The 72,089-nt window shown below is 34.3% G+C and overlaps 1 protein-coding gene across 1 annotated transcript; it reads right to left on the reverse strand.

Moving 5' to 3' along the window:
* Nucleotides 1-5,558: 5,558 nt before the first annotated feature.
* Nucleotides 5,559-51,744, reverse strand: LOC133183095 (kinase suppressor of Ras 1-like). The gene is made up of 12 exons (XM_061318043.1): nucleotides 51,658-51,744; nucleotides 50,933-51,031; nucleotides 44,333-44,391; nucleotides 42,655-43,296; nucleotides 37,591-37,636; nucleotides 24,795-24,893; nucleotides 12,649-12,810; nucleotides 12,296-12,517; nucleotides 11,461-11,595; nucleotides 9,408-9,537; nucleotides 6,273-6,353; nucleotides 5,559-6,184 (listed from the first exon to the last, which is right to left on the reverse strand). Exons 2-12 carry the CDS (start codon nucleotides 51,013-51,015, stop codon nucleotides 6,098-6,100), a joined length of 1,746 nt encoding a protein of 581 aa, XP_061174027.1. The 5' UTR covers nucleotides 51,016-51,031; nucleotides 51,658-51,744; the 3' UTR covers nucleotides 5,559-6,097.
* Between the last annotated feature and the right edge of the window lie 20,345 nt (nucleotides 51,745-72,089).

Consider the following 72,089-nt stretch of genomic DNA (forward strand, 5'->3'; position numbering starts at 1 on the left):
CTGATGTTAGGGCGGGACTCTATTTATTATATAGTGAAAATGCATTAATGCTTTAAAAATCTTCTCTGCACCTGGGCATATCAGAGGCAAAAAGATTTGGTCAAGTGTTCTATTCCATGCCAGGGCTCTATTAATTTGTATTCTACTGAGGGGAGTTATTCCCCTTTGCCATTTACTTGTGATAATTAATCACTGTAAATAATGTACTTGAAAGGTTAATAGAATAAGAGAATTATGCAAGAATTTTTATTGTATAATACAAAAAGTACTTTCATAGTTTTAATGATCAGGTAGACTTGTCTTATTAAGGTTTTCCATCCCTAATAGGAACTAATTCTCTATCCTTAAATATCAATCACGTATATAATACTCTGATATTAATTCAAAGAACTTTACAGTAGAAAAGGATTTACCAAGTGAAAGTTTCAAAAACATAATTAACTAAGCAGTATTTAATTTATAGAAATTGCATTGAAGTCTATGGAGACAAGTGATTTTTTTAAAATAAAAATTCAGATAATAAGAATATCAATAACTACTGTGGTGGAAAGATCCATTAAATCATTAGAAAAAGAATGACAATTGAAAACAATTTTTTTACCGTATATTTTTTTAAAATTGATTTTTATTACTTAAAAAAAGAGGGAGATAACTCTTCAACAAAGGTCAAGTCATAAATTAGGACACTTCCATTCTTACATGCTAATAGTAATAAATGGAGATTATGTCTAAATATACTGAGTATTCCGCCCGTACACATCTGTTATGTATTCAAATTCATTGAATCTGAGGCTATTAGGGATGGAATACCAGTACCTTAAATGTTCATCAAAGACCAAGAGTCTTACTCAGGCCAATGTAAGAGATTTCCTCAAGGAATTAAAAGAGTACAGAAGCACTGATAGTTTCTTAATATACTGTCTGGTGAGAGTGATAAATGGGGAACAGATTAGAACCTAATTTATGAACTGTTAATGAATACTAGACTAATTATTTTGTTAATCCTGATCACCCTATTTTTCTTGCTTTTGGGCAACAAAGCTTCACCTTTCAGTTCATTTTATACTCTATGGATCCTCTAAATTGTTGTATTATACTCAGGTGACCGTTAAGTCCCTTGGGCCTCTTGTTTTTATTTGAGACTACGTGTACTCTATACCAATCTCAAGATTTTCTGAGAAATCTCAGATTTGAGAAAAATCTCAGATTTAAGAAAAAAACTCAAAAGATAAGTCTGAGTTTGAGAAAATATTTATTTGGTGGCACAGTTTGGTGAGAAAAACTCAAATTTTCTGACAAATCTCAGATTTGAGAAAATCTCAGAGTTGGTGGCCTGAAGCCAGGTACCATGGAGAAGTGAGCATCCCCTGCCGACCGGTCACACCCGCCTTGTGCTCCTTGTCACGATCGGGAAATAACGAAAAAATCCGTCGACAACTAGTGGGTATTGTTTTTGTTTGTTTGTTTTTTTTTTTTTACAAAAAAAAACACATGACTCCCCTTCTTTACCAACATTAACGAGTGCAAATATATGATCAGGGTCAAAAATAATAATGCAGTGCATCTCAACTCAAATTCTGTGTACAAAATTTCAAGTCTTCATGTCAAACGGATCTCAAGTAATGGTCTGGTAGTGTTTTTCTTAATTTGACCTTGAAGAAAGTGGTCAAGGTCAAATATTTTGATGCAGTGCATTTAGTCTCAACGTTGTCTTTCCTTGTTCCAAGTTTGAAATCCTAATGTCAAAAAGTTCTCAAGTTATGACCTAGACTATATTTTCATGTAAACGATTGACCTTGACTTTATTAATAGGTCAAGGTGAAAAAAATGTTGCCATTCACCCTTCCTCTATACCATCTCTCCATGTTCCAAGTTTGAAGACTTAATGTCAGGGTTCTCAAGTTATGGTCTAGTCATGTTTTCTCTATTTGACCTTGAAGAAAGGGGTCAAGGTCAAAATTTTGAAGCGTTGCATCTTGTATCAATGTCTTCTTTCTATGTTGCAAGTTTGAAGTCCTAATATCAAAGGGTACTCAAGCTAAGGCCTGGACTCTATTTTGAAGTAAATGATTGACCTTGACATTATAATAATTGGATCAAGGTCAAAAATTTTGGTGGCATGCATCCCTCCTTCATACCACTTCTGCATGTTCCATGTCTGAAGTCTTTATAACAAAGGATTCTTAAGTAATGGTCTAATCAAGTTTTTTCCCTATTTGACCTTGAGGAAGAAAAGAGGTCAAGGTCAAAAATTTTGGTGTGTTGCATCTTGTATCAATGTCTTCTTTCTATGTTACAAGTTTGAAGTCCTAATATCAAAGGGTACTCAGGCTATGGTTTGGACTCTATTCTGATGTAAAAGATTGACCTTGACCTTATAATAATTGGATCAAGGTCAAAAATTTTGGTGGCATGCATCCATCCTTTATACCACCTCTGCATGTTCAAAGTTTGATGTCTTTATGTCAAAAGGTTCTCAAGTTATGGTCAGATCGAGTTTTCTCCCTATTTGACCTTGAAGGCAGAAAGGGGTCAAGGTCAAAATTCTAATGCAGTGCATTTTGTCTCAAGGTCTTCTTCCTATGTTACAAGTTTGAAGTCCTAATATCAAAGGGATCTCAAGTTATGGGCTGAACTCTATTTTGATGTAAAAGAATGACCTTGACCTTATAAATAGGTCAAGGTCAAAAATGTTGGTGGCATGCACTCCTTCTAAATGTCATCTATCTATGTTCCAAGTTTGAAGTCTTTATATCAAAGGGTATTAAAGTTACGGCCTGGACAAAATTTGAATGAAGAAGAAGAAGAAAATCGACAAAAACAATATGTCTCCTCTGGAAGGGGAGACATAATTCAGTGTGTAAATAATGGCCTAGCAATTAGTATAAAAAACGTCAGTCAGCATTTGACCCAATGATAAATTGTATTTGCTGACAAGGTCATTGTATCGACCATAGAACTTAGTAATTTAGTAATTTTTTAAACCTTTTTTTCTGATTTTTGTTCAATGTTTTATTTCAAGTTTCTTATTGATAGAGTTGCAGAAATCTCAGTGTCAGTTGATTGATATCATCCTCAGATATGTAAACAAAATGATAACACTTAATAATATTCAATATTATTTTATTAGAAAAAATAATTTTGTCCAAAAAAAAAAAAGAAAAAAAAGAATTAATGTAATTTTAATTTCTTCTTAATCGGTGCATGAATAATTTGGAAAATCAGTTACATATATAAATATACGACAAATGTATGTTAATGAATTACAAGTGACGAAAATTCCAATTTAATTTAAAAAAAAAAAAACAATTGGAAAAGTCCACTTGCAAGAGTTATCTTTCCTAATTCCCCAAGACTCAAAACACTTAGGAACGTTTGAACATCTTAATCAAAATAAAACTAAAATTCTAGAACAGATATATATTAAAAAAAAAATAAAGACAAGTACACAAATCAACAAGAGTGCAGTACTGCAATAGCACAAGTAAATTAATATTTATTTCAACAAGGTTGTCAATGGTAGAGTTTGCTGCTTTCGCCATCACATGAAACATTACTTGTGTATAGCGAAGATTTTACTGTCTTTCTCTTTTGTTTCTGCTTAAAAATAACACTTCTTCCTTTATGATTCATTTTAAATCCGTTACTTCAATTTCATATCATTGTTTTTGACGTCGCATATTTAGTCCATTTTTAAAGCGTTTTAAAGATTAAGATCATCAATAAAGCGGACACGTGCAATTCGTCCCCAGGAGGAAACGGACGAACTAATTGAGGTTTATTTTTCTGTGTATACGTCATCAAATATGATGTAATGAGCCTTCTTAAATCAAAGTATAAGAGAGCATAAAAGCTGAAAAGACAAATCATTCCAACATTGACGTAAACGAAATCACTGAGACACTTGGATATAAGTGGATGAGATTTACATGTATAATGAAATTTACATGTATAATAGATAAAAATACACTTATTTCTCCATATTTCTCTTATTTCATCCTTATTTCAGTAAACAAATAGACTTGCCTGCTTATACTTCTAGAAAGGGAGAAATGGGAAAACTTGATTTGCTGCTTGAATGAGTTCGGTGTCTACTTGATCGAAGAAAGCTCTTTCATAGCTTTCTTTTGATAAAAAAAGTTTCTTCCTAGATTTGGCGTCGTTTACAGAATTTCTAGACATAATGGTCTTACAACCAAGAACTGTGGATATAGTGCAGAATGTAAGTAAAACATAAGGTGAACCACGGTGTATGCAAAAATGAGGTGAAAACATTTCAATGAAGCCAGAGAATTATCAGATTCCACCTAAGACAAATATGTATCGGCTTCCTTGACTACTAATTCCTAACTGTCATGATCAAATGTAATCAAGGGTCTGATATAAGAAAAGTATCCATATTCCTTGATTTGTCGAAATACATCTATCTTCTCATAAAATTAAACATATTTTTATTCCAGAGTATACAGTTAACTCTTGAGAATAAACATTCTTTAGTTTTGCCATTTGCAATGTCACTGAGTCATTGTATAACTGATGTTTGACCTTTTTATTCCGAGCTCTGTGTTGACTTTATATTTGAGAATTGTTATAATACTACCATCTATTAAAAATGATATTTATTAACAAGTAATGACACATACTTGTTGACGGTTATACAGTGTATGTAACCCAGTATTTTTTTTTTATTTTCATTGTGTGAATTAGAAATTGTGGCTATGTTAAGCCTTTGTTATTGTGCATAAATAGAGAAAAAATGACATATTGCTGGTGGATTTTCTTTCTTTCTTTTTACATTGATGTAGTCTTGACCAATTATGTATGCAGATGTCATATTTTATGAATACATTTTTCACATGTATGAATGTTATTAATTGAAGATTTATTTACATGCTGTACCTTAATGATATCCATTTGAAGAACTGTATTAAATGTTCCATATTGCTATGAACATGAAAAAGTTTTAAAATTGGTTTTTATTACATGTAGAGTAAAATCAAAATGTTTGTTTTGTTTGTATGTTGTTTAACGTCCCTCTTGAGAATTTTTCACTCATATGGAGACGCTACCACTTGCCGGTGGAGAGCTGCAAATTTTGTCCTATACTCGGCACTTACGGCCATTGAGCAGTGAGGGATCTTTTTCGTGCCAGCACCTACTGCGACACGGGACCTCGGTTTATACGGTCTCATCCGAAGGACCGGTCTACACGTCCCACAGTGGGCTACGAACCCGCGACGTAAGGATCAACTCCTTACTTCGCGACTCTAGAGCAGACGCTCTAACCACTGCGCCACGCGGGCGACTAAAATCAATATGTATGTAGTGTATGATATTATAGTATCAATTTTGTTATGTTTTGCAAAAATATAGAATATTGGTTGTTTATCTTGTTCAAAAGAGGTGGAAAAGACTTGAAGTCATACTGTTTTACTCTAAAATATGTAAAAGAAACCAAAATATTATCACCCCTACCGTATTTAATTTGATCATCTGAAAATTATGTCTGTGAAAAATATCAAAATTATAAAATCGCTTGCTCGCCCCTATGGGGAGGAGGGGGGGAGGGGTCCGAAGAACAAGAAATTTAATTGGTGTGGCCTTATATGAGATCATTAAGCGCTCAAGGGTAGTACGAATCCGAACATAATTGTGTTTGGTGAAAATTTTTGAAGAAATTGAAAATGCCGATCCTGTACATTCCTCAAACCAAATGCATGCCTCCTTTCATTTTAAAATATACGTCTATTTTGTAAATCAGCAAAAACATTATTTGGGTATTTAATTGCGATATAATCCCTAACTAAAACTCGATTACTGTAGACAGTATAACGGGTTACGAGGGGGAAAAGCTAAACTTCACGAGAAATTCAGTAAGTATTGTGTATGTGAAATACTGCTATGAAACAAATCCATTAAGATTTTCACGATTTAAAAGAAATTACAATTTACTAACATTTTCTAAACGAAATTATAGCAATACACTTGATGGACAAAAGAAACTTACTCAAATTAAGCAATGAAACAAAATAACATGTAACAGTAATAAATGGCCGCGTGTTCATATAACAAAGATATTGTTCAAGGTCATATCTCTTCATTTCAAAAATCCATCAAGGATGTTTTTTCCAGAGCGCACTGATATGTCAGGTTCTGAGACACTGTGTTGCTTGTGTAGATTTGCCTGCAATATAAATGGTTAGTATAAAAAACAGTGAATTTTCACGAGAACTTTAGAACATTTTTTTTTTCAGCTGAGCATTTTTACTTACGTTTCTATACAATGTTTTGCTTATGTCTTGAAAACTAGGTCGTTTTTCTGGATCGTGTGCCCAACACTTGCTTAAAAGGGTCTGAAAATATGTTACAGTTTAACACATTAGATACCATATGGTGTTGACCATATTTATTAACGAAAATATTCTTCGAAATATGTATTGCATATCCAATGACAAGTATAATGGAAAAGCCCCGTGCTCAGTAATGAAATACAGTTTTAAAAAATGATACATGTACGGCTAAATCCTTAAACTCGACACATAAATTTATTGTATTCTCAGAAAGAATAGTGCAGGGAATTAATTTTGATACATAAATCAGGAAAAGGAAATTAAGCATCAGCATCCAGTTAGCACCATGAACAACATTTAAAAAAAAATAGCATTGCCAGGATAAGCTTCAGTTGAAACTAGCATAAGTCTCGCTGACCTACTTAAAATCAGGAAATGGACAAGTTATTTTTTCAGTGAAAAATACTGAAAAGATATTTTTAAAAAATAGCTCAATAATTCAAAAAATATTAATATAATGAAAAAAATTATTAAATTAAGCATTTTTAATGCATTTAAATATAATGCTGAAATAAAATGAACTACTTCCGCTAGCATAGTGGGTTTTTTTTTTCGGTAGCAATGACCTAGTTTTGATACAACAAAGGTTGCATAAGGATTAGGATAAGGATAAAAAGAATTGAATCAGCAAGCAAAGGTAGCATTCATATCAGTATGCAAAGCATTAAAGAAAATCTAAAGAAAATCAGCACAGAACAAAATTAATTCCCTGCACTGTATCAACGGGTTGTTTAGCTGGTTAGTTAGCTTTTTCCAATGCGATAAATTAATGATTTCCTCCCTTAGGTTAAGATCGGAAGTTTTAACTTGGCAGAACGAGTATTTCACGTTACAAATTTAAAGGCAACTTAAAGCTGAACATGATTCGTAAAAAGAAGAGAGTTATCTTTGTCCGCCATATTTGTCTTCTTTAGCATGCCCTTCTCCAGCCCCTATATAAGCTTCAGCTTTGTTTCCGGTCCAATGTATTTCGCTTTACCCGAACGGTCGTTTCCTGCAATGTCATTGAGATATAGATGTACTATTAAAAAATAGAAATTCGATCCACACTGTTGCCCAAACATACAGAAATGTCATGGAATAACCTTATTTGAATTCTTAACGTTTAATTTGAATTATGGTATTGTCAATAAACCTGAATAATGCATAGTTAAAAATTGTTTTCATGTCAAATTGATTAATTGATTGTTATTTTAATATTCTTTAGATTTTCCGAAATTGATTATGTATCAATGAATATATTTTGAAATTTTTTTGCGATAAATGATGGAGATACGATGATATTTACTTTTCATGTGAAAGACTACACCAATAATTGAATACATGTACTTTAGCGGTTTTTGATTTTACAGAAGTATTTACTCAGCATAACTTTTACTGAATAGTAAATACTTTTTATGGAGAGATGAAAAAATGCAACATACTGAGCTGATGTGTAACAAATAATAAATTTGCTAGTCAAATTGCCATTTGTCTTTTAGGGTTTATTGTTAATATCTAATTAATGATCGTTTGCACTTGATTCATTTATTATTTTGGGGGATAAACATACGTTAATTTACATTCGCTTTGCGAGAGGGCCCAGGAGCACTGAATTCCAAAGGTGCTTTAGTTTTCTATGCATGGAAAAAAAACGAGTCTTTTACCCTCAAGGGTTTAAAGTTCGACATCCGTTTTTCCTACTAGAATAAACATTCCAGTATTTCCGTGAAAAAAGCAGAAAGAAAAAAAAACCGAGTTCAGTCGACCTTCATGTATCTAGATTTGCACACAAAAACTCAGCTCACTTAAGATAAAGTCCGAAAAACCAAGTTGACAAACACAGAGACGGAACGCAAACCTTTTATCCCCTCCGGTTTAACCGAAAGGGGACTAATAACGAGTTATTGATTACTGCAAATATTAAGTGTCCTCTACCAAACTTGTGTGTGTGTGTGTGTTTCAATTTAAATTTGCATATGATAATTAGTGTCATATACAAAAAATTCTAAATTTGGGAAAGTATAATAGCCTTAAATATTGACATTCAGTCTCACAAGAAGATTTGAGATGAAAAACAATAACAAAGCCAGTTATTCCTCACCAGACAAGAGATTAAACCAGAAGACTCTGATGAGACTGTAGCTCTACTGGTTGTACTTATAAAGCAAAGAAACTTGAAATTTTGCAATAGCAATAAATAGAATAAAGTTCCTTGGTTTAATCTCTTTTTGTGGCAAGATTTATTGCAATCAGACTAAAACTGTAGGAGGAGTAGCGTTTTAAAACAATTTTACAGAAATCCGATTTAAGTAACCATCTTAACATCATTCAAAAAATCAAATAAACAATAACGACAATTATGCATCTCAGTGTAGTCTACTTGTATGCCATGTTATACTGAAATCGGACCAAAACTGTAGGAGGAGTAGCGTTTTGAAAGTATTTCAAGAAAATTTCTATTTTTAGTAGCCATGGCAACAATGTTCATCGAAATCCAAAACTGGTACAGAGAGTTATGTATCTTAGTGTAGTCTACTTGTGTGCCAAGTTATACTGAAATCAGACGAAAACTGTAGGAGGAGTAGCATTTTGAAAGTAGTTCAAGGAAATTTCTATTTTTAGTAACCATGGCAACACCATTCATCGAAATCAAAAACCGATATAAAGAATTATGTATCTTAGGGTAGTCTTCTTGTGTGCCAGGTAATATTGAAATCAGATCAAACTGTAGGAGGAGTAGCGTTTTGAAAGTATTTCACAGAAATTTCTATTTTTAGTAACCATGGCAACACCGTTATTTGAAATCAAAAACCGATATACAGAATTATGTATCTTGGTGTAGTCTACTTATGTGCCAAGTAATGTTGAAATCAGACCAAAACTGTAAGAGAAGTAGCGTTTTGAAAAATTGTTTACAGACGGACGGACGCACCTTACCATCGCATAAGCTCTTCTGGTCTCTGACCACTAGAGCTAAAAATAAGAAAGGTCCTCTTCCGCCTTCAGCATTGTTTTGATGAAGGAAGGCTGTTTCTTGCATACAATCGTTTGGATTCCATAAACAGTACACTTTACCTCAAGAATTTTCATGCCAGACTTGTTTGGAATTCCTCGTTTCTTGTCCTTGCAAGTTTGCCATATAATAAACTCGGGAGCTTTTCCTTGATATGGACAATGGCCTGTCAACAACTCGTAGACAACAGTTCTACAATTGAAATAAAGAGAACAGTTGTCATAATTATGTTCAAGAAAGTGTGGATGTAACATTTACTTTTGTTCATTGCGTAATTGAATTGTGTTTTCTTGACCAGAAAAGCACAGGGATTTGATAATTTTCTTGTAATCTCCGACTAGAAGAAAACATTTCAAATTTCAATTGCATCTCGAATAAAAGATATTGACGTCTCTTGTCATCATCCGAGAAATAAACGGTCGAAAGGAATTAAGAATCAACGGAAGCAAGAGACGATTTTATTGTACTCATTGCACGCAAGAAAAACGGCGATATTTGGATTTGACATTTCTCGATTAAGAAAAGGTTATTTTCCATAAAGCACTGTCAGAGGCCTTCCTGTAGATTGTAAAATACATTCTATATTTAGCAAAATAACAAATAAGGGCTTTTCCACAATTACGTTTCCACTTCTCAAATACTAATAGTAAAAATTAAAGAAAGTACATTAGCTATTGAAAATACATTAAAACGAGTCTGACACTACATGTACCTTTTATGCCCCCATATCGAAGATTCATGGGTATATAGTTTTTGCCCTGTCTGTCTGTTTGTCCGCAAAAACTTTAACTTTGCCCGTAACTTTTGATTGGTTGGAGCTATGAATTTCATATTTCACATGTGTATTTCTTGTTACAAGACCTTTCTTTGGGTAGCATCATATTTGACCTTGACCTTGAAGTTTGACCTCTTTTTTGCAAACGTTTATGAGACTTCAACCTTGGCCATAACTTTTGAACAGTTGGTGCTTGGACTTTCGAACTTCACATGTGTATTCCTTGTGACAGGACCTTCCTTGAGATACCAACAACTTTGACCTTGGAGTTTGACCTACTTTTAAAAAAACTTTAACTTTGGTCATAATTTTTGAGCAGTTGGTGCTAAGGCTTTCATACTTCACATGTGGATTCTTTATGACAAGACCTTCCTTTGGATACCAACAACTTTGACCTTTTGACCTTGGCGGTTGACCTACTTTTGAAAAACTTTAAGCTTTGCCATAACTGTTAAACGGTGGAGCTAGGGCTTTTTATACTTCACATATGTAATCCTTGTGACAAGACCTTTCTTTGGATACCAACCACTTTGACCTTGACCTACGAGTTTGACCTACTTTTGAAAAACGTTAACATTGGCCAAAATTTTTGAATGGTTGGAGCCAGGGCTTTCATACTTCACATATGTATTCCTTGTGACAAGACCTTTCTTTGAATACCAACCACTTTGACCTTGACCTAGGAGTTTGACCTACTTTTGAAAAACTTTAACCTTGGCCATAACTTTTGAATGGTTGGTGCTATGTCTTTCATTCTTCACATATGTCATCCTTGTGACAAGCCCTTCCTTTGGAAAGCAACAACTTTGACTATTTGACCCTGACTTTGTAGTATGACCTACTTTTGAAAAATTTTAACCTTGGCCATAACTTTCAAACATTTGGTGCTAGGGTTTTCATACTTCACCATTCCATGTGACAAGACTTTCCTTTGGATACCAACCATTTTGGCATTGACCCTGACCTTGGAGTTTGACCTACTTTTAGACAATATTAACCTTGGCCATAACATGTGAACCTTTGGTTCTAGGGCTTTCACATATTACGAACATGTGTATCACTTGTGACAAGAACTTCCCTTTGGGCCCCATTTCACCTTGACGTTTTGCTTACTTTTAAAAAAACGTTAACCTTCGCCATAACTTTTGAACAGTTGGTGCTAGGGCTTTCAAATTTCACAGGTATATTCCTCTAGACAAGACCTTTCTTTGAGTACTAACATTTTTTATCTCGAGACCTGGAGTTTAACTCGCATTTTAGAAACTTTAACCTTCGCCATAAGCTGTCATATTGGGGCATCAGTGTTTCTCTAACACATCTTGTTACAATCCAAAACTTACCCATAAGCAAACACATCTGTCTCAAATGTGTAGGGTGCACTTGAAACAAGCATTGGAGGGACAACACACATTGAACATAGCACTTCTGGTGCAATGTACATCAAATCACCACGTGGCAAGCAGGCATATCCAGGTCTATGAATGTAGTATAAATTCATTTGGGTTAATCTAAAGATGTAATCAAAACGCATTCATTGTACTCTGTTTTTCATAAAAAATGATGTCAAAGAAATGAAAATTAAAAAAAAATATTACATTCGCATTCAAAATATTATTTTGCATTCAATACCTTTTTTGGTTAATATCAACGTGCTAAACGGTTTTTATAAGCACAAACGTACACGTAATGATTTTTTTTTCAGTTTCGTGCTACACATTGATGAAAGAAATCTAATTCCTATATCAAAATGGAATTTTTTTGTGCAAAATAAAGAATCAATAGATTAGAATGAACATCTTTCTGTTACTAAGTAAGATTCTTATTTTGGTTGGTGTTTCAAAGTCAACTATATGAACACGTTTTTTGAAAGAGCGAAACTTAAGCACAAACTTGAAAATTAAAACCAATTTTTCTTAATTACAGTAACCCGCGAACTGCATACCTCATACAATGGCAAAAACCTATCATTCTTGGACTTTAACAAACATCAAATACAAATCAATTACACTTTTAACCTTAATTCATGCCCATCTTACTAGACCTTGCATCACATACATGTCACATGGACCAGGATCACATACCTGTCACACTGGACCAGAATCACATACATGTTACACTGGACTAGGATCACATACCTGTTACACTGGACCAGGATCACATACCAATGTTACATACCTGTCATACTTCACTTCAGCCAACCCATAATCGACGACGCTGATTCTGACATTAGGACACAAGAAAATATTTCGGGTTGTTAATCGTTTGTGAACTATTTCTCTGGAATGTAGGTATCCCATGCCATATGACACCTGACGGATGTATTGTAACTTTGAGATCGGTGAGATTTTTTCCCGTTGTATGTGGATGTGTTCATACATGGAAACTCCGCCTTGACAACTAAAATAACAAATACGATATTATAGGAGGTTCTTTTTATGATCATATAATTCCCCTATTTAAATGTGAATGAATCAAAAATTTATTAATGGAGAGGGTTTAATATACTGTATATACTCCTGATAAATTACCTCAGAATTATTGCTAAATTACATTCTTCTAAACATGCTCCCATAAAAAGCACCAAATTTTCATGACGTATACGGCACAACTTTCTGACTTTATTCCAGAAGTCATCAGCTTCGAATACAGCATGAAAATTGTGAATGTTAACGTCTCCATGCCAACGCCCTCTGCAAAAAAAAGTTTCTCGGTAATTTGTTTTTATTATTTTACGTCTGATAAGAATGCTCTAAGCGATTTATCTTTTACTTGACAAATTACGCTGTACATCCATTAGCCTCACTCTTAAAAATCATTTTATCATTATGTTGACTGTCTCGGTAGGCTATTTATGAGGATCTGGCTTTGATTGCGGGCTTCTTTGTTGCAGTATAATGTGATTCCTTCCCTTCTTTTCCTGCTGAATTGATACATTGTAAAATAGTAATGGCCGCAAGACGGAAGAATTTTATATGAAGTTATTCTTTTTACCAACATTTTTTTTTCAGATTTATTCTTAATTTTGACCCCATCCTTGCCTGTATTTAGATAAAACAAGTGTGTGAGGTTGTCCATGCAACTAAATCAGATTCTTAGGTTTTATATAACAAATATGAATCTTAAATCAAAATAAGAGGACTGTTGCATTAAAACACACACACTATAATCTTGTTTCCTCAAGAAGTTTCCCAAGATATTTTTCATATATCTTTCTGTATGTTCTATAGTTTATAGAAACTTGAGTCCCTTCTCATTATCATAAATATTTCAACCATTGAAATTAACAAAACATGAACTCCTGTTGTTGATAATACTTTAAAATATGAAATAATAATATAATAAACACTGGACCCAGTTTATGCGATTCATTTCGACAATGTATTTCATATACAGCAGATTGGTAAACAATTTTAACAAAAAAAAAATGCCTCTGGAACGTATGTTTCAGTGCACAGCACCATTATTTGGATTTAATTGACAAATACTTGTTTATACCTCTTAAAAATGCTTATTTAATTCAGAAATGTAGAATTTGACTCAAACTTCATATAGCAGTATGTACATAAATTAAACAAAGGTAGTTATTTCATATTTACAAATTCCTCCCTCTTCTGCATGAGAATTTCACATACTTGCACCTGGAATTGTTGAAGGACTTGCAGTATGGAGAAGGTTTAATATAATATTACATATCAAACATTGTAACTTCGGTGATGAGATATCTAAGTTTCACGTTATGCTCAGTTTAAACCAAGTCCGGCGATTCTTAAACGAATAATATAAAATTAAATGTTCGTTGAAGACGTCAAAAAGAGTCAACATGAAAAATGAGAAAAGGTAGTTGTGTTGCAATTCTGTACTTTACCTGAACAAAGTTGATAAACGTAATAAAAATTAATTTTAACTTTCTTAACGAGGTTGCATCCTGAGATTTAAGCCTTAAGAATTTTTTGTCATGTATATTTTTAGTATCTACATATACCCACATTGCTGAATTAAAGATCAAAAGAAAAATGGGCGTCAATATGTTCTTTTGGCAGTATGGTACATTTGATTTGACCTTTTCGCACTGAAATTGTGTCTTGTTCATAAATCACATCTTCGAAGCCCCCCCCCCCCCCTCCCCCACAAATATTTCTTATCCAAATAAATCATGGAACAAAATATACCATTACTCAATCTTAAAAAAAAAACCGATACATTAAAATTGTGAAAAAGAAAAAGTTTCAAATTGCTTCGTACAATCAACTTTTTGACCTTTCTGCAATCGCAAATTGTCGTTTTTCTGGCATTAAAATGTTATCAAACAAGAAAATTATTTTAAGGTATTCAATGTATAAAGACCATAATTTATACCTAATAAATGAATGGTCGGATATTTTTAATCATGGTAGCATTTTGAAGTGTTATCAAATAATAAAAAATACTCCAACAAAGGAATTTACAAATTTTTGATTATTGTACAATTAATTGCACCTTGAATTTTACAATGAAGTTTATGGGCAGCACGGGTGTTATTAAGATATTGTAAAAAGTAATTTGAACTTCATATAAATCTCTTGGTGAAAATATGCAAAAACCTCTCTTTATTGAAATATGAAATAAAATGAATCATTTACCACAGATATCTTGATAAAATTAAAATTTTCTTCTTTTCAAGGCAGATAACTCTTCAAAAACGTTTAAGGTGCAAAATGGCCGTCTTCTTATATGTTATCAGTCATGTGGTGTTGATTCATTGCACATTCATCGTTATCTAGCAATGCATATTTAACTCGTTTAAATTGATTCAAAATCGTTCAATATCCCATCATAATACATTGAATACCTTAAAGTCTTAAACTTTGCTGAATAAATGAGGATTGATCAAAGTTATCTTATATATTCAGAAAAGAAAATCAAAAGTGGGGTCTTTGATATTATTTAAAAAAGTGTTAATTCTAAGTTAAAATTGGCTCAATTTTTTCCTGGATTTTCAGAATATATTTACTATATTTGTCACAATATGATGAGAGAATTCATAAAAATTAATTAAAGAGATATTTCGGAACAAGCATAAAATATTTCACTGCACAAAATAGCTCTAAGTGCAACCAGCATGGAAATTAAACTTAAGGTGAAGTATCCCTCTTCTCCAAATTTCACCATTTTTTTCTTTAAATTCCCAACATTTATTTTTATCAACAACAAAAACATTAGATTCAAATGGAAAATAGTTTGAAGTATGAAGCGTTGCTTACTTTTTCAGAAGTGAATATCATGTCTAATCATGATATGAAGAAAATTTGATATGGTGAATAGAAAGATCAATAATATTTTATCTCACCATAAAATTAAATATATGAGGTATATATAAGAATAATATTTACTATAATACCTATCTAATTCACGTTAGAAAACATAATGAAGTGTTGCTTTTTAAATCAGAATATCACATTGTTTTCTGTCCTTGTAAAATAAAATGCATCCATCTAAAAGAGTTACTGTATGTGTACTTAAAAAAGCGGGCTTCATATTTTAGCGGCTTTAGCGCAGACAACGATGCGCTAATGCATGAATACCGCTAAGAAATCATTTATAAATACAATATACAGCAAGGACATGTATAGCGCTAATTCATGTTTTCGCCAACAACTCCATACCCAGTGACTGCGCTAAATTTTGAAAACGCCAATTTATGTACACGTACAGTATCTTTCCATCTACAGGATTATCGTTATTCTAAATATTTTTAGTGAGAAAAAATATTAATTAATTGTAAAAATTCTACATCTAAAATTTCTGTAACAATTAAAAGAATTATATGTTAAGAGATAGAAATATCTAAATTTTAAAAGTTTAAAGGAACTGGGAATAAACGTCTTAGGTAAACTTTATAAGTAATTAATATAAATATTAGCAATAGAAAATAGAAATCAATATTTGTAACATTGATCGGATTTGAATGAGTTGACTATATAATGGTCCTCATTATTAAACTCTGGTAAAGCAACTCATTGAATTGCTTGGAATTATTTCCTTGGAAAGTTATCTCTTTTATCAGAGGGACATTACACCTTAACAATACTGTTCATATTTTATGAGGGAAAAATTGATCAAGAAACCTTCCGCAACAAAATGTAGTTCCCGGCTTAATCCTATTTGTTTTGGAATTTAATCGCGGTTTTTAGGTCACCTGAGTCACTCAGGTGACCTATTGCTATCTCTTTTCGTCCGTCGTCGTCCGTCGGTCGTAAACTTTTGAACATTTTCAGCTTCTTCTCTGGAACCAGCGAACCAATTTCAACCAATTTTGGCATATAGCATCTATGGGTGAAGGGGAACAAAAATTGTGAAATTCGTGGCCCCTGCCCCCCTGGGGCCTGAGGGGTGGGGCCAAAACCATCAAAATTAATGCAATCTTTAAAAATCTTCTTCTTTACTCCTGGACATCAAGCAGTCAAACTGTTGGCATGATTGTAATAAGCATTGAGCCCTCTACCAAAATTGTGAAATTCATGACCCCAGGGTCAGGGGTTCTGGTGCTAGGGTGGGGCTATATAGATCATATAGTGAAAGTGCATTATTTCATTGAAAATCTTCTTCTCTACTCCTGGGTATTATTGAAACAAATTGAATACATAGTTGTGAAAAGCAAGGGTGACTCTACCAAAATTTTGAAATTCATGACCCCAGGGTCAGGGGTTCTGGTGCTAGGGTGGGGCTATATAGATCATATAGTGAAAGTGCATTATTTCTTTGAAAATCTTCTTCTCTACTCTTGGGTATTATTGAAACAAATTGAATACATAGTCATGATAAGCAAGAGTGACTCTACCAAAATGTGAAATTCATGACCCCAGGGTCAGGGGTTTTGGTGCTAGGGCAGGGCTATATAGATCATATAGTGAAAGTGCATTATTTCTTTGAAAATCTTATTCTCTACTCATGGTTATTATTTAAACAAATACATGATTATGATAAGCAAGAGTGACTCTACCAAAATTGTGAATTTCATGACCCCTGGATCAGAGGTTCTGATGTTAGGGCGGGGCTCTATTTATTATATATCGAAAATGCTTTAAAAATCTTCTCTGCACCTGGGCATATCAGAGGCAAAAAAGAGTAAAAGTTTCAATAAGGAAGGGTATTTTTACCAGATTTTTGAACATGATCAGGACCATTTGGTCAAGTGTTCTGGTCCAGGCCAGGGCTCTATTAATTTGTATTCTACTGAGAGGAGTTATTCCCTTTGCCATTTAGGTGTGATAATTAATCACTGTAAATAATGTACTTGAAAGGTTAATAGAATAAGAGAATTATGCAAGAATTTTTATTGTATAATACAAAAAGTACTTTCATAGTTTTAATGATCAGGTAGACTTGTAAGTAATAGATAACTAAAAATGAGACAAAAATAACTTGTCTTATCAAATGTTCATCAAAGACCAAGAGAGGCCAATGTAACAATGCAACAATTTCAACAAGGAATTAAAAGAGTACAGAAGCACTGATAGTTTGTTTTTATACTGTCTGGTGAGAGTGATAAATGGGGAACAGATTAGAACCTAATTTATGTACTGTTAATGAATACTAGACTAATTATTCTGTTGATCCTGATCACCCTATTTTTCTTGCTTTTGGGCAACAAAGCTTCACCTTTCAGTTCACTTCATACTCTATGGATCTTCTAAATTGTTGTATTATACTCAGGTGACCGTTAAGTCCCTTGGGCCTCTTGTTTTTTATTGAATATAGTTTTGGTTTGCATTGTAGAATCCAAATTAAGTGTAAGAACTTAAATATGATGCAGAATTTTAGATATAAAGGTCCAGAAAAAATTCTGCTCAAAACCTCAGGATCGAACCTCCTTTAGCTAAGAAGTTTTTTTTTCACAGGTTTCTTGAGTGTTTGATACGGCTGTCACATGGTGGAATCCGAAAACCATTATATCTGAGAGATCTTTTTTCCTAAAACAGTTGCAAGGAACCTTTACGGAGATAAAATGAATTACAACAATGTAAAGTATCTAATTTTGGTCAAACTTTGGGGCTAAGCTAACGTGATACATTAATTATAAGGCATCACCCAGAGTGCTCTTGTGTGAACAGCATTATGTGAACTTCTGTTGTCAGTAGTGACTTAATACAATGGTTTACCTTCAGGTATATTAAAATTAAAACATGTATCTTTGTTAAATCCGTGCCAAAAGCATACTTCCTATATTTGGCTAAATCAAGTTTACACTTTACCTATTGCTCTTCGATAACAAAAAGGGGGTGTGCAATGACCTTGAATGAAGTGTCTGAGTAAAGCATTTCTTTTTTTGCAAACCCTGTGTGGATTGTGTATTGTTTGCACTTGGGTCATTTCCATGATACTCCACAGTGACCCTGAGTCACGTTTCTAGGAGAAAACAAGTGTTGGAATATATTGTGTAACCGGTTGACAGGGGGTGCTTACTCCTCCATGGCACCTGATAACACCTCTGATGTTTTTAGAGGTTTGTGTTTGCTCCACTTCTTTACGGTTTCAATACAAATCTGGCCCTGTATTTTTCTGAGATATGAAAGTGAAGTAAGAAACTAAAACTTATGCTTTCTGAATCATTGAAATTCCATGCAGTAAGCTCATACAAATAATTTTTCTTGCATGACCTCCTGAATGCTAATCGTGACGTCATGAACTTGTGCATTTCCCCGTGTTTTCTTAAAAAGTTGCAGAAGACATCATTTTTCAGTGAAATTTTCTTTCAGATAATATAGACCACAAGCATCGCCCACAAAAATTTTGAGAAATGTGATTTTTCAAAGAATTTTACACAACATATGCAAAAATTAAAGTGGGCGACGGCTGTGGACACTATTTTCTTAAGGAAAATAAACCTTGGAATGGGTTCTTTAGAGGCTTTTTCTGTTTTAGGTATGTCACTTGTGAAATTAGTTATATCAAGGATTTTTTAAGAAGAGTATGACTCAAAATCGCAAAGAAAATGGGGGGTTAGTGTACATCTCATCTTACTGAGTTACGGTACAATTAAGTTGACCTTTTTGCACTTAAATTGTAACTTTTTGGTTATTCACTTTAATCTTTATCATATTTTATCAAATGTAATTATGGCAAGAAATATAACCTTATTTTACCTAAAATGGTTCGAATAATATTTATCATTGAACAAATCATGCAAATTAATGCGCATAAATTATTGCGTGTCCTTTTTGCACTAAAAAGTATCATATTTGGGGTATAAAAAATCTAAATAGGCAATAAAATATTTTCTTGTATCAAACTTATTATGACTTAAGTGCTGATCGGTAGGAAGCATCGTGTTCTTTAAAATGGTGAAAGACAAGAGGCCCATGGGCCACATCGCTCACCTGAGTAACTTTGGCCATGCTGTTCTTTACCAGATTTCCCCCCTTGTAATACCTATTGTGGCCCCGCCCTACCCCCGGGGGTCATGATTTGAACAATTTAGAATCTACACTACCCCAGGATGCTTCCAAATAAGTTTCAGCTTTTCTGGTCCAGTGGTTCTTGTAAAGAAGATTTTAAAAGATTTTTCTTATATATTTCAATGTAAAACTTGGATTCCCTATTGTGGCCCCGCCCTACCCCCGGGGGTCATGATTTGAACAATGCATGTTTCCACTTAAGTTTCAGTTTTTCTGGGCCAGTTGTTCTTGAGAAGAAGATTTTTAAAGATTTTTCTTATATATTTCAATGTAAAACTTGGATTCCCTATTGTGGCCCCGCCCTACCCCCGAGGGTCATGATTTGAACAATGGATGCTTCCACTTAAGTTTCAGTTTTTCTGGCCCAGTTGTTCTTGAGAAGAAGATTTTTAAAGATTTTTCTTATATATTTCAATGTAAAACTTGGATTCCCTATTGTGTCCCCGCCCTACCCCCGGGGGACATGATTTGAACAATTTAGAATTTACACTCCCCGAGAATGCTTCCACTTAAGTTTCAGCTTTTCTGGCCCAGTGGTTCTTGAGAAGAAGATTTTTTAAGATTTTTCCTATATATTTCAATGTAAAACTTGGATTCCCTATTGTGGCCCCGCCCTACCCCCAGGGGTCATGATTTGAATAATTTAAAATCTACACTACCCCAGGATGCTTACATATAAGTTTCAGTATTTCTGGCCCAGTGGTTCTTGAGAAGAAGATTTTTAAAGATTTTTTCCTATATACTTCAATGTTAAACTTGGATTCCCTATTGTGGCCCCGCCCTACCCCCGGTTGTCATGATTTGAACAATTTAGAATCTACACTACCCCAGAATGTTTCCATATAAGTTTCAGCTTTTCTGGCCCAGTGGTTCCTGAGAAGAAGATTTTTAATGACCCCACCTTATTTTTGTCTTTTCTTGATTATCTCCCCTTGTAAGGGGACTTGGCCCTTTATTTTAATAATTTACACTTCCCTTCACCCAAGGATACTTTGTACCAAGTTTGGTTAAAATTGGCCCAGTGGTTCTTGAGAAGAAGTTGAAAATGTGAAAAGTTTACGGACGGACGGACAACGGGTGATCAGAAAAGCTCACTTGAGCTTTCAGCTCAGGTTAGCTAAAAAAAAATTGGGGTCAGTGATGTAAATTTTGAGATATTGGTCAAAATGTGCGATTTTCAGGCAAAAAACGGTGTAAATTTTATCTTGACTTCTTTAATACATCTTCATTTCTTGGCAAAGTCTGTTGAGTGAATGTGTAAAATTTGTTCTAAAATAACAAATTGAGACCTATACTTAATATTCCTAGCATGTCATAATGGAAAATATTCTCTAAATAAAAATATGTGGGACTAAAGTTACAAGATATTTAATCAAACAAATGTGTAAAGAACTGCGAACGATAGCATTGTTCTCCCGCCTACCTTCAAGTCAATTTTCAAAAGTTAGCACATTTGAATGATTTTTAATATTTATGTAGATATTTATAGGGATTTTCATAAAACATTACTTCTTTGGGAAAACAAAGAGAGATAACTCTATAATTTGGGTAAAACTTGTGTTTTTCACTATAGAAATCAACGGAAATGGAAAATATTTTTAAAACATCTTTCCCCCGTGAAACAAAAATTCCTTTTTACGGGTTATATGGACTGTCATTTCACAAATTCATGCCAAAGCTTTTTGTGTTTCACGGGGGGGGGGGGGGGGATATATGTTTACAGACAAAAAACTACAAAAATGCTTATATTTCACCAATTTCAAAGGATTTTACAACTAAAACATTGTATTTTATTAATAACATATGTTTAATTTTATATGCGTAAAACATAAGAAAAGATTTAAGGAATATTTATTCATATCCAAGGATATTTTAAAATGTGTTGATGCTTTAAAGCCCGATTTCAATGGAAAATATCGTCTACCCCCCTTATTTTAAGAGCTTGAATTAGGGGTAATTAACCATTTAACACTTGCATTAAAATTATCAGGCAATTACCATTGAACTATTCTTTGCATTCAACAAAGATTTTACGGTCGAATTGCCATTAGTATTGAATTAAATGGGTGTAAAATGTAGGCGGGAATCGAGAGTTAGCGTGCGTAGTTCTTTGAAGAATTTTCTTCTAAATATCCTTCCACCACAAGAAATAGTCCCTCATAAATCTTGCTTCTTTATGAATTTGTGAGCAGTTTTTTAATTGAATCTTGAATAATTTGCATTGTTTAATTTAAATATGTTATAAAAATTGAATTGTAATAGATAGTTTTTGTGATAAAGGTTCTGACTGAACTTTTCTAAAAAGCTGACGAGTGACATACCTTAAAACAGAGAAATGTATCAAATAAATGACGTCATATTTCCGGAATGGTCCTCCTTCGTTCAATATTCTTTCATATGATTTATCATAGTCGTATACTCAACTTATATTTCACGGCCGCAACTGACTAAGTCGATAAAAAATAGGTAACAACTGTTCCTTCGCCAAGCGCTCGGCACTTTGAAGTGAAAGTTGCGGGTCCTTCGGATGAAACCTTAAAAACCGAGGCCCAGAGTCACGGTAGGCGTAGGCCGATAAAGAATCCTCACTGATCAATGGCCCTGAGTGCCGAGTAAAGGTCTTAATTTGAAGCCCTTCACCGGTATATGGTGACATCTCTACATGAGTAAAAAATTCTCGCACTGGACGTAAAACAACATACAATCAATCAACTCATATTTAGGTCAGTTTCAAATCTTAATGAAAACTAATATTAAATTTTTAGGGCACAATAAAACCAAAAACCGTACCATCTTTGTAATGTTTCAAATGACTTTGAGCTTGGTACTGTGTGTTATCCTTATATTTCATTTCTCTTCCCTTGCCCCAACCTGACTAATACTTTATGCCCTTGGGTAACTGTGTCCAGTAATGCTGAGCCTGCTTTCAAGCTCTTAAGTAAAGTCGCAGAAAATGTCTTGATTATGTAACTTTTGCCCTTCGACAACAGGTTTGGCTCATACTTTTTCAAAAGACTGCCAATGAATGTACAGTATTTGATCCACTACAAGGAAACTGTTCTGTATAATCATCATGTAGGGGTGATAATTTCACCTACATAATTCTCAATGTCAGTACCTTAGAGGGGAGGGGAAAAGTTATTCTATTTGTAGTTGAAACAACTAACACATGAAGCAACTTTATGTCTTTTTAGTTCAATGACAACTCTCTACTGCAATGTTTTTCTTAACCTTACAGAAAAATTCTTTTTTTTCATCAGCTTCAAACCCAAAGGAGAGTTTAGCATTTGCAAATTCAAAACTTGAAAATTTCTATGATGATCCAGCATCCGAAGCAAGTCTGGTAGTATGCATCCTTAGACGTATCATCTATGCAAGTTTGGTCAACATAGGACCTATACTTACTTGGGAATAGGACCTGCTTCAGGAACTATAACCTGCTCCAAAAACTTTAAACTGCTCCAATAACTTAAACCCGCTCAAAAAACCTTAACCTGGTCATTTTTGGCTGAAATCTGAAACATACTAGATGCATCTTTCATGCATATAAGATGCAAAGAGAGGGCAAAGAAATTTGCTCCAAAAACTGGGAGATAAAATTCGAGAGTATTACATAAAGCCCCCATCATATAAAACTCGTTTCCCGAAAGACCTATCCCGTCCATTAAAATTGTAAAACGGGTTGAATGTGCAAGTTTTCACAAATAATGTCTACAATATGATCTTTCTTTGTTCATAAACAGTCCTTAATACGTCCATCTCGTCTGTACTTCGTCCATTAGTTCAAATCGGGTAAATTTGCCGTTTCCAAACAGTCGAAGCAGTACCGTACTCAGATTAAGCTCGTTCTTAACTAGTCCGATCTCTTTTCCGATACGTCCATACCTGTTCTTATTTTAGTTTTCAACTCTTTCTAATTAGCTTTTAAACCGACCACCACGACCAAAGTTAGTTCACCTTGTTCTTATCTTGTTATTATAGCATTTGAACTCATGCAGTGAGTGTCCAATCCTATCTCGACTCACGGGTTATTAAAACCCAGCGCCTTCTTTGCCATTCCTCATATTAATTAAACCCTTGAAAATGCATACTACTCGATTTCACTGCCCGTGCGAAAAAAATAAAACAGCACGAAGAGCTAAGTAATTCTCTTAGGTTTCAAACAGGTTCTTGGGTTTCTCCAATTAATTTTTGTTAACTACTTGAAACTGCATACTACTAGATTTCAATTCCCGTGCGAAGGAAAAGCAGCAAGAAGGGCCAAGTTATTCTTCTCTTAGGTTTAATTCAACCAGCTCTTTACCCAACAGACTCTTGGTTTTCTCCTTTTTCCTTGCTCTATCATCTCTTGTGCTTCTAACAATACTTGCATAGAACAAATATTTAACATATTAAAAACAACAAATCTATCCACAGTTCTGTAGAAAATATTGAAGTCCCAAAATATGTGCTGGGTGAGTTTCTCGATCCAAATGATGAACAGAAGAAGGAACAGTTTCCTTGTCCGAACTTACATGCACTGCAGATGGATTAAGCAAGGACTACTTGGAGAAGAGACATTCAACACATCTCGTTCGTAACTTGTAGAATATACTCGAAACTAAATAAGGATTTTTAGAACCATTTAGAAGCGTGTTGCTAACTCAATCAAAATTGAATTGCAGCTTGGTTTAGAACTTACCTAGGACAAATTGCGGTCGAGTTTTGTCTATTGTCAACTGGAGCAAACGGACACGGTCGATCTACTGCTATAAACTGACCCGGGCATACTGACCGTGTCACAATCTAACACGTCCCTGGTAAGATCGATGTACAGCATTTCCGTTCGTATTACGATAACCCCGTTCTTAATACGCCCATATGGTTTATATTTGATATTATACATTGTCACCCCGACCAAAATTAGGACAAAGGAAATTTTGAACAGACCCAAATTTCTGGCCATCCGTCTCGTCCAAGCCAGTGCGAGCACATCCGTGAAGTTATTAAACAGATAGTCCACATTTGATACTACGTTCCCACCGTTTGGCACGAATTTAGTAGAACGCAGTTAGAACTAGTATTGTGTGATGAGACCTTTAGCTTCTCCAACTTTGTTGAGCTGAGCTAAAAATAAGAGATCGCTACCGTATAGGTCATTTAAAAAGTGACCATAGCTCTCCAATCAACTTGCTATCATTACTTTTTTGTTGAGTCCTGAAATGTAGAGAAATTCTTCTTACTTTTGTGAATTCGTTTACCTGTATATGGTTCGGTGTCTTCCCACGCGTAGACAATCACCAAACTCCAAGTCTTTATGGGCGATGGAAAAATCCTCCAGGCGATCATGCTTCTCAGATCTACACGAAACCAAAATAAATATATGTTCCTTTATTCTTCTATTCAAGGAAGATGGACGTTAGCATTCACAAGTCTTGAAGCTCCAATTGTTATTCAAACCGCAAATTAGCAAAGTACACTGATTTATCAAAAATGCTATATCGAGTTGAGAAAGTTTACTGGGAAACGGATGGGGTCTTTTTTGAAGTACAGATTACACTGATAAAACATTTTCAAAAATAAAAATGCCATTGCTAAAAGTCTTGATCACTTATAAAGTATGAATCCTTTATTCCGATAGAACAAAGAAGAAACCTTCAAATTACGATCTAACGTTTTTACGTACATTATAAGATGAAATAATTAAATAGGTAGAACTCATTCATTTTTACAGGAAGCGTTATGAAAAAAAAATAGTATAGATTGTTATACCTTTAAAAAATTTTTCTTGTATAATTCTATACTTAAAAGAGTCACATTTCCAGTGTTCTACGGAGCAGTCCAAAAACTCGATGTTAGACCGCAAAGTGATATATTGGACCGCGTATGTCACATTGTGGGCGGGATCAGCTATTAATATCTTATTTGCATTCGTTCAAGTTCGACAGAGCTTTACACTGAAAGAAATGCCTAGTAGAAGTAACCACTTTGCCTAGTAATCTTCTTAGCGCGCCTAGTAATCGAAACAATATACTGTCCAACTTGTAAAAGTTACTAGATAAGCAAGCATCCAGGCTGCGCTTAGGGATCATATTACTTCATTAAATATTTTCCGCGCCCTTTCAAACAAAGGATGTGAAGATAAGACCATCCCAAGACGCCATGTTTACTTCAGAAGGCAGGTTGGAACACTGCTAAGGACGAGGAATCAGTTAAATAATTTGGTGAGTAATATTTTAACCATCAGCATTGCCTATCTAAGCTTTACAAATTTATTTTTTAGTTTTTGTTTTGCTGTCTTGAAGACCCTTTGTTATTTTTTCCTGCCACTGGTTTGAAAATGTTTGCATGCATCTAGTATACCATATGAAGAATTGATATATTATACATTTTTCTCATAATAGTACATATTAATCAGAAAAGTGATAGGCAATATAGTTCCGATTTAGTGCACAGTTGTCAATATGTGTAATTAATGAAAGAGGGAATTATTTACAAAATCATTGTGAACTGCAACAGTCAGTAAGCAATCTTGGAATATACATTTGAAGGGTGAGTGATACATATTTGTGTAAATCTTGGAACCTTCAAGTGCATAGTGAGTGAGCTACTGATTTGATATGATTATAATTTCATTATTATTTTAGGCTACACTTGTACACTTTAATTATATAACATTAAGCAATGAACATGTCTTTTTTTAAAATCGTAATCTATGTTGACTTATATTTATGAGGTAAACATTCATATCTGAATGGTTTGCGATCTTGGTATATGCATTTGAGGGAATGAGTGAAAGAAACACATTGTGTTTGTGAATCTTGGAGTCCCTAAATGGTAGTGAGTGAGCAACTGTTTCAGATATCAATAATCATAAATTTGACTTTGAACTCATTTAACATGTTTAATTTTTAAAAGTATTTCAAAGTCCAGACTTACAGTTGTTACTACTGCAAGTTTTCTTTAGCTTATATTTCTTATTGTCTTTGATGCAAGGCCCGAAAAAGTTGCATTTATAGTATTTTTTCAATATTAATTTAGATGGTGAAGAATGCCTAGCTTTCTACCAGACTGTCCTTCTTGTTCAAGGAGAGGCCAGAAGGGGGTGCTGAAATTGGACTGTAAATCCTTCTGAGGGAGAAGTTTTTGTTTTCTTTGGGAGAAGATTATTTCAGTGTCCATATTGAAGGAGTAAACGTTACTGGATGTGACATTTCCTTTCAGCCTTATGAAATTTCTACAATGTATGATTTGACCTACATGCGTACCTTGTCCAAAGAAATGGGTAAAAAAAACCTCTGTGCAACATCTTGGTAGAATAGCAGAGTGATATTAATTTAGAGAGAAGGATTTTCGGTGTTCTGTCATTGCTATGTTGACATCAGATTTGTAATCTATCCTGTTTGATTGTTAAAATATTGTAAATTTAAAAAAAAATCATAAAAATATTCATGTACACTGTACTGTACACATGCAGAAATTAATTTTATTATTTCTATTTTCTATGACCTATTATAATTTTCATCTGTTGAAATGGTTTACATATAATTGTAAAAGTGTTTACCGTAGAAGACTTATTATTCATTCAGTTTTTGTCATTGTAAAATAAAACTATAATTTGTGTTAGAGATTTAATCTACTTGTTTTTATTTATTCAATTGTTAAGCTATTTTTAATGCTACTTGTACAACTTGTGAAGTGTTTAGCGTTGTTTAGAGAGTAAACTCTCTCCTAAAAAAATGTATAAATAAAATTAAAATAAAGTATAAATTCCAGAGGGTTTATAACTAGAGACTAACTAAATGTACTTTGAAGAAAGTAAATTTTACTAGTTTTCGCTAGTAAAATATACCTAAATAACTGGTTGATTTTACTTAATCAAATAGTACAAATACTTATCGTCTAGTAAAATTTACTTAACTGAATAGTGGTTATATGGACAGTAAAATTTACTAGTTATTCTAGTAACTTTTACTAACTTTTTCTTTCAGTGTACGGAATTGATAGAGTTTAAACCACAATGTGGGAAAACGTTTATGTCATGGAAGCAAGCACAAGATATGTCAAAAGAGAGTAAAAGTATAACAAAACATGTATTGACTGTGTTCTTGGGCAAATACGTTTTGTCGACCCCAAACTGTTTGCCTTTGGTCTCAGGCAAATAGTTTAGTTCTCATGTTTGCATGTTGCCCTCTAAGTCAATAAATGTATAATGATTAACTAAAACAGTAACGTACATGTAGGATAGTCGGCTGTTACCCTCCCTTGATATGGGTTTTTATTGGGAAAGAAATTTTGATTAATATAAAATGCACTAATATGGAACTTCAGTTAATCTGGTATGTACGGAAGCCGGTAGGTGCAAGGTAGAAAAATAATTTATCTGGCGGTCGTCGCCACATAAATAACTGGCGACCGCCAAACAATTTTCTGGCGGCCGCCAAATAACTTATCTGGCGTCCGCCAGAAAATTATTTGGCGGCCGCCAGTTAACCTTCTGGCAGCCGCCAGAAAATTATATGACGACCGCCAGAAACTTATCTGGCAGCCGCCAGATAAGATATTTTTTCTACCTGGCACCAACCGGCTTCCGTAGGTATGCATTCATGCACGTCTGTACTTGGAAAAATCAGGTCACACTGACAAATGTTTTACAAATCGATTCTCATTTGAAAAATGTACACAAACAATTGCCCGGAAAATAAATTATTAACAAATGTTCAATAACAGATCACTAAAGTATGTAAAGGTAATTTAAACTAGGTTTATAAGGGATATTGCAAATTTTATCTGAGTTATAAAGAAAATTAAAGGTTAATACAAATGTAGATTTAGTTAGTTGAACATTAAATGTTATACAATTTGAAAACGTTCAATTTAATATTTCCTCTTCTGTTCACAAAGTAAGCTTAAAGGAAGAGCTATAAGAAGTCTTTACGTATGAACTCCCATTATATACGTTCTATCGCGGTTATTGAGTTACGTCCCATGTACATTTTTTCGAGATTGGAGATAATGATGTGCTACTTAAAATGAAAATCGTGCGGGGGGGGGGGGGAATAATTGGCAGATTAAATGAATTATTTATAGAATTTTACAGAACTGTTCATTATTTTGGTTAAAGAAATTAAATCATTGATAAATAGATCTAATTTTAATCCGAAATGACTTTCAGGTATTTATGTTTTTGTCAATACTGTCATTCAGCAAACCTCAGAGGGCAGTACTGTACTCAAGAAGTATACATGTATCATCGACTTCAACAACAGCAATAATTGCTCATCACTTTCCAGTATATGATTGCACTAACCACAAATATTTCCTTATGTATTTGATTACAAATTAATGAATATTAAATGTCCATAGCACCTCTTCACGTCAATAATATTATGATCGACTCTTTCATCCACTATTTATAGTTTGAAATTGACTTCAAACACCTACATCAAAACGGATATTGAAAAATGAACATTAACAGTTTTTTTTTTTCGATTTAAAACTTTATTGATGTAGGAAAGTATTCATATTGATCTTTAAACTTGTATGACAACGGACAATTGAACAATTCATTAAATGGATGCTCCTTTTTTCAATCATTTATTCAGATGACAAACGTTTATCCACGTCATATTATCACAGAAGAATGAAAAAAAAGTGAATATAGCGAACAGTGTTCGATCTGGGGAAAAAAATCTACAACCAATGCAAGTCTATAAAAAGGGCATTAAACACGGATCTCCAGAAATTCCAGAGGTGGACTCAGGTGCTTAGGAGTAAGCACCCTATGTAGATTGTCTTATTCTTTAACAGGTAGACGGAATATTCCGTGGTCAAATTTAGTATAAAACTAAAGCCTAACAATTGGTTTGAAATATGTCAGTCTAAATACGACTCAATGATATGTCGTATTTGCTAACAAGGTCAATATTTTGATCACAGTATTTACAAAAGACTGTCTTTAAACGAGATTGTTGAAATCCCTGTAACATCAACTTTTCTGTCAGTAACCCACCTCTTTTTGAAAATTGATCGTACTCGGAATTTCCTCTTGAATAACGATTAAGTTGGGAGATACAAACACCATATGCAGATGATAGCGGAATTTTACTAAATTAATAAGGAAAGTTGACGATGGAAAATCTGAAGTCATCTCGTTTGTCATACAATTGAGTTGTTAATTGGTTCTTATCGTATATTGTCTGGCAAACATCCAAATATGAATCTGAAATGACAGACTTTGCCTTTTATGTCGAGATCGCTGAAAATATGAATATGAAAGGAAGTAAATACTCGGTATTGTTAATTGAGAAAACGTCGTCGATATATCTGAATGTCGAGTTGAAGGCCAAAGCAGTGTTTACTTCTCATGTATAAGATTTTAAACAAATTTTCCTTCATAGGAATAAGAAAGCAGGTCGGCTCATAAAGGAAGACCATCGAAATTCGAACAGATTTTGGGAAGATCTGGTCTCATAATACTACGTACAAAAAAGATATAATATTTATTGCATTATCCGAATAAAAAATGTAAGATTTTATTTATTTTTGCTTTAAAAGTAACAAAATACACACTTCTACTGGGTTTTTAATGTAAACAGATATATATTCTATACTCGGATATCTCTAAAGATTTTTCTCAGTCCCATCGAGTTCGAGATAACGATGTTTGACTGTAATCTGTTCCTTTTTATTTTGGAAATAAATAATTTGTCCTACGAGGGCATGAAAATAAATAATCTGACTAGAAAAAAATTTGCTAGCCCCCTTTCAGAATAGGTTGTGGTTGTCCCTTATATTCTGTTTTCGGTCATTATGTAGGATAAACATGCTGAAAATTTCATCACGTAGCAAACATGTATTTAACTTTGCATCTGTTTGCCAAGTAATACGAAAGATATAATATGGGTGAATTCAAAATTAATGACCAGCAAATTGAATCTTTTTGAAAGAAATTCATACAATAACTAACAACATATTTTTCAATCATAACACCTGTACATACATTCCATTAAAATTTCTAAAGCGACAATTGAATAGAGAAAAGTATACCAAAAAAAAAAATCAAAATTTTCTTTAGTAGAAAAAAAAATATTTCTACATCCTAAAGACTTGCTTCAATGCACAATCAAAAGAAATAATAGGGTTTGTTATGCTTCAAACTTGTGTCAGGGATATAAATGATTAGATCTAAACCTTGTTTGAATTTATTCTCTTGTATATGTGAAAGATACTGACTTTTTGATATTTATTTTACATTAATTATTTTATTTCTGGTTTGAAAAGTTTTAATATAAAGGAAATATGTTACAATAGATTGAACAAACTTGAATCTTCACTATCTGAGGATGCTTCCATATCAATATGACTAATAATGGCTTAGCTGTCCTTGAGAAGAAGGTTTTTTTCCTTTGATCCCCCATTGTGGCCCCATCCTATCCCCCGTATCCTATGTATAAAAAAGTTTCATATAAGTTTGAACTTTTTTGGCTCAGTGGTTGTTGAGAAGATTTTTATAAGGTCCCACTAAATTTTCACTAACTCTTAATTATCTCCCCTCGAAAGAGTGGCCATTTGTACAAACTTGAATCCCCTTTACTCAAGGATGCTTTGTAACAAGTTTTGTTGAAATTGGCCCATTGGCAAAATGTGAAAAGTTTACAGACAGACAGACGGATTACAGACAAAATATCATCAGAAAAGCTCACTTTAGCTTTCAGCTCAGGTGAGTTAAAAAAGTTAGCAACTGTTCTTTCGCCAAACGCACGGCAGATTGAAATAAAAGTAGCTGGTCTTTCGGATGAGTCCTTGAAAACCGAGGCCTCATTACAGTACGCGTTGAGACCTTGAAAACCGAGGCCTCATTACAGTAGGCGTTGTCAAGATAAAGATTCCTCAATGCTTAATGGCCCATAATGTCGAGTAAAGAACAAAATTTGAAGCCCTTCACCGGTATATGGTGACGTCTCTACATGAGTGAAAAAATCTTGAATGGAATGTTAAACAACATACAAACAATCTATCGTCAAGGGAGAAAAAAATCAAAAACAATTTTCCTGTTTGAGCAAATTGCATACATGTATATCTTAAGCCAACTTGCATTCGTAATTCTCAAAAAAAAAAAAAAAAATAAATAAATAAGAACCTCATTAGGTAACAAGAAACTGTTTTTGTCCTGCCAATTCCCTTTACTTGCACCTTCACATCTAGGTACTGTATATGATTCACATCTACTCATGTTATGCAGCGACAGTGCTGTGTTTTGACGTGATGTAAAGTGCCTCTTTTCTGAACTCTCTTTTAACCAAAGCAAACACTTTTCACGTTGCTTTCTTCAAACGCTTGTATTTACATTTAAATCAGCTTACCGCGCAGCTTTTCTCCAACATTCTTTTTAGGTCACCTGAGTAGTTTTTGTCCGTCGTTGTTAATCGTGCAACAGCTGAACATTTTCAGCTTCTTCTCTGGAACCACTGAACCAATTTCAACCAAATTTGGCATATAGCGTATTTGGGTAAAGGGAAAGAAAAATTATAAATTCCATGGTCCCGCTCCCCTGGGGCCTCGGGTGGGGATAAAAACGATCAAAATTTATGGAATCTTTAAAATCTTCTTTACTCGATCCTGGATATCAAACAGACAAACTGTTCGCATGATTATAAGTAGCATTTAGCCCTCTACCAAATTTGTTGAATTCATGGCTCCTGTTTCAGGGGTTCTGGTGTTAGGGTGGGGCTGTGTTGATCATATAGTGAAAACGCATTTTTTTTCAGAAATCTTTTCTCTGCCCTTGGGTATTTAGCAAACAAACTAGGTGTGTGGTTATGATAAGGATGCTTCTTCCAAAATTGTGAAATTCATGGCCCCTGGGTCAGGGTTTCTGATTTTGGAGCGGGCCCTATTGATTATATAGTGAAAATGCATCATTTCTTTGAAAAATTTCTCTGCTCCTGGGTATTAAGCAAACAAACCAAGTGCATGTTATGATAAATGAGAGAGGCCTTTGTGTGAGGGAATGCGGAAGTTCACTTCATGTTCTTGGGCACTATTGTATTATTTAGTTCGCATAATGATAGTGACAAATGAGAGGGTTTTTTTTTAGTGCTGGCAAGTAAAAATATCTACTTCATATTTAATTACAATACGAGACTATTTTGTTAGTCTCTGATCGTCCTATTTCGCTTGCTTTGGGTTAACATTATCTTCATCCCTTAGTTTATTTTGTTTTATAGATTTAACAGTTTTTTTTTTAACTTTCCTTCATTTTCACTATCGTTTTGATATTTCTACGTAAAAGATGTGACCTTAGGTGGACAAAATATCCTGACGACATCATTTCAGTTTTTTTTTCACTGCCCGACAAAGACATTATTCTCTTGAGAAAAAAATAATTAAACAATATTTTGCTCAAGTAACTAAAACGAATATTTTAGAACGTTAATTAATCTAACCTAGAATACCCCGATTAAATGGCAATGAAATTTATTAGAAACTCAGTCATGTAGTAGTGACCTCTAAGAATAAATGAAATACTCAAAACATCCTTCATTTTACCGTCACGGTCCGTGCTGCTACTAAGGCTGTGAAATTTCACATTATGATTATTAAAATACATTTACGTAATTTTCAGATGCTTTTTTGGTTATATAAATATACCGATGATCCTATCAATTGTGTCTATGTATTTATTTCAAAAACAGTCAAGTATTATTAGGGTAAAACAATCAAGTAACGTATTTTGACTTCGTGTTACCGCCAACTGTCCATCGTGTCATTAAATACAGAGGATTTTTTTTTATTGTATAAGCATTTATTTATACAAAATATTGAATTGTCCCAACTGTCCACCGTGTTATTTAAGTCAGAGGATCTTTTATTAAAGTAACCCAATATCACACTAAAAAAATGCGCTCACCTTCGACTAAAATTCTCATTGCATCATTATTGTTAATCTAGATATTATATTGTTCTAGATATTATATAAAAAAATTATTTTATGCCTGGTGTTCTTTTGCTGTCACTGATGTTTCATTACAAGAGGTCACGCAGCGGACGATAACAACACGGACATTCGCTTCTTGATGACTGAAAAACACGATATGTTCGACTTTGTTCCGAAAAAAATATCTTCCAAAAATGTCTAATGATAATAAATTTTGGAAATGTCATAAAATTCTTTTTGACAGGTAACTCTAAGGCCTGCATCTAAAATTACGGAAGTGCAATATTCTGTCTTTTTCGTTAAAATATTGGTCGCCCGCGTGGCGCAGTGGTTAGAGCGTCTGCTCTAAGAGTCGCGGATTAAGGGGTTGATCCTTACGTCGCGGGTTCGAATCCCACTGTGGGACGTGGAGACCCGTCCTTGGGATGAGACCGTATAAACCGAGGTCCCGTGTCGCAGTATGTGCTGGCACGAAAAAGATCTCTCACTGCTCAATGGCCCTGGGTGCAGAGTATAGGTCAAAATTTGTAGCCCTCCACCGGCAAGTGGTGGCGTCTCCATATGAGTGAAAAATTCTCGAGAGGGACGTTAAACAACATACAATCAATCAATCGTTAAAATATTATAGTTCTTTCAAGGTTTCCCTCGCCCAATATTTCATTTTCCGGAAATGACGTTTCTGACATTTCAGTGAGATGCACGAAGAGATACATGTATAGCATACTTACTACGCTTTTTTTTTTATTTCGGTATCAAGAATTTCACGAAAAGTATTACCGAAAAAGTTTATATTGAGGGACAAAGTACTGTTTCAAAAAATGGATTTACTTCCTTTACGTACTTTCCTAACAAAAATTTACCTAAGTTAACTACAGTAAATATGATATACTATGAAACTTTACCTTAGAACTTTTTTGAGGTTTCGATGCTTAAAATCTGTTGAATTTAATACCAATGAGGTAAAAACTTGGACATAAAATGTGAAAATACAATCAATACATTCATTTAATAACGAAAATTTGCATGTATGAATTGGAGAACATAAAATATAACAACTCCAAAGTACCAGATAATAAAACGTTGCCTTACTATAGTTAAAACTTTACTACAGTAAACACTTTGACACTACAGTAAACTATAGTTAACTATAGTTTTTTGTTAAGGTTTGAATACTCTAATTATACAGGAAACAAGACTATATTTAGGTCACCCACCTATTGCTATCTGTTTTTATCCGTCTTCGTGTGTTGTGTTTCGGTCGTAAACTTAATTCTTTCTGTACGTTTTCATCTTCTGAATTCATTTCAACAAATTTTTGCATATAGGTTTAAGAGTAAAGGGGAACAAATGTGAACTTCATATTTCATCTTTAAAAAATCTTCTTAACTCCTGGACTTAAATCAGTCAAACTGTTGGCATGGTTATAATAAGTATTTAGCCCTCTGCCAAAATTGTGAGATCGTGTCCTATTAAGGGTCAGAGGTTCTAGAGTTAGAGCGGGGTTCTATTTAATGAAATTTCAAAATACATTAATTCTTTGAAATCTTTCTCTTCTTGGGTATTTAGCTGGTAAACTAGTACATGGTTATGATCAGCAAGAGTGTTTTGCCCCCAAAATTGTAACATTCTTGTCCACTGTGTCAGGGTTCTGGTGTTAGGGATGGGTTCTATCGATTATATAGTGAAAATGCATCAATTCTTTGAAAATTTTCTCTGCTTCTTGGTATTTAGGAGATAAACTCAGTGCATAATTATGCTAAGTAAAGGAGCCAATTCCAAAATTGTGAAACCCAGTGTCGGGCTCAGGTGTAGGGCGGGGCTTTATTGATTATAATTATATTTAATAAAAGGGCATCAATTCTTTGAAAATTTCTCTGCTCTTGGGTATTTAGCAAACGAAGTGCAGCATGTTTATGATGAGCAAAGATGCTTCTTCCAAAATTGTTAAATTCATGACACTTTGTGTGTGTGTGTGTTTTTTTTTTTTTTTGGCTAGACTCTCAACTGATCATATAGCGAAAATGTATTAATTCTTTGATCATCTTTCCTGCTCCTTGACTTCTAGCAGGCATTCAGAGTGTAATGAACAAGGATATTTTTACTAGATTTGAAAAATTCTTGACCACTGGATGAAGGGTTCTGGTTCTGAGCAGGCCTCTGTTGATCTTGTCATGTACTGATATATGTACTCTACTTTGAAAGAGGTACCGGTTTTATTCCTTGTTATTCACCTATGATATTTAAGCACTGTAAATAATGTGCTTGATAGGTAGATTGATTAAAAGAATTATACCTAAAAAAAACCTTTATATATAATATAATATGTAGATAAACGCTAATAGTTTTTAATGGTATAGTAAACTTGATATAATAGATAAATAAAAATGAGACAAAAGTGCATAATTAACGTTATTCAAAGACTAAGAGAAGCCTATATGAAAGGGATTGTGCTGGGTTTATAATGTGTATACTGTTTTTATTTGCTCAAGCTTTCTAATTATGTTGTTTAGTCTAGTGATAGTGGCAAATGAGAGTAGAGTGTATTAGCAAGGTTAAATAGACAAATATATAGAACCACTGTATGAGTTGTTGCTGAATACTAGTCTAAGACTATTTTGTTGATCACACTACGTCCTTTTTCTAGTGTTTTTCTTTCTTTTTTTTGGGGGGGGGGGTAACATAACTTCATTTTTTCATAGCTCCTTTACAGGGTTGTATTATACATTTTTGTACTCAGGTGACCATTAAGGCCCTTCATCCTGTTGTTACATGTATATGCATAATTTAGACTACTATAAATGTACATGTATAATGTTAAAAACATGTAAATGTTTGATAAAAACGATGCCGAGTAAAGGTCTAAATTTGAAGCCCTTCACCGGTATATGGTGACGTCTCTATATGAGTGAACAATTCTAAAATGGGACGTAAAACAACATACAATCAATCAATGAATTGAAAAAGAATTGTGTTCTTTCATTAGAAAAAATCTTTCTGGCGAGTATTAAAATGTATATTTGAAGCTGGCTCAGTAGTCCTAGAGAAAACAAACAACAGAAAAATAGACTGATGCCAGGCACTCTTCAATCAGAAAGTTCATTTTAGTTTTTGGGTAAGGTGAGCTAAAAAGGGAATACAACGATTTGTTTTTTCCTTCCTTTCATTTTAATCAATTTTACGGAATGTAAAACCTTGGTGACTCTTGGAACATGGAAAGTTATTTAATCAAAATTACATCGGTGAAATGAGGTAATAAGGCTGGGTATTGGCTACAGATTTCGCATTGCGGTATTTTTAACTGTATTGCTATATGTGTTATAACATTTTCAACAAAAATTGAAATGGTATATTCTTATTATATTGACTACTTTTAACATGTAGAATGTACATAACTATGATAAATAATCAATAAAAGATATCTTATTGATTGAATTACAGTTATGCAACTAAATACACCCATACAACAACTTTTGTCTTACTGTTTGACATGATAGCAAACATTTCTGATGACTTTTATGATAGAACTCCCGAGTCCCTGCATTTTGCCAGTATACCGGTATTACAAAAAGGCATTGCAATCCGATATTTTTGTCAACATACCGCAATATCGGTATTAATGCCCAGTCCTATGAGGTAATTCTAATGACTTTACTTTATTAGACATTACAATTAAGTGTTTTACTTTTCAATGGAAAATATCACACGGCCACCATACACAGTCTTTTTCCCAACAATTGTTAAATATATAAAGTATGCTTTTTACTCCTGTAAAAATCAGCAAGTGTATGATTTTTAACCAAAACGTATTTTTTTTTAAATAAAAGGCTTCTTAAGCAATATATTGATAATCTGCTTTTGAAAAAAATAAACATCAGTAAACATTTTTAATAGCTGGGGAATGACGAAAGTAAAGAATTATTGTTATTCAAAATCAGGTTTTAAGAGAAAAAATACAATCTTTGAATTTGGAACTTAACAATAACGGAGTAGAAAGAAATTAAATAACATGATTTGCGATAAAATCAATTTAACAGTATCAGTTGTATAATTATGTAATGTTTATCTTATACAATTATATGAGGAAAAAGCTAATAATAGTAATTTTGCTTTTCACCCACCTTGCGTCAATAATGAGTTTCTCGAACGAAGGATCGCACTCTTCCTCTGTAATTAGAATGTCAATGATACACACATGGATTATTTATAATGTGCTGCAATAATATTTCAGTTTACTGCCTGCTGTATTCTTTTTTCACATTAGAGCTGATTTATTGTCTTTCTATTTCTTCCTATTGATTTGGTTTCAGAAGTAAAGGAATTGCAATGCGTTCTCCGCAAGTACTTCTTATTACAGTGACTTTGTTTAGTGTAAAATATTGTAACTAACCATTGTAGATTCCATTCGCATCATCTTTTAGATTATGAGTCCCGGGTTCACCCACAGATTATACTCTCAGTGGAATCCGATCCACTGATAGTTTATTGTTTATATCATTAAATTAACCAGAAGTCTTTGACAAGACTGTATACAACTAAGCTCTACTGGTTTTTAGTTAATTAACAAAGGTAGAGAAAGGTAGCACTTAGACTTGAAAATATCGCAACAGCAATAAATAAAATAATGATCCTTCTTTTATCTCTTTTTGAGTCCAGTTCAATTACAAGTGAATAAAAAATGTAGTAGGAGTAGCGTTTTGAAGAATTTCACAAAATATTCTATTTTAAGTAACCATGACAGCACCGTTCATCGAAATAAAAAAAAGGATAAAAAGAATTGTTTAACTATAATGTAGTTTACTTGTGCACCAAGTTATATTAAAATCGGACCAAAACTGTAGGAGAAGGAGTGATTTGAAAGAATTTCACAGGAATATCTATTTTTGATACTCATTGCATTTCACAGGAATCTCTTGTTTTTAATACCCATGGCAACACCGTTCATCAATCAAAAACCACTAAACAGAATTATGTACCAAAGAGTAGTATACCTGTGTACCAGGTTATATTGAAATTGGACTAAAACTATTGTAGGAGTAGTTTTAAAGAATTTCTCAGAAATCTCTATATCTATTTACCATGGCAACAACTTTCATCGAAATCAAAAAACCGATATTCAGAATTATGTATCTGAGTGTAGTTTTCTTGTGTACCCAACTATATTGAAATGGGACTAAAACTGTAGGAGGAATAGCGTTTTGAAAAAATTTAACAAATTTGTATTTTAGTAACCATGGCAACACCGTTCATCGAAATAAAAAATGATATACAGAATTACGTATCTTAGTGTAGTCTACTTATGTACCATTTTATATTGAAATTAGATCAAAACTGTAGGAGGGATAGCATTTATGAAAAATTGTTTACAGACACACAGACGGACACCTTGCTATCACATAAGCTCTTCTGGCCTTTGACCAGTGCAGCTAAAACAAAATTACAGTGAAAAAAATTGAACAATTAAACTGCCTTCATGTTATCAGCAAAATATGATTATTTTTCCGATAGTGTACAGTAGGGAATCAAAATTGGTAAATAGAGAGGTCGTTAACACTGCCTAACTCTTTTTGATGTCATATTGAATATTTCGATTTAATACTTCTTGATGGGTTCTAACAAAAATTAAATAAATTTATTATAATATGCGTAAGGAATATTCTTAGCAAACAGACGATAAATGGGGAATCGGATGGATAAAAGTCAAATCTATATATTATTGTATTTTATTAATAGAATCGCAATCACAAGTTTGAAAAGCATATACATGTATTTTGTAAATGATTAAGATATAATAATATTTCCAGAAGCAATAAAAAAGCAAATTTACTCAATGAGAACAATTTTTTTTTTTAGAATAAAGTGATTTCGCAAGGTTGTTAAGTTCACATAAGCAGCAGTTCCTTTGCAGTGTGTTTTAGGGTGTGATTTATAGCTACCGCGTAGACTGAGGCCAAATTAATTTAACTATGTCCCCGGACGACCGATTTTATTGCCCCCTTTTAACAATATTGCTAACGCTGGAGAAAATATCTTATTGTCTTTTATTAATTTTTAATTTAAATTGTGTACTCATAATATGAATTATTAATTTTTAATTTAAATTGTGTACTCATAATATGAATTTCAAATTCAATAATTATAGTAAACGACATTATTATATTTTTTGTCTTTTCAAAATGGTAAACTTCTTTGTATTTTGGATGGAAAGACAATTGCAGCTTTTGATATTGTTTCTGTCAAAAGTGACAACAGAACTGAACAAACTGAATGCACGCCTGAAGTACAGTTTTCTTTAAGGAGGCTCTGGGGTCAACAAATTAACCATCAGATATAACTTAATTTTATAGGTATGATATCTTAAGCTGTCAACTTTCATTTGGCAAAGAAAAATTTCAGAAATTTTAGTTTTAAAATTTGATCATTTTTGTATATCTTTATATGGAGCTCTTCTTCTAAAGGAGATCAATATAGTCTGAAAATGGCCACAATTTCCCAGCCTTCTTAAATCAACTAACCCCTCTCGGTACAGGATAAATATATGCTTGGTCATAAATACGGTTTATAATGACGTAAACCTGATACCGTAATTCAGTTCTTGTAAGAGCTTCCTAAAGTCAATACATGTACTTCATACGATACAAATGATATAATAGAATCAAAATAGAAAGATAATTTTGGCAAAGCCCCGCCAGCATCCCTCATCTCCAACAGATGTTGAAATACCCAAAGCCTCAAAAGAATCTCGTATTCCATTCCTTAATGGTTTTGGGAATTCGAGTCCTGCATCTCATATATATTTTTATTAATTAATTAATAATTATCATATTATCAGTGGCATTTACCTTCTTTTCGCATTGAATTTATTACACGTTTTACAAATGTGTTACATTTATTACATGTTTCAGTATTGTTACTCATTATCTTTTCGTTTTATTTTCCTGTCATTTTTATTTATATGCGTAGCAGAAGACAGGGATGGAAAATGAGAAAGGACTACTTTTTGAAGCTGCAAATCGTGAACTTTTCGATAGTCTTGAGAAGTATTTGGTGGATTACCGTGTACGTCATACTAAATTTCCGTTTCTTTGTGCAATTAAATATTTTGTTCATGAAAAATTTGAACTATTTTTCTAAATCACCACAAATTAAATATCGATCCATAAAGGACAGAAATGCTAAAGGAGGAACTCTAATACATCTATTGAAGCTCACAATTATGTTACAAAAACGCTTGGGATTCAAACGACATAATAGGTTTCATTCCATATAGTATCAAAATTCTTCATAAGAGAGCAATAAAAAAGATGGGCACAGATAATTATTAGATATTAAAATAAAAGTTATTGGATTTTTTTTTAAAAAAGAAAAAAAACACCGACTCCACACAAAACACCCTCCCAAGTATATGTATCTATTAAGGCGAATGGCCATAAATAAAATCAATAATAAAAGAACATTTAATGAACAATATCATTTATCTGTTATGATATATATATATATATTTAATATGATCATGATTGTCTGTAATAAAAGTTGTGGTTTGTTTTCTCAAACAAAAATATGAACAAATCATTTAACATCTGGGCATTTTGATTTCAGGGATAGGTTGTGCAAATCAATATGAAACTTGTCTAAATTAAACTTTAAAAAATGTTCTGTGAGAAAATAATCCTGGAAATTTACTATTATTTTGTACTCTTTTCCTTTTTTATGCTTTAAAATGATACCAAGCAAACTTTGCAATCTGTTTTGCAAGTGAAACAAGAAGCTAAATTGACTGAATTTTTATTACCACAGAATTCGAGCTAAGCTTAAATAGTTAATGATCTCATCCGATATAACAGAATTTACCTAATATAAAAATCATTGCTAAGCTTAACACAATCTGCTTACCTGATTATGGAAACTACAAAAGCTGGAAAAGTGCGAGGGAGGATACTTATAGAAAAGCTTTCTTTTTCTCCACAAGAGTGATTTATTATTATTAAATTAGGGACAGGAAATTTAATTAGATATTTATCGACTGATCAACAAATATATATTTCAAACACGGACTCACCGAAGAGATGTGTGCTTCCTCACAATCTTGAGTGTCTGTTTTGCAGTAATGAGCTTATTTCATTCACATTGATGGATAAAGAAAGGGTCAATGAAAGAAAATGGATAAAATGGAAAAAAGGCTCATAACATATTTGATATCTAGTATATCTATTTACCGATATCTAGTAATAAAACTATTTACTGGTATCTAGGAACTATCGATAACTAGTATCACTATACTTATTACAATTATTATTAACTATGTATGGCAGAACACAACGGGAAGATGGAAATTTAAGAGAAAGAAATTCTATTTTGAAGGAAACAAAAGGATATCTTTTGTTCATTTGTTTTTAAAATGATGTATATTGAATTTGTATACATATTGACTGTGATATATATGCATTTCATTATGTGTTAGTTTGATCAATAAAAGGTTTTTTAAAATATTTTGATACAGATTTCGGTCAATGACTAAAATAATGGGAACTTGCTATTCCTTAGTCAATAGTTATTCCCACAAAGGAATTGCAAATATCTGTCTAAGGTATACTTATTCCACACACACACACCCTCACACACACTCTCTCTTTATGCATATCAAGAACAAATATTAAAGAATGTTTCGATTTCGAACAGTGTTCTTAATATGAAGTTTACTACTTAGGGTGTTTAACATAAAACTTATTTTCCCTATGATATTGAATATTTTCGTTTTGTCTGTACACAATATAGTTACACACTGGAGTGCCTTTTACATTAATACAGGATGTGTACATGAATTCTAAATTTCTAGAAATATTTTTACTTTGTTTCCTTATGAATGATGGATATTCTGGTCTTATTATGGTGAGATATTTTTGTTACCACTTTGGTGTTTGCTCTGGCATCTTGAATAAATTTCCTCAATATATTTCATTTGTTAAGAAGTCAAGGTAAAATAAAGGAATTCAACAACAGGGGATTTTAATTTTACTCTCTGAAATACCTAATGATAGAAAAAGTACAAATACAACTGAGACATTCTTAGAAATAAAGTATCTGAATACAGTTATTTTGTATGACATGCTAGTTATGTAAATTGCTTATTTTATCCTTTCCATTTTACAAAGAATATTAAATACACCTCAAAATTCAAAACATACCTTTCTCATCTAATTTTCTTCTCGTTAGTGGCCATGTTCCATAAAAGTTGATATTTAAACAACCAACACCACTGCTTTTCCTTGGGGGACAGCTGGAAGTAGCCCCCAATGGTTGTCTTTCTGGAGAAACGTCTTTTACTCGCACATGTATTGCTGATACATGAAGTGTATTTGAAGGAGCCGGTCGTATGGGGGATAAATCACCCGATTCATTCTTTGAGTGTAATGAAGCATTTTCTGGTGATTTATTACATATATACACATAATTCACATCATTCCCAACGGGATCTAAGTGGATTGTTTCTTCATAACGATAGCAGTGAGTACGATTATTTTCCTCGTGGGATAGCGTATCAACTGCAATCGTCCTGGTAACATGTCGATGAAGATTTGCACAATTTTCATCAATACGACTTTTGTGTCTATTTTCTATACGGCATTTGGAATGAACCCATATGTAAAACCGACGAAATAAAGATGTACGGGATTTCTGAACTTGCTTGGTTTCTTCCTTTAATCGAGTTTTTCGAAATGGAATTTTTAAGCGTTTTAAGGATCGTCGGAATGAAAGACGATGAGGTCTTGAATGAAAAATAACAGGCGTTTCATTTGTTGTATGAATTTTCCTCCAATGCTCATCTCCTACAGTTAAAAGAGAGTGAAGTAACGTATTTTCTCAACTAATAATATTTGATTTGAACACAGAAATAAATTTACTAATGAAAGGTGGTACTACCATTAATGAAATGAACAAACTACATGATCTAATAAGATATTCTGAAATTGTTTTATTTTATTCTACAGTAATTGCATGTAATAGGTTAACAAACTACATTATTTTAATAAAAGCTACATGTTTAAACGAATGCTTCACTTTATACTACAGTAATTGCGTATAATAGGTTTTGAACGTATAACCCACAATAATCATCAAATCATTAAGCTACTGCATCATAATTATGTATTTCATCACAATTATGTATAACTCCTCTTTCCATTCGCAATTCGGTTTTAAAAGATCGACCTTGTTAATTTCCTGAGTGTTCTAAAAATCATTTTAATTACATGGCTTCCAGTAGAATTGTTTCCCCTTTTTTTATTAATCTAGGTACCTTTAGATAATGAATTGTGAAGGCTGATAATAAACACAACAAGCTAGTTCCGGAAATTTATGTCCCCTGCTTAAGGTTCGGCTAAAGGAAATTGAAACAGTTTTAACAGTGGCCAAAAAATTTTGCACGTTAGAGATATTCTATGTATAAATCAACAAATTAATTAAACAAATTTAAAGGTGTCTGCTCTTTGTTATATAATATAAAATGTCATTGCAAAAGGTACAGGATTTTTTAAATATATCGCACAGAAACTAACGTGTTATACACAGACAGAAGGGCAGACGGACGGACGAACAAACCCAAATTAATATCCCCCGCTCGTATCTCCAAGGCAACTTGAGATCGTCATATGCATATGACATTTTGGAATAGGCTATAAAGTTTCCAATAAGTGCTATTGATCAAGGATTTGATGAAAGCTTATATCCACATATGTTCCTCTGTGTCCTTAAAATATTCAGGTAATTATTCACATGTCTAACTTTCTTTGATATTTCCTTTCTGGAAAAAAGTTTAATCCATTTGAGTTTACTTCAAAGAGCTTTTGCTAACCAATATCATACCTGATATCTTCTTTGAAAGCTTTCGCTGGCATGTAGATTTCTCGTCAGATGTTGAGAATCTGTATAAGAACAAGCAATTTCAGAGAATTGTGGTTAGGGTCTTATTGGTCGAGGTGCAGTGTTTTATAGCATATCTTAACTGTCATGTCTTTTCACCATGCAAAAAATGTCAAACTTTTGAACATTCTTGTATAAAAGTTGCGGTCAAGATTTTGAAAACTTCAAGTCATGTAGTTACATGTAGAATAAATCATTTATCTTGGCACAGATAATGCACAAGTGAAATATGAAAGCCATATCTTCTCTCATTAAAGTTATTACCAATGTTTTTGAAAAGTAGGTCAAAATTTGATGTCGAAATTTTAATTGGTACTTCCTTGTCAAAGGCAATACACGTGTGAAATAAGAAAGCCCTGTTTGTTATTACCAACGTTATTTTTTTTTTTTTTTTTTTTTTTGGTGGTGGGGGGGATAGATCAAATTTAAAAGTTAATAGGTCAAAAGTCATGGTACATCTTGTCACGGGTTTGAACTACCAAAATACGAAGGTCCTATCTTCTCTCATTCAAAAGTTTTGACCAGTGATAAAGTTTGTGACAGACAGATGGACAGACAGACGAATGAAATTAGATGTATTCGCGCTTTTGCGAAAGCGGGAAACAAAAACCAGAAACAGTTGATACATATTTAGCTCCTTTGTGAATGTGGGGTTCCGAAAATATGCTGCCATTTAATGAAAATCCTTACTTATACAAGAGGCCCAAGGGCCTTAACGGTCACCTGAGTATAATACAACAATTTAGAATTTAAATACACTGATAGATGAAGAATTGTTGCCCTAGCCCCCCCCCCCCCTCCTCGAGAACCCCAAAAACTGAGGCCATATATTTAAAAATTTTGGAAGAGGCATCCTTGTCTATCATAATCATGCACTTAGTTTGTTTAGATAATCTCCAGTAGCAGAGAAGAAGATTTTCACAGAATCAATGCGTTTTCACTATATAATCAATAGAGCCCCGCCTTAACACCAGAACCCCTGACCCTGAGGCCATGAAATTCACAATTTTTGAAAAGGCATCCTTATGCATCATAACCATGCACTAAGTTTGTTTAAATAATACCCAGGAGCAGAGAAGAAATTTTCAAAGAATTAATGCTTTTTCACTATATAATTTATAGAGCCCCGCCCTAACACCAGAACTCTGACCCAGGGGCCATGGCTTTCACAATTCTGGAAGAGGCCCACCTCCTCATCATAACTATGTACTTAGTTACTTAATTAAATACCCAGGAGCAGAGAAGAAGATTTTCAAAGAATTAATGCTTTTTCACTATATAATTTATAGAGCCCCGCCCTAACACCAGAACCCCTGACCCTGGGGCCATGAATTTCACAATTTTGGAAGAGGCACTCTTGCTCATCATAACTATTTACTTAGTTCCTTTATTTAAAACCCAGGAGCAGAGAAGAAGATTTTCAAAGAATTAATGCATTTTCACTATATAATCAATAGAGCCCCGCCCTAACACCAGAACCCCTGACCACCGAGGCCATGAATTTCACAATTTTGGAAGAGGCACTCTTGCTCATCATAACTATGTACTTAGTTCTTTTATTTAATACCCAGGAGCAGAGAAGAAGATTTTCAAAGAATTAATGCATTTTCACTACATAATCAATAGAGCCCCACCTTAACACCAGAACCCCTGACCCTGGGGCCATGAAATTCACAATTTTTGAAAAGGCATCCTTATGCATCATAACCATGCACTAAGTTTGTTTAAATAATACCCAGGAGCAGAGAAGAAGATTTTCAAAGAATTAATGCTTTTTCACTATATAATTTATAGAGCCCCGCCCTAACACCAGAACCCCTGACCCTGGGGCCATGAATTTCACAATTTTGGAAGAGGCACTCTTGCTCATCATAACTATGTACTTAGTTCCTTTATTTAGTACCCAGGAGCAGAGAAGAAGATTTTCAAAGAATTAATGCATTTTCACTATATAGTCAATAGAGCCCCGCCCTAACACTAGAACCCCTGACCCTGGGGCCATGAATTTCACAATTTAAGAAGAGGCACTCTTGCTCATCATAACTATGTACTTAGTTCCTTTATTTAATACCCAGGAGCAGAGAAGAAGATTTTCAAAGAATTAATGCATTTTCACTATATAATCAATAGAGCCCCGCCCTAACACCAGAACCCCTGACCCTGGGGCCATGAATTTCACAATTTTGGAAGAGGCACTCTTGCTCATCATAACTATGTACTTAGTTCCTTTATTTAATACCCAGGAGCAGAGAAGAAGATTTTCAAAGAATTAATGCATTTTCACTATATGATCTATATAGCCCCACCCTGGGGCCAGAACCCCTGACCCTGGGGCCATGAATTTCACAATTTTGGTAGAGGGCTCAATGCTTATTACAATGATGCCAACAGTTTGACTGCTTCATGTCCAGGAGTAAAGAAGAAGATTTTTAAAGATTGCATTATTTTTGGTGGTTTTAGCCCCACCCCTCAGGCCCCGGGGGGCAGGGACCATGAAATTCACAATTTTTGTTCCCCTTCACCCATAGATGCTATATACCAAATTTGGTTGAAATTGGTTGAGCGGTTCTAGAGAAGAAGTTAAAAATGTTCAAAAGTTAACGCACGACGGACGACGACGGACAAAAACAGATAGCAATAGGTCACCTGAGTGACTCAGGTGACCTAAAATACGTACATCAACAAGCTCAACCACAAAACCGATATCTAAGAAACAGAAATTTTTTTGGTGCTGAATACTCTTCAAATATCCTGCATTTGAACTCAGATTTATATATTTTGTCTATTTCACGAATCATACTGCTCGCCCGCGTGGCGCAGTGGTTAGAGCGTTTGGTTTAGAGTCGGGGAGTCAGGAGCTGATCCTTACGTCGCAGTAGTGACGTGGAGACCGTTCCTTCGGATGAAACCATATAATCCAAGGTCCCGTTTTGCAGTAGGTGCTATCACGAAAAAGATCCCTCATTGCTCAAAAGCCGTAAGTGCAAAGTACAGGTCTAAAACTGCAGCCCTCTACCAGGAGCAAGTGGTGGCGTCTCAATATGAGTGAAAAATTCTCGTAGAGACGTTAAAAAAACAGACAACCAAACAAACGAGTTATACTGTTTTATTTTTTGTTTTGTAAATTGTTTTTCTATCCGTGTGTGTGTTTTGTTTTGTTTTGTTTTTTTGCCCAATTTTGCAATGTTATTTGGAAGTCGTTCATCTTTTTATACTTCATATTACAGCATTAATATTTAAAATATTAAAAAAAACTGTACTGAATCAGCACTCTGATGAAATTTCAAGGTTCATATGAAGCCAGATGAGGATGGTTGCTACAACGAACAATTTCATACAAAGGAGGATAGTATTTGAATGATTCATGTTCTTTCTTGTGAATCAAAAGTTTTCTATTTTCACATCAGTAAAGGTAACATCATACCTAAAATATCTGCGACCTACTAATTTCTGCTGAAATAAATTGCTTTAAAGCATACTGAAAGTTATATATTCAACTTAAATGCTAAGGATTGCTGGCTAAAGAATATCTGCAATGAGATTAAATATGATGACTGAACACGAAACTTAAAGCATTTAAGAATGAAGGCGTGCAAGGCGCAGACGATCCCCCGCTCTGAGAGAAGACATTTTTCAGTCCTAAAAGTTCACGAAAAGTTATATTTTTCAAAAAATTACATTGTCAATATAACCCTTTACACATTTGCTTCCTAAATTTTGTTGAATAAATTATTGTCAAATAATTTATTTTTCACTAATGTTTTTTAAGGTATGTGAAAAAGAAAAAAAAAAGCTGTACGCAAGATTCGAACACTGTCCAAAACTTATGTTAAGCGTAGGACTGGACGCGTTAACCACTCCGCTACGAAGTCTGCTTATATTTATGTGTCAGTATGATTTAAATAAACGAGATTGTTGAAGGGTAACATTTTTTTCAGTTATGTTCGATTTTCACATAGAATGGGTTCAGACTCCATTTTTTGAAACATGAAATAGATTTAATTTACATTTACTCTTCCGTCATTTAAACGTTAATGAAGAATGGAGACTTGACCCATTCATATTCAAAAATCATTTTTTAAGGCTCTAATGAACCTATTTTCCACTAAAAACGCTTTACTGTCAACATTAAAAAAAATTATCAATTAAAAAGTCAATCAATAAAATAATTGAATCAAATTTGTTGAAGATGACATAACGGAAAATATTATTATAGAAAAATATAACTTTTCCGTGAATTTTGAGAATTGAGAAATATATTGTCCCAGAGCGGGGGATTATTGACGCCTTGTACGCCCTCTTTCTTTACCTTTCAAAACAGATGTATAAATTTTAATATATATATATATATATATATATATATATATATATATATATATATATATATATATATATATATATATATATTTCAACAGTTTGCATTGGGTCATTTCGCATTAATTTTAATTCTCATTCATATTCAAAAATAAAAAAAAACAAAACAAAACACACACACGGATAGAAAAACAATTTACAAAACAAAAGAGAAAACAGTATAACTCGTTTGTTTGGTTGTCTGTTTGTTTAACGTCTCTACGAGAATTTTTCACTCATATTGAGACGCCACCACTTGCTGGTAGAGGGCTGCAGTTTTAGACCTGGCACTTACGGCTTTTGAGAAATGAGGGATCTTTTTCGTGATAGCACCTACTGCGAAACGGGACCTTGGTTTATATGGTCTCATCCGAAGGAACGGTCTCCACGTCACTACCGCGACGTTAGGATCAGCTCCTGACTCCCCGACTCTAAACCAAACGCTCTAACCACTGCGCCACGCGGGCGAGCAGTATGATTCGTAAAATAGACAAAATATATAAATCTGAGTTCAAATGCAGGATATTTGAAGAGTATTCAGCACCAAAAAAATTTCGGTTTCTTAGACATCGGTTTTGTGGTTGAGCTTGTTGATGTACGTATTTTATAAGTAAGGATTTTCATTAAAATGGCAGCATATTTTCGGAACCCCACATTCACAAAGGAGCTAAATATGTATCAACTGTTTCTGGTTTTTGTTTCCTGCTTTCGCAAAAGCGCGAATACATCTAATTTCATTCGTCTGTCTGTCCATCTGTCTGTCACAAACTTTATCACTGGTCAAAACTTTTGAATGAGAGAAGATAGGACCTTCGTATTTTGGTAGTTCAAACCCGTGACAAGATGTACCATGACTTTTGACCTATTAACTTTTAAATTTGATCTATCCCCCCCCACCACCAAAAAAATAAAAAATAACGTTGGTAATAACAAACAGAGCTTTCATATTTCACACGTGTATTGCCTTTGACAAGGAATTTTGAAATACCAAGACACCCGAACGGTCCTAAACTCGATTCGTTTTCGGAAATCCGATTTTCTAACAGCAGCAGACATTTTCAGTCACTGAAGCATTAAGGTTTTACCAAAGATCAACATGTCCAAAAATTTATTTTTACAATAGCTCCAAAACTATGTGATTTATAAAGTTAAAACTTTTACAGTAAATAAATATATCATTGATGAACAGATAGAAAGTATGACTTGATTACAAAAACTTTTAAAAAATATTTATCGAGAAAAATTCTTTTTAAAAAAATGCATATATTTTAAAAAAAATACACCTAATTAATTCCGTACTTTTAGTGAAAGCCATCATTGCAGAAACAATATATGTTTATCAATGAAGGGCAAGTTGGACTTCGATAGCCTCTGAAAAGTTGTTTTCCCTGTTTATTTTGTCCAAATGTTAAGATTTGAAACCGAAAGTACATTGCAAATGGCGGATTTTATAGGGGTCTTGTCTTTATACATGTCATGCTTTCAATGACAGCCTTTCAGAGACCATTCACGTCCAACTTGCCCTTCAATGATAACCATATATAATTTCTGCAATGATGGTTTTCACTCAAACTAAAGAATTAATGAGGTGCATTTTTTTTAAATATGCAAATTTTTTGATTTTTTTTCCCCTCAAAAATGTTTTTTTTTAAATATTTGTTTTCAAGTGATAATTTCTATCTGTTAATCAATGATATATTTATAAACGGTAAACGTTTTAACGTTATACCTCACATAGTTTTGGAGCTATTGTAAAAATAAATTTTTGGACATCTTGGCCTTTGGCAAAACCTTATATATTAGGTGAAGTATCGGAAATATTAAATCAAACGTTGTACATGGAAGCTTTTTTGTTGAAAACCCTGTGATAGGCTAGGTACAGCTTAAAAGCTATCATAAACCAGACACATTCAGGTATGCCGATGAAAGACGGGTGATTCAAGTCTTCCTACCAAGCACACACATTCTTCCCCACGCTTGTTAATGTAATGAAAGTAAAATCAACGTTAGAGTCTGCGAAATACCCTGTATAAGTCACGGTTAACTTATTTAGTGCCTGCGTAAGGTAAGTCCACAGTTATTGTATGTTTCATACTAAAGAGGTTCACTTTTATTCGTTTTGATAGTAAATTTTTGAAAAAAATAAGCGGCGAAAACACGATCAAAATTAATTTACATGTAAATACTCACATTGAAAACGTATGTCGCCGACGTAAAGGGGGCGATTCTTCGGCATCGTCCAAGCAATAATTACTTCCAAATCTCGTTGACATTACGCCTGAATTCAAACTAAAAAAGATTTTTCTATTTCAATAACACATCATCTGAAATTATAGGTACCGTAACTGATTGCCACAATTTATTAAATTTATATCAGTTTCACTATATTATAGATCGTTGAACTATGCAAGATATTAAGTTTATCAAAGACATACTGAACTGTTGCCATACTTGGTGTGCAGTAAAGTTGTTGCATTGGAGCATTTCCAGTAATAATCTGTGGGGAATGCCTTAAAAATCAGTTGTTTAGATCACGGAAGTTTTGGGCTTCTTATAGGAAAACCTTTTTTCATTGTCTGCAGTATCTAATTTAAAGAGAGCTGTTCCAAAGGAAACAGAGACTAATAGGCATCCTCTTTGATGGGTAATAATAATTGCACGTGTTTTCTAGAACTATTCCGATTGCAGACAGCGTTTTATGGACTAATTCATTAACACGCAACACGGTGCTTGAATCCTCACGGGAAGAAATGTTCATAGCTTCTTTTGTTTAATAATGAACTGAATTCACTTACTGAATTTTCTTCCATTAGAGGAAGCCTCTTTGTTGTCGGGAGAAAAAAAACAAGTAATTCAGAATTACTTAACATTCAATTAGTTTGTTAAGCGATAACAAAGCAAACAGATAAACATACCTTGTAAAAGCAGAGAATAGGTCTTTGGCTGCTGTGTCTGTGATCAATAAAGCGCGCGTCGGTTCCCGCCGCCGAGAGATGACAGTGACACACACTCCTTCTCTCTCAACAGCTCTCTCTCAGCACTGCACTGACGTATAACATTGATTACACAACCGATTTACCATCGACGTGCTAATAGAAAAATTGTCAAGTTTTCTTTGTTATTTTTATTTATTATTTGTTGGGATATCTTGGGTCTAGTGAGAATTGCTTCAAACCAGATTTTTTTATTTCCTAAAGAAGCGACCTAGATTATCGATATATGTAAATTTTCGAGTTTTTTTTTTTAAATGATCCAGATTACAATTCAATTCTAAACAGACGTTTCAATTCATTGTTTGAGTAAATGTTCCCTTTTCTTCCTTGTTTTAATAACTAAATTGATAAAACATTCATAAATATGAAAAGTTTCATTGGAAATATTCTTCCTTGTTTTAATAAAACATTCATAAATTTTGAAAAGTTTCATTGAAAATAATCAAATATCAGATATATTGTTCGACACAAAAGCCTCTAACATAGAAATCGTAGAATAATAAATTTATGATTTGATACTTTTAAAATTGATTTTTGTAAACTCTTCGTCGTTTTATCTGAACTGGTCCAATACACTGAGAAACAAGATATGAAATAATACGTTTTATGATTAATCTGAATAATACATGTACATGTTTGAATTTTACAAAATTCATATAATACTTTTGTAACCCCTTTATACACGTACATGTATATAATTGTGTACAAATATAAAAGAGAAAATAGGACATTAGGGGCGATCACTCTGAGAGGGAAGGGGTGTCAAATTCACATAAATGAAATTCAAACATTGCATGTACTCTGCCTAAAGAAAATGGTTCTTATATATTGATACTTAAATTAGCTTTCACCTCCAGTATTCTAGAAGAGAACATTTTTGGACGGAAATGAATGTTAATTCCAACCAAAAGGTTTTGTTTGTTTTAATGTTGTTTAACGTCCCTCTCCAGAATTTTTCACCTCATATGGAGACACCACCTGCCGGTGGAGGGCTGCAAATTTTGACCTATACTCGGCACTCTGGGCCACTGAGCAGTGAGGGATCTTTTTCGTGCCAATACCTACTGCGACACGGGACCTCGGTTTATACGGTCTCATCCGAAGGACCGGCCTCCACGTCCCGCAGTGCATTTAAACCCGCGACGTAAGGATCAACTACTATAGAGCATACGCTCTAACCACTGCGCCACGCGGACGACCCAACGAAAAGATTTAAATTCCATCAAAAATATAACTGTGTCTGCAATTCTTTTATATTCAACAGTTTACAGTCAAGAAATTCCAATATTTCGAAGTTGAATCCCTCAAAATTGGAAAAATAAGTGACGGACCGATGTAAACAATTGATAAAAGTAACACCTCTTCTGGTAGAGAAAAGTATGAGTGCATACCCCTCATTATTTTGAGAATTGGTAAGAAGTGTATTAAAGCAAAATAGTTTCTGAACTCGCAAATAATTTTATCAAATTGTTTAAAGTCCATATCCTGAAATTGGGAAATTCCCTACTTTTACTTTAAGGGTGTTTTGTGACCTGTGCATTTAGTTAAAAAAAACGATGCTTGCATGCCACTTCCAGATTTCCATCAGTTAGAGCTTTTATGTGAAGGTCGCCTGAGCATCTTTCGTTCAAAATTAAATGGGTGTTATGCGAAAAACGTTTTCGCCTACATAAAACGTATTAGTAGAGTGCATGTACTCTTTTGATTCATATGTGAGAGCTATTCACTGAATCCAGTTACATTTTACCGATTTTGATTAAATTTTGCTCATTATTAAAGCTTGGCACCAAAAACATAATTTAAATTTAATTTGGTTGCTATTTGTTTTGGTTGCCATTGTAACAGCCGGCAGATGTTTGAAAAATTGAGATTTTCAGCCACTTTGAACAAGGACTAAGAAGAACCACTCTTTAATACGATGAAGATGATTTTTTTTTTTCAGAATATATACCCCAAGTAATTTGTTCACACATTTGAATACATTTGGCATACATTTTAAATGCTGGAAAACGCTAAATATTTACGAATGATAGGTGTACGATGATCAAACTCGATCACCAAAGCAAGAATTTGACCTGATGTAAAAGTTTAAAGTAATATTATTCTAAAAGTAAATTTCATGGTTACTGTGGTAACACAGTGTAGCTATACAAAATATGTAGCTTAGTTTTCACTAATACTGACATCTTAAGGAAAGAAAAACATGGAAAATCAAGACTGCCATATATATATATATATATATATATATATATATATATATATATATATATATATATATATATATATGGCAGTCATATATTTTTAAAGTAGTCCTCTCCGATTTTAATTCACATCTGCCACCGTTCTCCCCTTGCGGGAATCACGTGATCCAGGCGGTCACGTGACATGCTCCGTAGCATTCTGTTGACAGAAGCTAAAAGATTTTTCCGAGTCTTATATTTCTTACCATGCAAGTTATTTTTTAAAACGAGAATAGTCCATTTGTAACAAATGGCCAAATCTCGGCAATAGGATGGGTGGATAAGGATATTTTTCCCCCGAATGAGCATGGTGAACATCACAACCCACTTCTCTGTCTTAGGTACGTCGTTTTTTTCATTGTGGATAACGTACAGGCGTCTTCTTTTTATCATATCTTCTATGTTTTAAGTCTAAAGTAAACGGTATTTTAGGGATTTAATAATTATAATATTCTTAAGATATTCAACTATATTTCTAACTGTGACTTGGCGATCTTTCATAACAAATTGCTCAACTAAGGACACATTTCTTCCCCAGAATAATTTCACTGGGCACCAGAACAAACACCATTTTTGACCGTCTCCCTTCCTTCACTAAAACAATCAATCCAATAAATGATTGAACTTCTGGCAAGTCTTTTATCTTCATAAACCTTGTGCAAATTATTATATGTTACTGCAAAGGAACTTCCAAGATATACGTTAAACTTTATAGAAGTTCGTTGCTCGAGTACGACTGAGTCAGCCATTTTTTGTCACGTCATCTACATATTGACGTCATTTTCACATTGTGACGTCACAAACATGGAGCAAAATATTACGTAACATCTGCTATTTATAGAACATGTTTATGACAATATGTGAGCAAATGAATAGTGGTATTGTAAATAAAGAGATTGTTTTGATCACCCCTCGTGTATATATATATATATATATATATATATATTCGATTGGATAAAAAAAAATTACTTTATATCGTATAAATTAGGTTGCCTACCTTACAATGACTTGCGTATAAAAAGTATCGATCCGCCTGACGTTACATTTAAATTTTGAACAATGTAAAGTCATTTTTAAAGGCAATCATCTTTTTTTCTTACACTAAATGATTAAAATTTAAATCATATATATTATCCCATAATATTTGCCAAATATATATATAATATCCCATAATATTTGCCAAAGAGAATCTACTAAAGTTTTTCTATATACTTGAGATCGGTGTAAGGAATTTTGAACGGTACAATTTCATATTCAAGTGCAGTTTTTGCAGAACTATTGGCCTTGTTTTTACCGCAATACCAATACATGTACGAGTCGGGATCCAACAAAATTCAACATTTTACCTTGTTATGATATGATAGACCTTAATTTATATCCAAAATGTATGGGTGATCAGTGTTCATATTGTGTATGGACTGTAAGCATGAGAGCGAGTCTGAAAAAATATTGTAAAAGAATTTATATTAGAAGTTATTATATATTCAAAAGCAAGTTGTATAGCTCTTGCTTCGGCTGCAAAAATCGTTGCTTCGTTCGGAAGTCGTGTAGAAAAACATTATTATTGACCACTGCAGCGGCAGCAACCCTATCTCTGTCCTTCGAACAATCTTTGTAAATCTGTATTGTAAGATGTTTAGATTGTTTTATTTTGGTTAAGAATGGAGGCGTACAAGGCGAGGACAATCCCCCGCTCTGAAAAAAGACATTTCTCAGTTCTAAAAGTTCATATTAAGATATCTATTTCAAACATTGTATTTTCAATATAATCTTTTACACATTTTCTTCCTTTATTTTATTGAATAACTTATTGATAAATAATTTATTTTTCACATATGTTTTTAAGGTATGTGAAAAAAAAGCTTCAAACATGATTCGAACTCTCTCCAAAGCTCACGGTTATGCGTAAGACTGAACGCGTTAACCACTACGCCACGAAGTCTTCGTGTCATTGATCCGTGTCAGTGTGATTTTAAATAAACAAGTTTGTTGAAGCGTACAATTTTTTTTTCAGAAATGTTCGATTTTCATTAAGAATGGGTTCAGATTCCATTTTTTAGAAACATAAAATAGATTTTACATTTACTTTTCCGTCATCTAAACGTTAATGTAGAATGGAGACTTGACCCATTCATATTCAAAAATTATTTTTTATGGCTCCAATAAACCCATTTTCTAATAAATATGCTTAACTGGAAACTTTAAAAACAAATTATCAACCAAAAAGTCATTCAATAAAATTAATGAATCAAATGTGTTGAAGATGCCTTTACTGGAAACATAATTATAGAAAAATATAACTTTTCCGTGAACTTTGAAAAATGAGAAAAATATTGTTTCAGAGCGGGGGATTGTCCTCGCTTTGCACGCCCTCTTTCTTTCTGTTGAAAAACGAGAGGATTTGTTTTTGATTTCTTTAGTTCGGATAGGGATTTATTAATTTTCATGGTGGTATTTCAGAAATAGTAGTAGGTTTTACTATATTTAATGGTAGTTCAGAATCTCTTATATGATTTTTAAATCGTTAACAATTTGGTTTTATGCATCTCTTGTTCTTATCATATTAATGTGCATTTTTGGATGATAGTCATATCTGTTAATTTTTTGAGTTCGAAAGGTTGTAACTGATAGTTTGGGGGTAGATTTGTTTTAAAACTTATTTGGCTGTGAATATATTTAAATGTTGATTGCTATAGAAGTATCACCAGATTCTCTATCAGTCTGAGCATAATAGTTATACATACTATAGTTTTTAATGTTGATCTTATCTGTTTCTTTCAAATGTGTTTCTTATAAACATAAAGCTACTGGGCAATGGTCCTGAATAAGTTATCTTATGATAATTCGTTAGAGTTAACTCTAAAATCTCGACAATTCCATTGTATAAATGTAAGATGATTCATATTCATTTTGTTACAGGAAATGGGGGATATCCTCCCTTTATTTTTAATTGATGACACACTTCCGACCTGTGAGGAAGAATGACAAGGTGTAACGTCCATTTCCTCTGGGACCCCAAATGTATTGTGCGTTTCGGCAACCGAACTCTCGACTGCTTCTGAGTGTTTTTTGAGGGAGATTTATTTTGTCTCCCGGATGATCTAGATATACCTGCAGCGTCAGCTACAGATTTTGGACGCAGAAGCAGGTGATGAAGTAGATTTACCTTGGTCATTAGATGACAAAGGTGCTTCAGAAGATGAGGTCTGCTGGAGAAAATCTTTCTAAGTGTCTTGAGTAAACCCTTCCTTCAAAGAGGATGATTTAACAACAGTTGAATTTGTCAATTGTGGTTTAAGAACAATGTACATGTTTACTAATTTTAAACCTCCGGATAAGGTATTTTTTTCTCAGTTTTAACTTTTTGTATTTGTCGCCCGCGTGGCGCAGTGGTTAGAACGTTTGCTCTAGAGTCGCGGAGTAAGGAGTTGGTCCTTACGTCGCGGGTTCGAATCCCACTGTGGGACGTGGAGACCGGTCCTTCGGATGAGACCGTATATTATCAATTCCAGTGAAGTGTACCATTTCGCATTACGTCACGATCTATTTTGACAGATCATGAGATTCGCTCAGCGTAAACAATTCACGCTCCCGGTATAATGTCTGCGTGATTGGTCAACTAATTTTTTAGGCGGAGTCAAGTATTGCATCGAAAATTCGGACGAACAACTCAAGATCCTTTGTTTAGCACAGCATTCTAATATTTTGATTTTTTTTTTATGCTTATCAAGTGATAAATTATCATATAATTAGAAAGATTACAACATGGCAATCTTTATGCGCTATCGGTATTATGGGTTATTAAGATTTTACAATAAGTCACACAGTATACCTTAAGAGTAAATATAAAAATAGAAACTTTTAGGGTAAATAATTTGATTTTTCTTATAATTTTCAAAATGGATCGGAAACTAAAATTCATTATTATACCTCTACTGATATTTTCTCTATATAGCAATAGATCGTTAGATGTAACTAATTCCTTAGAAATCGTTATGAATTGACTATTCTCCGTGCATTAGTCAAGTGAGCTAATCCCTGCATCAAAACAGTTATCCGTAATCATCTAGATTTTACTTTTACATTGGTATGATATGTGAATGGACTACTCCCCGTGTGTTAGTTCAGTGAACTAATCCATGCTATGAAATCACGCTATCTGAATCCTCTAAATTTTTAAGTTTGTATCGGTATAATAAAACATTTAAAAGTATATCATTGCGGGAGTTAGCAAGATTCCAATTCCTCTCGACCAGGACTTTCCCACGGCTTCGCCTCGGGAAATAGTCCTGGCCTTGGGGAACTGGAATCTTGCTAACTCCCTCAATGATATACTTTAACTGTATATTATGCATCGAACAGTTTCTTTTCATTGCTAGGATCTTTCTTATATGTAGCAAGCAAAGAGCTCAATTTTTCTATCATTTATCCTAAATCATATAATTTATTTTTAAAATGAATGAAGCAAGTGTTTTTTTTTCTTTGGACGTTCAATTTACTGTAACTGATTTTTTTGGATTTAGCATTTTAAAAACAAAAGCCCAGTGTCATTATAAGCGCTGCCTGGAAAAAAAATCACTGCATGGTCTCATTGAAATTCAAAATAAAAATAATAATATTATTATTATGAATTATACTGCTAATAGAAGAATTTTGATAATCCAATTTAATATGAGACTTTATTGAAATTTATTCCCAGTTATCATCATACCCTGCAGTATCAGGTCCTAAAATCAGACCGTTTAAAAAGATAGGAAATTAGTTGCAGCTTAATCTAATTAAAATTAGACGTGTATACCCGCTCTGTATGGCGTATCGTTGAGAAGCGGATATACAAATCTAATTTTAATTAGATTGAGTTACAGCCTATTTGTCATTTTTTATCACATAATATGTTATGAATTTTAAAAAAAAAAAAAAACATAGATGCACAAAAAAATTATCTCGGATTAAAAATAAAAAAATGTACTCTCTATTTTTGAAAAACGACAAGGTATCAGCTGATGTTATCTCCTTAAACATGTTAAAAGCCTCATAAACAGCGATTTTTGTTTGCTTTCTAAATTTTCTTTATTTTACGAAACCATTGGGTTCAAATCGGGGGAATATGTGGGCAGAAAGAAATATTCGACACCCACTGTTGGTAAATAATTGCGAAGCTCCCTTTCTGCCCTTTTTGATGAGTATTGCTGTGTTGTCAGCTATCAAAACATTCCCCGGCTGAAAGTCTGAAAGACAGGTTCTCCCTCGTCAGTAGAACTTTGTGCAGCATCTAATTAAATGGCATATGTCCACTGGTTTCTTGTTTGTGTGTTTTTTTTTCTTAAATGGTCTGTTGCACGAACAACCAACCAGGGATTAGGAGAAACTACCCATCATAAAGCTTGCGGTTAGAAGGCGTGTACTATTTTACCTGAGCGCAGCTGTCAAAATAGGTTGTGACGTAATGCAAAACGGTACAGTTCACTGGAATTGATAATAAACCTAGGTCTCGTGTCGCAGTAGGTGCTGGCACGAAAAAGATCCCTCGCTGCTCAATGGCCCTAAGTGCCGAGTATAGGTCAAAATTTGCAGCTCTCCACTGGCAAGTGATGGCGTCTCCATATGAGTGAAAACTTCTCCAGAGGGACGTTTAAACAATAAAAACAAACAAACTTTTTGTATTTCCTTTTTCCATATGAAGACGCTATGTGTTCTCCATTGCAGTTTTTACATTTTGGGTTGTTTTAACAGGTTTTGCTGTGAGTCACGTCTCTCCTCGACACACCCGAAGCATGTTTCAGATCTTTTTCAATTCATTTGCCCATGTCCAAATCGCTGACATTTGAAACATCGCAAAGGATTAGGCACACAAGTTTCAATTTTCATTTGGTACAACCCAACTGGGAGAGTTGGCATACAAAAGGTATGTTTTGTTGGTTCAACAATATCATTACTCCTTTTAGTGAATCGTTTTACAGAGATCACTCCCTGAGATTCCAATTCTTGTTGGATTTCCTGTTCAGAAATGCCATCCAGGTACTGATCCCTGTTAAACAAAATACCTTTGCTCTGGTTGAATCCGCTATGAACCTTTCCAAGTACAGGGATATCTGCCAACAAATTTTAAAGCCAGCAAAGAAGCTGAATGTTGTTTTTTGGTGATTTCAATAAGAAGAGCTGCAGTTTTCAACTTTTTCACAGATTTGGGCGTACTAATAATTCCTTGTATCCCTTTTTGTATAATAAGAGGTGATACTTTTGTAAGAGGCTTTGAATTTTGATCCGATAGTTGTGCTTCAAGTGTGATGAAGCGAGGCCAGTGTTCCACAACAGAGTTGAGTTGTTCATCGTTAAAGGAAATTTCTAATCCTAATGGGTAACACCGGGTTTTTTTTTAATTTGAAGTTAGATGAAAAACGTTCAGAATCCTGGCTCCCCGCCCGCCTCGGAGCGCCAACAAGGGCGATATCTAATTAAACGGATATTGCGAACGAAAATTGCAAAACATCAATATTTAGGCATGCAGATACTATTATCTAATCAAACGGATATTGCAAACGAAAATTGCAAAACATCAATACTTAGGCATGCAGATATTATCAGCTCGGCGTGACCAGCCGATTGATCAAGTGGGGCCACACTTGACCTCCCGTCTAGATGAATATGGGTCTAAAGTGGAGTGTTGGTCATGTCAGGTGCGTTACATTCAGCACCTGCAGACCTCAGCCACCAGGATCCCCTTCTCCAACAACATGGGTCGCAACTCACGGCCAACAGGTTGGCACATTTAGTCGCATTTTACGCCATGCAAGGAGGCACTGGGGGACCTATTCTTGTCACCCTGGGTCCCCAGGGGCTACTCAAAATGAATGAATAATAAAAATTGTTGCTTTTTCAATACTTAGTTTCCATGATAACTTTTTTTGTCAGAATTTCTTCGGAAATGTTCGTAATCATTAAAGCACTTCATAATTAGGAGTTAGAAACACTTTTCATTTAAGCATCTAAGAGATTGTGACAGACAGAATGTTCATCGATGGGGCAAGTGATCCCAGAAATCAAAGATTACGGATCGAAAAGTTATCATGAAGCATATGAAAAAACAAAAAGGAATGAAAATTTCTTAAATAATGTAAATTCAACCGGTCTTGATTAGAAAACGCTGAAGAAGATATATGTTCATATTGCAAGTTTATACATTGAAATACCCGATGGTCCCGTTTGTTCGTGACTGGGTTGTACCTCATACAAACTGAACAGTATCATAAAGCATGAAAATCATTGCAAAACAAGAATGCAGTTAAAGTTCAAAGGGCAAGGGTAAGGGCATACGCGTGGAATAATCTGAGGCATAGAAGATAATTTGTACATTTAATAAACTTTGAAAAGCTGGGGAAAAATTCGTACATGTCATACTCTCGTAAAAGACAATAGACCTCTTAGTGATTTTCCTGGATATGTGAATTAGATGGAATGAAAGTGATTGATTAAGGTAAAATACATAGGAACATGAACTCTGCAAAAGTTTTCATCCAGTCTATTGCTTAGGTCAAGTTTCGGAAGATTTCACTTCAGATCAAAAGGCACTAGATTTTTATCGGTAATTGGAGATGGATTCACAGATTCGGCTATTAAGGATCAAAGGATGTGGTTCATTAGAAGGATCACGTGCAAATCAGGTTGTGACAACTTCATTAGTGTACATTCATCAAGCTAAGATTTAGCAGAAAATATTGTTCGAGGATTAAAGTTGCGAGTAATCTGAAACTGAACTGGAACGAGATATACAACAAGCTTGTTGGTTTGAGTTCCGATGGAGCCAGTGTAATGAGAAGATGTATTTGGTGCAAGAGCTATTCATGAGAAAGACTATCCAACAATTATAAGCATTCACTTCATAGCCCATCGGCTAGAATGAAATATATGGAGATAACGAACAGTATTCAAGGTCAAAAGTCCATTTAAACAATACAAATCAGGAGCAGAGCAAACACAAACCTCTAAAGCACACCCTGCCAACCGGTCACACCCGTCGTGTGCTCCTTGTCATGATCGGAAAATAACGGGGAAATCCACAGACAATTCAGTGTGTAAATAATGGCCTAACATGTAGTTTGAAAAACGTCAGTCAGCATTCGACTTAATTATAAGATTGTATTTGCTGACAAGGTCATTGTATCGACCATAGAACTTACAAAGTGATGAATTTAAAGAGAATGTTGATATATTTTTTTCATCATCTTGTTGATGAATTGTAGAAGTTGTAGAATTAAGTTACAAAAATGAAACCAAAAGAGCGGAGACATGAGTGAACATTTTTAGCTGGACTGATGAAAAGCTGTTAATTCCGACTAGTATGGAGGTACTCAGTGGATTGGTTATTAAATTTCTGCCATTTCCCATGTCATCACATTATGCATATTCATTGCAACCCATTTTTCCCTCAGTTAAACTGATCTTACATAATACTGTATAGGGGATTAATTTCACGGGTTGTAATTTTCACGGTTTTCTCTCCTCTGACACGATCGCGGTTTGTTGAATTCGCGGAATCGGTATATAATAAAAGTTACCTCCCTTGTCTATATCCGTTTAATCCAGAACGACATTAAACAGCGTTAAGTATTCGCTTAAAAAACAACAGGGTAGGTTTATATAAAATAGTTAGATTTAATAATTAATTGACGACTAATTAAAACAAGTGCAGTTAATAAAAGTCCTTGACTATGAACGTCGAATGACTTTCTTATATACTATTACGATGAGTGCATGTACACCCCAAGATCTTCTTTCCGAAGGGATAATACATCGCGGCGAAAAACCACTGGACGGTAAGAAATGTGTTAATGTAGGTCGAAGAAATAATATCCTTCCACATCTTCAGCAAGTTCAATAGTTATTTGAATAATTTTTGAAAAACAAAATGTCAATAAAAACTAATACGCATGATTATGCAGGTAACAAATACATGTGGTCACATAATTATGCACGGGTAATCAAAACCCATGACCCACGTGTTTTGATTGATGTAGCATGGGCTATTAAAACAGCTTTTTAACAAATACGGGTTTATTATCTGCTGATCTGAATTAAAGTAAAGCGTGATAATTAAAATAATTGAATGACAAGTGCGACTCGTAATTACTGAAATGACCATGTAATACACGTATATATACATGTATACCTATCGTAGTGTATTCTCAAATTTCCAAATATAACATGTAGGTTATTGAAAACTTATTCACTGTTTCTTGAATTCACGGATTTCTTAACACCGTGAATATAGCGAATATTAACACCGCGAGTTTTTTTCCCCCTATACAGTAGTTGTGGGAGTCACCCACAATGTCAAATCGTAGTTTCTGGCGGTTTTAAAATTGTTCAGGATTTGTGCTTCTTTTCTTTAAATTTTGTTTGAATTAGAAATTGAAATAATCACTTTGTCCTGACCTTTCATGCCGAAGTAGGAAGATTTGTTAACTTTGTTTTCTAAAGCATAAAATTTACTTGTATCACAAAATAAATTTGCCAAAGAGAAATTATATAAAGTGTAACAAAATATTTCAGGTCAATATAAGGAATTTTGAAAAGCGTAATGTCATACTGAAGTGCCATTTTAACAGCACTATCAACCTAAGCGTTTCAAGGTATGCATATACGACTTGGAATCCAGAAGTCAACTATTTTACCTTGTTGAGTGAAATAATAGTACTAATTTAATGTTTTGTATGGATTGTAACCTCCCGCATAAATCTTTATGTACTGACCAACTCAAATGCAGGAGTAAACAAGCATTCTGAGAGTATTGCATTAGCAATACTAGTCCCCTACCGGCAAGTGTAATCTGGTTCCGTTCCCGTTAAGAATTGAAAATGCCATAATTCCGTAAAAAATTAATGAAGCGGGACGAAATGCAACACTTGATCTATAGCTAATCAAGGTAAAGCCACATACCAAAAAATCAGCTTAATATCTACAAGCGTTTAAAAGAAAATTGTGGAAAACCCGTAAAAATTGAAAAGGCCGTAATTCCGTCAAAAATCAATGAAGTAGAACGAAATGCAAACTTGATCTGTAACTCATCAAGATACACTCACATACCAAAAATCAGCTCAATATCTGCAAGCGTTTAGGAAAAAAGTGCGGAAAACCAAGTGGGACAGACTGACAGACAGACGGACGGACATGCTCGGAGGAAACCTATAGTCCCCTCCGGTTTCACCGGTAGGGGACTAATAAGGACCTAGTAAACAAATATATATTGAAATTATATGAACCATTACCCGGATTCAGGTAAGTGCTTGAGCCTTCATTAAGTATACAAAGATTATGATGTGATATTCCATCTTCAATTGTTTTCCTCTATCTGTAACCGAGTGTTTTGTCGCTACCCCATAGCGGATTATGGGCATTAAAGTCATCCAAATCAGAAATGGAGCAGGGAAGTGTTAATTCCTTAAGTTTGCAACTGATAGTTTGGGGGTACATGTACAGAATAAAAGGTATTTGTTTTATCTAGAAAAAGGCGTACAGCTACTGCCTGAAGATAAGTTTTTAAAACTAGTTCACTATAAATTTATTTATTGTTAATTGTTATAGAAATACCACCAGATGCTCTATCATCAGTTAGAGCATAATGGTTATACATACTACAGTTATTAATATTGATCTATTTTTTTCTTTTAAATATGTTTCTTGTACACATATACATCTACCGGGAATGTTTAAAGTTAATTCGTTAAAGTTAATTCTAAAACCTTGACAATATTATTGTACAATGTATAAATGTAGGATGATTCCTTTCTATCTATTATAGGTAATGGGGTACGTTTTTATTGGGTGAAGCACTTCTGACTCGCAAGGAAGAATGACATGATGTAAAACCCGTTTCCTCTAAGAACCCAAGTTTATTGTGGAGAGCTACGAGATCTTTTGCCCCTTTGGGCAACCAATCGCTTAGTAAACACGTATTGGGATTTTTTGTGATAGAATTTATTTGTGATAGGATTCATCCAAGTTTTACAGTAATGGATAGTGCAATTACCACACCGAAAACCCCGAAAACCCCAGGAAGTGCCCGAAAGATATCTGCGTCAGTCAGACTCGAGTTACCCGGAGATGATGCTATATCTTCAAAGATTCGCCAAAAGATGACGAAGCTGAAAGACAAGTTCAGAGCTAGAGACCAGCGTCTAAACAACGCCGAAATCATCGAGAGGGCCTTGGACGCGTTACTACATAGCGACTTCGATACTCCACCACACACTGATCCCCCCCCCCTTTGCTACGGAGGAAACCAAGTACTTTATATGTACAGACAGCGCTATTACCAGGTTAATTCAGACAGCCCATCGCCACAACATTGCATGCAGAGATCAACTCTACTTCAGACCTGAGCAAACCATAATGTGCGGGACTGTCGCTGTTTTCCATCTGTCGTGTTCCTCTGGACACATACCTTCATGGAGCAGTTCTGTGTACCTCCCGAATGGAACTTTTCTTACCAACGCCAGATGGGCTCATGCAACTCTTAGCACCGGGCTTCTTCCGAACCAAGTGTCTCGTGTGCAGGATGCCATGAACTTTAATTCCCTTAGTGATGCTGACGTCAAAGATTTGTTGTCCAAGTATAAGACGGCAGTGCTTATGGAACGGAAAGATTCGTACAACAAATCCCTTCAAGAAGAAATCGCCTTGTCCCTGGAAAACAACGCCGCTATCGACATCCTCACAGACGCTAGGCATGGGTTCAGGAAAAACTCCAAAGACACTAACGTCGTGTGCATCGGAAATGCAACTCATAAGGTCATTCGTGAGTAGCATGTAACTCGGATCCTTATGCTCAACGACATGAACTCCTTGGCACCAAAAGACTACGAGTTTTTTGATAGCGACATTCCAAGCATCGGCGGCCTAGTGACAGTCCGAATACATGCACATGATCGGAATGCCAGCGTCAACAAATTCATTAGAGAAGAGCGACCAGACACTATTAATCAAAATGATACCTGGCACGCAGCTAAAGCAGCAGAGAAGAAATTGCAAAGGTCGCTAAGGGATCCAAAAAGCAGTCTTTATTCCTGGCACGAGGAGCTTACGGACAAGGTTCACTCTGTGCGGCTCCACCTACAGTACAGTATGAAGAACTGCGACAATGACCCACATCTCGTAATCAGACGAATTGACAACATCGTTCAGCATTATAAGGAACATTCACTAAACTGTCCCAAAGTGAGCCGCTGCCGCACTGACCCAAACTATGAGCTAAAGTTTTGATCAGAGATCCGGTTGCCGAGAACCTGCTGAACAGCGCAGTCAGGAAGGCGGTCGTATACAAGTGCCCCGAGGACTATGTTTTTGCCATGGACACCTATTACAGGTACGTGGAGTCCTTCAACAACGTCCTCAACATTTTTCATGACAAGAGAATAAGTTTTGGGGATGATTCCTACAAGATGAGGACATCGTTAGCTATCTGCCACTGGAATGAAAACGTCGACAGGCAGAGCACAGGCGTGTACGAGACAGTGACAGGAAAAACAGTGAAGACGCTGGTGCCCAGAATATTCAAATGTAGAATATTATCGTAATAATTGCAAGCATGTCCATGTAGAAGGGGAAGGGGGGGATTACTTATCTTGTAATGTTTAAGCGATTTTTAACATGCTATTTGGTATCAGTGATAAGATCCTTTAAAGGGAATATTGACGACTACCCTCACTCATCTCGAAAATCTTAAGCAGGATTAAATTCTAATGAATCAATTTCGACTTCTTTTTCAAAATTTTCCCGAACTTTTTCGTAGACCTCTGGCTTTTCCCTCAGTTCTATAACATTCGAAACTCGAGAGTTACTCGCTAGGTGTCGTTTTTGCACCACTTCCGTAATTTCTATTTTGACATTTCCAAATCTTGTATAGCGTTTTTCACGTTTGACGATGAATAACCGGATTATCATGGAATGCCTGGGCAATTAAATTGCACGATTAAAGACAAAAAATATCTACCGAAACAAGATATAATGACACATTTTGGTGACCTGTAGTAGGTATATGATATTTTAGGCCCGATATCCAAGAGGGGTCCAATGTTAACGAATGGAAGTGACTTACCTTCTCTATTTTATAATACCGCGGGTATGATTTTTTGGTAAAACGTTAATTCTGAGTTATTTTTTTGGATTTTTCATGTGGAATACAGTGTAAATGTGTACTAGAAGAATAGTTTATGAAAAAAGACATAAAAATATTTTTTGACCCGGGGGGTATATTCGGGGTGGGGTTGTGGGTTGGGGGTCTTGTCCACAAGTACCTGTTGGTATTTATTGTGTATTAAATCACTTCCTGTGTGTAGCGATAGGAGAAAAGCGACTGCAGGTAGACTGCTAGCCCTCGAGGCATTCACACCTGTACTAAATAAACCCCGCCCTCACCTGGAATTTACCTCCCGGTAAAAAGTTCTGCCTTTAACTGCTTTTGTGTGTTTTTAGAATGAGATCTGTTTTGTCTCCTGGTTGATCCCGATAAACTCGCAGCTGAAGCTTTGATGCAGTCGCAGCTACATGGTTTGGTGCAGCTGCAGGGCCTGTTTAAGCGTGGCGCAGTGGTTAGAGCGGTCTGCTCTAGAGTCGCGGAGTAAGGAGAAGATCCTTACGTCGCGGATTCGAATCCACTGCAGGACGTGGAGACCAGACCTTCAGATGAAACTATATAAACGGAGGCCCCGTATCGCAGTAGGTGTTGGCACAAAAAAGATCCCCCACTGCTCAATGGCCCCGAGTGCCGAGCACTCCATATGAGTGAAAAATTCCCGAGCGGGGCGTGAAACATAGAGACAAACAAACAAAAACTTAGTAATGGCGAAATTCTACCACATAATACATTTACTTAAATTTTATATCTGTTGGTATTGCTTTCTATATTTTTTCATTTAAAAAATATTTTGCTTTTCATTCCCCTTTCCAGTGAGAGAGTTAGACGGGTTGTTTTGTATTTGGCTTGTCATGTTTTTCCAGGCTGCCCTCCCCCTCCCCCCAAAAAATGGTGCTACGTGCCTGTTCCATGCATTTTTTGAATATATATAATCATAATTTCTAAAAACATATGTATATTAAATATATGCGTATGTGCATATACATATACCAGTATTCATTGACAAATTTCTTTACAAACTTAAAAGTAAGATGTAAGAGCAACCAACTAAATACTGAAAGACCAAGAAAAAAACCAACTTGATATCAGTAATAATAGTCATATACGGAAATTTTACCAAATATTAATTTAGATGAAATTTTTTAGGGTTTCCAAATGTCATAGGATGTATAAACGGGACATTCATAATGTGAGAATTATTGGTCCATCTAACAATGAAACTGATTTCGTCAATGAAAGAGTTTTCACTCACTCAATGTTTTGGTACATATACTTATTTTAGATATTTATTGGAATAGAAATATAACAGAAATGTTTATACTTGTATAATAGAGACTCGTTAGGGGCAGGGGTCCTAGGTTAAATGGTAACCTGACAGTGTCCTGTAAGTTGGGTATGCGGGATTTGGTAAAATTGGGAATCGGGATTTGGTAACTCTGTAGTTAAATGGTAACTTTGGAGCGAGGTATTTGGTAACTTGGAGCGGTATTTTGTAACGCGGTATTTGGTAACAAGGGAATTGGTAACTGGGTATTTGGTAACTTTCTGCGGCATTTGGTAACTTGTGCGGCATTTGGTAACAAATCTCTTTCTGAAGGGTTTAGGAAATTATGCATGATATTATGTAAGTATTTTTTTTATCGTTCAAACCAGGGTATTGGAGGATTATTTGGTTTAGCGTTCTGTTTAATGTGTTTTCTGAAATAAAACTTCCTCCGGTATTTGGTAACACCGAAAAAAACTAAGTCCAACAAAAAAAAAACATTTTTTGGGGTCGTGTTTTCTATACGATTTGGGTCATTTCCTATCCAAAAAATTGGGTCAAATTTTGGTGATATTGTATTTGCAAGCGGGAAATAGTAAATTGGAGTTACCTCTCTTTGACTGCTGAAATTTATCAAAAATCCAAAAATCAAGTTTTGTCTCCGACCGGAGACCCACAAGTTACCAATGAACGCCGGAGTTCAAAATTACCGCTGCGGACTACAAATGGTAGTTTATGGATCTTTTAGAGCCCTAGCATATATTCAAGCCATTTACAATGCTTTTGAGATTGGCGAGACTATTTTATGAATATTTATTATCCTTCTGTGCCACAAAGACTGTTGGGAGGGCCTTTTCATCTTGTGTAACACTCTGTTTTGTTTTGAATGGCTAGGCTATGTACTTATATCAGATCTTTTGGCATCAAAGCCTTGTTGGCCTCTCTGTTAACATCCATAATTTGAAGTCGACAAAGGGAAGTGTCGGTCATGGTAATATGTTTCAAATGTTTTAACATGGGTAGAGGCCATACTTAATGTTGTTGATACCGTCAAGTGCTTTAAGAATATCTTCTGTACATCTATGCCCTAAGGACTGTCAGGGAGGCTTGGGTGCCTTATTAGCACTCTGTTTTGTATTAAAAGGCTTGGGGAGGAACTTTTATCAGATCTTCTGGCATCCAAGTCTTCTTGGTTTGTTAACAAGCATAATTTTCAGTGGACACAGGGAAACGCCGATCAAAGAGAGTTTATTGATAATGATAAATTAAGGACAGGTTTTGTGTTGTGAATAAAGTCTATGTAGTATAAAAATGTAAAGGTATACAAGAGTAGTGGGATGGTATATACAGTTGATTTAAGACTGCATACAAATTTAGGTACAGAACACTGCAATCATTTTTAATGTAGTGTTTGAAGTAAGGACCGGGGATATCAAGTATATCATTAAGGGATATTATAATGGATGTGGTTTCTAAGGTATATCAATGTATTTTCGGTATAGAAACAATGGTGGTTGTGGTGTACTCATTATATCAGAGAAGATATGTAATAGGAACGGTGGTGTTTGTAGTTCCTTAGTAGATAAATGACTACAACGGTAGATGAAGTATAAATTGTATATCAATACAGGTACAATGTATCAACAGGAGAAAAAAAACAACTAATATAGCAGAAGGAGGACAGGTACAATAAATGAGGATTTCTGTGGAGGCGGCACAAGTATAGTGCAGGATACTGTCTTTGAGTATAAATAGAACGGGCGTCGTAGTGCATAGAGTCAATTTATCAGTTTTCAATAGGGACAGGTACAGTGTTGGATGTTGTGAATTTTTTTAAGGTGAAAAAAATGTACTATTGCGATTTTTATCAACTTATCATCTCGGTGTCAACGTATTATAGTTGTAGTGGAGAATACATTTGGAATAAGTTTAAGCAGGGCAAATACAGTGTGGATAAAGTCCGTGTCGTATTATAATATAAGAATAATGTAGGAGTAGCGGTTTGTTGAAGCCAGGGTAGAATATCATAACATATACAATATAGGAATAGCAACGGGCTGTAGTTCATGTCTTTGAAGCTGGAAAGTTACAGAGAGATGGATGCAGTTTATGTTGTAGACAGAGAATGATAGATATCTTGGCTTAATTACGAGTTTTGAATCAATTTGGGTACGGAGGTTTACGTTGCATTTGTGGTAAATTAATCTTGATGACGGACGGGTACAATTGAAGATTCAGAATAAGCCTTTTTATCATCATTTAATTCTTCGTCTTACTAGCTATTAGAGTCTTTTCATGAAGAATTCAAAGTCTTCATGATATTAAAGGGTCATTTCCTATCCAAAAAATTAGGTCAAATGTTGGTGATTTTGTATTATTACTGAACGTTTTCAACGATATTTGGTAACGTGAAGTGCGGGAAATGATAACGTAAGCTCATTGAAACCATTTCTAATGGGCATAACAAATGGATAAGAGCATTATTTGGTCAATGGGTTCGTAATTTTTCACATGCAGGAAGATGACACCCTTGGCTTCAATAGTTTTTGAAAACAAAGCAAATGAGTGATTTGGTAACTTAGAGCGTTATTTTGTAACCTAAAGCGATAATTGGTAACTTGTGCGGGATTGGGTAACTTGTGCGGGAAATGGTAACCTAGAGGGGTAACCTTTTTCAATTGAAGCCTTTCTAAAGGGCAGGAGAATTAAAGAAGAGCAACAAGTGTTCAAAAAGTTGCAAGTTTATCACATTCTGAAAGATGACACTCTAGGCTTCTGTAGTTAAAGAGAACAAAGCAAAAGCGTGATTAGGTAACTTAGAGCGGGATTTGGTAACGGTATAGCGGGATTGGGTAACTTGTGCGAGCGAAGCTAAGCGCCAAAAATTCGGGAACACGACTGAAGACTGAAGACTTTTTGGGCGGGAGAGGCCCTCATTTGCTCTCCAATCAGAGCTTAGCCCGCTTCGAGATGTCAAAGTCTAATAACTACTTATTTTCTATTTAAATTAAAAAAAATTTATTTATTTTTTAAAATTATTTCATGGTATTTAATAGTTACCACTCATAAAATAACAAGAAGTAACTCAAAACACTTAGAAATAATTATTTTATATGTATAACCTGTAGTGAGCCCCAGAAATTTTTCTACAACATTCCCATGACGTCATACTTCCGAAAGTAGTCCCGGCAGACATCCGCAGTGAACCTGTGATGTCATATCCAGCAACAACTACGTCATCAATTCAAAACAACGCCATTTTTCAACGGTAAGGTTGTGTTTATGGACGAGACAGATTTTCTAGGTAATTTACAGTTTATAGGCGATCAGAACGCTGATATTTTTTTCGATTGCGTTGACTTTAAAGAGGATACTGTTGTTAGCGTTAATTTTTTGTTGTTGTGCAGTCATCGGGAGTTTTGAGTGAGTAGACTTACAAAAGATTTTAGCCTTGGTAAAGCAACTGGGCGAGGAAAACTAAGGTAAGTCTGCATTTATTATCTGTTTATACAATTGTAAAACTTAATTCATTAAAAAAAAGTTTAAATATCATTTTGTCTTAAGACAAGTTATTGCATCAGATTTATTATTTATCGGAACTCTTCTCTGTTTTGGACGCGCAGAAGAGTTCCAAACACAAAAGAGCTCCAAACACAGAAGAGTTCCAAACACAAAAGAGCTCCAAACTCAGAAAAGTTCCAAACACAGAAGAGTTCCA

Source organism: Saccostrea echinata, unplaced genomic scaffold (assembly GCF_033153115.1).
Source record: "Saccostrea echinata isolate AGI-Se365-2 ecotype Australia unplaced genomic scaffold, CSIRO_AGI_Sech_v1 ptg000009l, whole genome shotgun sequence".
NCBI lineage: Eukaryota > Metazoa > Mollusca > Bivalvia > Ostreida > Ostreidae > Saccostrea > Saccostrea echinata.

Excerpts from the sequence above, each read along its gene's own strand:
- LOC133183095 (XM_061318043.1), bottom strand. The coding sequence starts at position 51,015 with ATGTCAACGAGATTTGGAAGTAATTATTGCTTGGACGATGCCGAAGAA. Across the intron at positions 44,392-50,932 it reads CGGCGACATACGTTTTCAAT|ATTCTCAACATCTGACGAGA; the intron begins GTGAGTATTTAC and ends GTTCTTATACAG. Across the intron at positions 12,811-24,794 it reads AGACACCGAACCATATACAG|AGGGCGTTGGCATGGAGACG; the intron begins GTAAACGAATTC and ends TTTTTTTTGCAG.